The sequence below is a fragment of the Pleurodeles waltl genome, chromosome 8 (genome assembly GCF_031143425.1).
Source record: "Pleurodeles waltl isolate 20211129_DDA chromosome 8, aPleWal1.hap1.20221129, whole genome shotgun sequence".
Lineage (NCBI taxonomy): Eukaryota > Metazoa > Chordata > Amphibia > Caudata > Salamandridae > Pleurodeles > Pleurodeles waltl.
This window is the reverse complement of record NC_090447.1, coordinates 6,949,709-7,021,797: the sequence shown is the minus strand read 5'-3', so window position 1 is coordinate 7,021,797 and position 72,089 is coordinate 6,949,709. Positions and strand designations below refer to the sequence as shown.

Sequence of the window (72,089 nt, the reverse complement as noted above, 5' to 3'; positions counted from 1 at the left end):
GAGTTCCTCTGCATCTCCCTCTTCACCTTCTACCAAGGATCGACCGCTGACTGCTCCAGGACACCTGCAAAACCGCAACAAAGTAGCAAGACGACTGTCAGCAACATTGTAGCGCCTCGTCCTGCCGGCTTTCTCGACCGTTCCCTGGTGGTGCATGCTCTGGGGGTAGCCTGCTTTCACCTTGCACCAAAAGTTCTGGAGAAATCTCCTGTGGGTCGACAGAATCTTCCCTCTGCTAACGCAGGCACCAAAAGACTGCAACACTGGTCCTCTGGGTCCCCTCTCATCCCAACGAGCGTGGTCCCTGGAACACAGCAACTCTGTCCAAGTGACTCCCACAGTCCAGTGACTCTTCAGTTCAAGTTTGGTGGAGCTAAGTCCTTGCCTCCCCAGGCTAGACTGCAAAGCTGTGCACCGCGTGATTTGCAGCTGCTCTGGCTCCTGTACACTCTTCCAGGATTTCCTTCCTGCACAGCCAGGCCTGGGACCCCAGCACTCCTTCCTGCAGTGCACATCCTTCTGAGTTGTCCTCCGGCGTAGTGGGACTCCCTTTTGTGACTTAGCATGGACTCCAGTTCACTTTTCTTCTAAGTGCCTGTTGGGGTACTTCTGCGGGTGCTGCCTGCTTCTGTGAGGGCTCTCTGAGTTGCTGAGTGCCTCCTCTGTCTCTTCCTCTAAAAGGCGACATCCTGGTCTTTCCTGGTCCTCAGCAGCACCAAAAAACCTCTACGGCAACCCTTGAAGCTAGCAAGGCTTGTTTGCAGTCTTTCTGCGTGGGAACACTTCTGCAAGCTTCAGCGCGACGTGGGACATCTTTCTTCGAAAGGAGAAGTTCCTAGTCCTCTTCTTCTTTCTTGCAGAACTCCAAGCTTCTTCCAACAGGTGGCAGCTTCCTTGCACCTTCAGCTGGGGTTTCCTGGGCTCCTGCCCCCTGGACACTGTTGCGACTATTGGACTTGGTCCCCTTGTCTTACAGGTACTCAGGTCCAGTAATCTGTTGTCAGTGCACTGCTGGTGTTTGTTCTTCCTGCAGAATCCCCCATCACGACTTCTGTGCTCTCTGGGGGTAGTAGGTGTACTTTACTCCGACTTTGCAGGGTCTTGGGGTGGGGTATTTTTCTAACCCTCACTGTTTTCTTACAGTACCAGCAACCCTCTACAAGCTCACATAGGTCTGGGGTCCATTCATGATTCGTATTCCACTTTTGGAGTATATGGTTTGTGTTGCCCCTATACCTATGTGCTCCAATTGCAATCTATTGTAATTCTACACTGTTTCATTACTTTTCTTGCTCTTACTTACCTAATTTGGGTTTGTGTACATATAACTTGTGTATATTACTTACCTTCTTACTGAGGGTACTCACTGAGATACTTTTGGCATATTGTCATAAAAATAAAGTACCTTTATTTTTAGTAACTCTGTGTATTGTGTTTTCTTATGATAGTGTGCATTTGATATAAGTGGTATAGTAGGAGCTTTGCATGTCTCCTAGTTCAGCCTAAGCTGCTTTGCCATAGCTACCTTCTATCAGCCTAAGCTGCTAGAAACACTTCTTCTACACTAATAAGGGATAACTGGACCTGGCACAAGGTGTAAGTACTTCTGGTACCCACTACAAGCCAGGCCAGCCTCCGACAGCGTAGAAATGACAGTGAGTTTTGTAAAGTTTATGGAGGATGCTCTGTCACTTTTGAAGGCCAAAGAGTCTGGCTGGATTTTCCAAAACGATTACCGATAGCTTTTATGTTAATAGGAGAAATTGTTTTTATCCTACATTATCTCTAGCCGCAGATTCCTTACTTACCCAGCCCACCTCTCTGTTCTCTGAACTGGACTCTTTTCCATCTAAAAAGATCCCACTCTAAGGATCAGCATGCTGGTCACACACATTTGCTGATGGGCTGTAGTATCTGAGGGTGTGGACACCGTAGAGAGCAACTGACATCAGTGCACATGGCTTGCGCTTATATATGGCACCAATCAGCACTTCCGGAGATGTACACCAGTGCAGAGCCTCACCACACCACCTACCAGTGTTCAGAGGGCCTGCTAAAAAGCGTACTGATCAAGTCTCACACCTGGGGGGTACTCACAAGGTCAGGAATAAATAGGGTCAAATGGACTATGCACCAGAAAGATTGCTACCTTTGGAAAGTAATGTTTTCATCAAGAACAGGCAGTTACTTAAACATGTCTCAATCACACTCTTACAGCTCAGTGAGTGGGCAGGACATGTGTTCCCACTACAGAAATCATCTGGCTATTTGCTCAACATGCACCCACCTGAACAGACCACACAGACCTCTATAAGGGCAAGTATACTGCTCCATGGGGTACCCTGCGTCTCTCACAATTGAAATTATAACTATCTTTACTTACGTTATGTTATAACTCTCATACACATATTTTCTTTTTGGTATCCCATTTTTTAATTATTCATTCTAGTTATTTAGATACAGGAGTCAGATAGAAAACACACATTTATTTATATATTTATTCTTTGAAACATGATAATCAAACCTGCTGAACAGATACATGCTACTTTGTATAAATCAAATTATCTTCTCCAATGAAGGGGTTTAATTAATTAACAAAGTTTAGTAGAAATTGATACCTTAAGGTCTTGTTTATTGTTTTTAAACAATTGGCAAAATTCCACATAATGTAAGTAAGTCAAAGGGTGCCAAGGCCTTTTCTGCTATTTTTGTATTCTGGGATGTTCAACAATAATCAAATGTATTGTGTAAATTAAGAATAGAGTCTGATGATATAGAGAGGAACTTTGTGAAAGAGACTCGAGACAGAGGCCATTCAAAAACCAATCACCTTCCTTGGCTGAAGGCAAAAAGGAGGCACATTTGGACCTTCACTTGTTGGGCTTATGGGCCTGTCTGCCAATGCAGATGAGAATAGTAATTTTGTTGAAAATTTGGTTCTATTGTTCAGAAGAAGAATGCAGTTGTGAACTGTCTTTGAAACTCAAACTAGTTCCTTTTTCTTTCGGTGCTAAATTTAGTTTAGTTAGCCAAAGAGATAAGGTTTGGTTTGTAGATATTAATATAAAGAAAGCTTTATGATATTGCAAATATGTTCAATAATAATTTCTATTCACTCTTTTGATAATTATTGCTACCACTATTTTATTGATTTTTATAATAGTTACTATTGATATTGTATACTCTAGGATAGGATTTTGATTTAAAAAATACTTCTTAAGTTTGCCTTTCCTGAATGAAAGAGAGCTTGGGTTCAACTTACTAGTTCTGTGGTACACTACCTACAGCACATCTAATTTGGCTTTCAACTACTGCTCTTTATGATATCTCAGATAAAGAGACATCCCCGTTGGAACCGTATATTTTACTTCATATGGCTTTTTTTATTTGCAGTATTATTGTCCCTCATTTGCTTTTCTGACTCTCTACCCATGATCCGATTCTTAAACTACAAGACTGATATGACCACACCACATATTGTCATTTATTTGGTTCTTATTCCAGAACAGTCGTACTACAAACTAGATACACACTGTAGAACTGTATGGTCAGGAGTGTGCTGTGTTTCCCAAGTTTTATACTAAACAAGTTAGCCAAAACAATATTGACAGGGAATAAGGTATATCACTAGGTTATACACTTTAAATGTATTTTAATAAACTGAATTATTAACAGTCTTGATAAACGCCCCAGACAATACTTGTCATAGGGAGTGGAACATGAGATAGTTGTCATACTCTGAATGGTCTGTGAACAAGACCAAGATGTAGGAAAGTACCACCTTGCCTGGCATGTTACCCCCATATTTCACTGTATATATGTTGTTTTAGTTGTATGTGTCACTGGGACCCTGCCAGCCAGGTCCCCAGTGCTCATAAGTGTGCCCTGTTTGTGTTACCTGTGTTATGACTAACTGTCTCACTGAGGCTCTGCTAATCAGAACCTCAGTGGTTATGCTCTCTCATTTCTTTCCAAATTGTTACTAACAGGCTAGTGACCATTTTCACCAATTTACATTGGCATACTGGAACACCCTTATAATTCCCTAGTATATGGTACTGAGGTACCCAGGGTATTGGGGTTCCAGGAGATCCCTATGGGCTGCAGCATTTCTTTTGCCACCCATAGGGAGCTCTGACAATTCTTACACAGGCCTGCCACTGCAGCCTGAGTGAAATAACGTCCACGTTATTTCACAGCCATTTACCACTGCACTTAAGTAACTTATAAGTCACCTATATGTCTAACCTTTACCTGGCAAAGGTTAGGTGCAAAGTTACTTAGTGTGTGGGCACCCTGGCACTAGCCAAGGTGCCCCCACATTGTTCAGGGCAAATTCCCCGGACTTTGTGAGTGCGGGGACACCATTACACGCGTGCACTACACATAGGTCACTACCTATGTGTAGCTTCACAATGGTAACTCCGAATATGGCCATGTAACATGTCTATGATCATGGAATTGCCCCCTCTATGCCATCCTGGCATAGTTGGCATAATCCCATGATCCCACGGGTCTGTAGCACAGACCCTGGTACTGCCAAACCTGCCTTTTCAGGGGTTTCACTGCAGCTGCTGCCAACCCCTCAGACAGGTTTCTGCCCTCCTGGGGTCCAGCCAGGCTTGGCCCAGGATGGCAGAACAAAGGACTTCCTCAGAGAGAGGGTGTTACACCCTCTCCCTTTGGAAAAAGGAGTTAAGGCAGGGGAGGAGTAGCCTTCCCCAGCCTCTGGAAATGCTTTCATGGGCACAGATGGTGCCCATTTCTGCATAAGCCAGTCTACACCGGTTCAGGGACCCCTCAGCCCTGGTCTGGCGCAAAACTGGACAAAGGAAAGGGGAGTGACCACTCCCCTGACCTGCAGCTCCTCCAGTGTGCTCCAGACCTCTGCCATCTTGGAAACAGAGGTGCTGCTGGCACACTGGACTACTCTGAGTGGCCAGGGCCAGCAGGTGACGTCAGAGACTCCTTCTGATAGGCTCCTTCAGGTGTTGCTAGCCTATCCTCTCTCCTAAGTAGCCAAACCCTCTTTTCTGGCTATTTAGGGTCTCTGCTTTGGGGAATTCCTTAGATAACGAATGCAAGAGCTCATCAGAGTTCCTCTGCTTCTCTCTCTTCACCTTCTGCCAAGGAATCGACTGCTGACCGCGCTGGAAGCCTGAAAAACTGCAACAAAGTAGCAAAGACAACTACTGCAACTCTGTAACGCTGATCCTGCCGCCTTCTCGACTGTTTTCCTGGTGGTGCATGCTGTGGGGGTAGTCTGTCTCCTCTCTGCACTAGAAGCTCCGAAGAAATCTCCAGTGGGTCGACGGAATCTTCCCCCTGCTACTGCAGGCACCAAAGAACTGCATCACCGGTCCCCTGGGTCTCCTCTCAGCACGACGAGCGAGGTCCCTTGAATCCAGCAACTATGTCCAAGTGACTCCCACAGTCCAGTGACTCTTCAGTCCAAGTTTGGTGGAGGTAAGTCCTTGCCTCCCCACGCCAGACTGCATTGCTGGGAACCGTGACTTTTGCAGCTACTCCGGCCTCTGTGCACTTCCTGCAGAAATCCTTTGTGCACAGCCAAGCCTGGGTCCAAGGCACTCTAACATGCATTTCACGACTTTCTAAGTTGTCCTCTGGCGGCGTGGGACTCCTTTGTGCAACTTCGGGTGAGCACTATTTCACTCTTCTTCATAGTGCCTGTTCCGGCACTTCTGCGGGTGCTGCCTGCTTCTGAGAGGGCTCCTCGTCTTGCTCGACGCATCCTGTGTCCCCAGACGCAATTGGCGACATCCTGGTCCCTCCTGGGCCACAGCAGCATCCAAAAACCCTAACCACACGATTTGTAACTAGCAAGGCTTGTTGGCAGTCTTTCGGCGGAAAAACACTGCTGCACAACTCTCCACGGCGTGGGGGATCCATCCTCCAAAGGGAAAGTCTCTAGCCCTTGTCGTTCCTGCAGAATCCTCAGCTTCTACTGTCCAGTTGCAGCTTCTTTGCACCCACAGCTGGCATTTCCTGGGCATCTGCCCATCTCCGACTTGCTTGTGACTTTTGGACTTGGTCCTCTTATTCCACAGGTACCCTCGACTGGAAATCCATTGTTGTTGCATTGCTGGTTTGTGTCTTTCCTGCAGAATTCCCCTATCACGACTTCTATGTCCTTTGGGGAACTTTAGTGCACTTTGCACTCACTTATCAGGGTCTTGGGGTGGGCTATTATTCTAACCCTTACTATTTTCTAATAGTCCCAGCGACCCTCTACAAGGTCACATAGGTTTGGGGTCCATTCGTGGTTCGCATTCCACTTTTGGAGTATATGGTTTGTGTTGCCCCTATCCCTATGTGTCCCCATTGCATCCTATTGTAACTATACATTGTTTGCACTGTTTTCTAAGACTATACTGCATAGTTTTGGTATTGTGTACATATATCTTGTGTATATTTGCTATCCTCATACTGAGGGTACACTCTGAGATACTTTGGCATATTGTCATAAAAATAAAGTACCTTTATTTTTAGTATATCTGTGTATTGTGTTTTCTTATGATATTGTGCAAATGACACTAGTGGTACTGTAGGAGCTTCACTCGTCTCCTAGTTCAGCCTAAGCTGCTCTGCTAAGCTACCATTATCTATCAGCCTAAGCTGCTAATCACCCTATACACTAATAAGGGATACCTGGGCCTGGTGCAAGGTGTAAGTACCCCTTGGTACTTACTACAAGCCAGTCCAGCCTCCTACATTGGTTGTGCAGCGGTGGGATGAGTACTTTGCAACTACTTACCACTTTTGTCACTGTACTTTTCATAAGAGAAAAATATACAAAACAAGTTCAGTGTATGTACACCTAACCAAAAAGTTTTGCATTTCCTCTTTTCACTCTTTTCTAAGTGCTGAAAAGTACCTCTAAACTTTCTAAAAGTTCTTAAAAAGTTTTTTAAAAGTTTTTTTCTGTCTTTCTAAAAGTTCTGAAATACTTTTTCTCTCTTTTTCTGTCACTTAAACTTTTTCTAAAATGTCTGGCACAGGCCAAACTGTTGATCTGTCCAAACTTGCATATGATCACCTTAGCTGGAAAGGAGCAAGGAGTCTCTGCATAGAGAGAGGTTTGAGTGTAGGGAAGAATCCCCCCAGAGAATTGTTGGTTAACATGCTTATAGAACAGGATAAGGCCAAAGGGGCCCACTCTGCTGAAAAAGTAGCTAATGGTTCACAATCTGATCCAGGGACACCCCTAGAAAAAGAGTCAGGAAAGAAAATTCCTAGCCTGCCCATTACTAGACAGCCTAGCATAGTTGGGACTGATGTAGAGTCACACCATACTGATAGTGTTGTCTCACATCATAGCAAGAGTATTCCTTCTCACCACAGTAGAAGTGATGTTTCTGTTAACCAAGCTGTTAGGATGCCTTCTTTAAGGGATGGGTCTCCTTCTGTTCATTCTCACCATACCTCTGTTTCAAGGCATGTCCCTCCCACTCACCCTGATGACAGATTGTTAGAAAGGGAGCTCAATAGATTGAGAGTGGAACAAACCAGACTGAAGCTCAAGAAGCAACAGCTGGATTTGGATAGACAGTGCTTAGAAGTGGAGAGAGAAAGACAGAAATTGGGTTTAGCAACCCATGGTGGCAGCAGCAGTATCCCCCAAAGTCATCCTGCAAATGAGCATGATTCCAGGAATCTGCACAAGATAGTTCCCCCTTATAAGGAGGGAGATGACATTAACAAGTGGTTTGCTGCACTTGAGAGGGCCTGTGTTGTACAGGATGTTCCTCAAAGGCAGTGGGCTGCTATCCTATGGCTATCATTTAGAGGAAAGGGTAGGGATAGGCTCCTTACTGTGAAAGAAAGTGATGCCAATAATTTTACAGTTCTTAAGAATGCACTCCTGGATGGTTATGGCTTAACCACTGAACAGTACAGGATGAAGTTCAGAGAGACCAAAAAGGAGTCTTCACAAGACTGGTTTGATTTTGTTGACCATTCAGTGAAGGCCTTGGAGGGGTGGTTACATGGCAGTAAAGTTACTGATTATGAAAGCCTGTATAACTTGATCCTGAGAGAGCATATTCTTAATGATTGTGTGTCTGATTTGTTGCACCAGTACTTGGTGGACTCTGATCTGACCTCTCCCCAAGAATTGGGAAAGAAGGCAGACAAATGGGTCAGAACAAGGGTGAACAGAAAAGTTCATACAGGGGGTGACAAAGATGGCAATAAGAAGAAGGATGGTAAGTCTTCTGACAAGGGTGGGGACAAATCTAAAAATGAGTCTTCATCAGGCCCACAAAAACACTCTGGTGGGGGTGGTGGGCCCAAATCCTCTTCCAATCAAAACAAAGAAAAGAAAACATGGTGCTATTTCTGCAAAATAAAAGGCCATTGGACAACAGATCCCAGTTGTCCAAAGAAAAGCACCAAGCCTCCTACCACTAAAACCCCTACTGCTACACCTAGTATCCCTACTAATAGCAGTGGTGGTGGGAGCAAACCTACTAATATCCAATCTAAGGGAGTAGCTGGGCTCACCTTTGGTAACTTAGTTGGGGTTGGTCTGATTAGGGAGACCACAGAGGCTGTGTTAGTCTCTGAGGGGGCTATTGATTTAGCCACCTTGGTTGCTTGTCCCCTTAACATGGATAAGTACAAGCAACTACCCCTAATAAATGGTGTTGAGGTTCAGGCCTACAGGGACACTGGTGCCAGTGTCACAAAGGTGATAGAGGAACTGGTCCACCCTGAACAACACCTACTTGGTCACCAGTACCAAGTAACCGATGCTCACAACAACACCCTTAGCCACCCCATGGCTGTTGTGAATCTCAATTGGGGGGGGGGTTACTGGCCCAAAGAAAGTTGTGGTTGCCTCAGATTTACCTGTAGACTGTCTATTAGGAAATTATTTAGAGACATCAGCTTGGGCAGAAGTGGAGTTGGAGGCTCATGCAGCAATGCTGGGCATTCCAGGGCATATTTTTGCTTTAACCAGGGCTCAGGCCAAAAAGCAAAAAGGACAGGGTGACTTGGATCCTGGAACAATGGACCAAGTGCTCCCTAAAGCTACGGCTAGTAGAAGTAAAGCACTACCTACTATCCCTCCCTCTAGAGTGGATTCTTGTTCTAAGGAAGAAGAATTTCCACCCTGTGCAGAACATACACCAGAGGAGCTGGAAGCAGACACTGCTGAGCTTTTGGGTGAAGGGGGGCCTGCCAGGGAGGAGCTGAGTGTGGCACAGCAGACCTGTCCCACACTAGAGGGTCTAAGACAACAAGCTGTCAAACAAGCAAATGGGGATGTCAGTGACTCTCACAGAGTTTACTGGGAGGACAACCTCTTGTACACTGAAGCAAGGGATCCAAAACCTGGAGCTGCCAGGTGATTGGTGATTCCTCAGGAGTACAGAAAGTTCCTCCTAACTCTTGCTCACGACATTCCCCTTGCTGGACATTTGGGGCAAATGAAAACTTGGGACAGACTTGTTCCCTTGTTTCATTGGCCTCGAATGTCTGAGGACACAAAAGATTTTTGTAAGTCCTGTGAAACCTGTCAAGCCAGTCGCAAGACAGGTGGCACCCCAAAAGCACCCCTTATTCCACTGCCTGTGGTTGGGGTTCCCTTTGAAAGGGTAGGGGTAGACATAGTTGGCCCCCTTGACCCTCCTACTGCTTCAGGCAATAGGTTTATCTTGGTGGTAGTGGACCATGCCACCAGATATCCTGAAGCAATTCCTCTAAGGATCACTACAGCTCCTGCAGTGGCAAAGGCCCTCCTGGGAATCTTTTCCAAGGTGGGCTTCCCAAAAGAGGTGGTATCAGATAGGGGAAGCAATTTCATGTCTGCTTACTTAAAGGCCATGTGGAAGGAGTGTGGTGTAACTTACAAGTTCACCACACCCTATCATCCACAAACAAATGGACTGGTGGAGAGATTTAACAAAACTCTCAAAGGCATGATTATGGGACTCCCTGAAAAACTCCGCAGGAGATGGGATATCCTTTTACCATGCCTACTTTTTGCCTACAGGGAGGTACCCCAGAAAGGAGTGGGCTTCAGCCCCTTTGAACTCCTCTTTGGACACCCTGTGAGGGGTCCACTAACACTTGTCAAGGAGGGTTGGGAACAACCTTTAAAAGCTCCTCCAAAGCAAGATATAGTGGATTATGTACTTGGCCTCAGATCAAGGATGGCTGAATACATGAAAAAGGCAAGTAAAAACCTTCAAGCCAGCCAAGAACTCCAGAAGCAATGGCATGACCAGAAGGCTGTTTTGGTTCAGTACCAACCAGGGCAGAAAGTGTGGGTCTTGGAGCCTGTGGCCCCAAGAGCACTCCAAGATAAATGGAGTGGACCCCACACAATTGTTGAGAAAAAGGGTGAAGTCACCTACTTAGTTGACTTAGGCACTGCCAGGAGTCCCCTTAGGGTGCTCCATGTCAATCGCCTGAAACCCTACTATGACAGGGCTGATCTCACCCTGCTCATGACAACTGATGAGGGACAGGAAGAAGACAGTGATCCTCTACCTGATCTCTTCTCTTCCACAGAACAAGATGCTCTAGTGGAAGGTGTTGTAGTGGCAGATTGTCTTACTGCTGAGGAGAAAGATCACTGCATAAATCTCCTGGGTCAGTTTTCTGAACTCTTCTCTACTGTGCCAGGTACCACTTCTTGGTGCGAGCACACTATAGATACTGGAGACAGCTTGCCTGTCAAAAGTAAGATCTATAGGCAGCCTGACCATGTCAGAGACTGCATAAAGCAAGAGGTGCAGAAAATGTTAGAACTAGGAATGGTTGAGCACTCTGAAAGTCCATGGGATTCTCCTGTGGTACTTGTACCAAAACCTCATTCCAAAGATGGAAAGAAGGAAATGCGGTTTTGTGTAGACTACAGAGGTCTCAACCAGGTAACCAAAACTGATGCTCACCCTATACCCGGGGCAGATGAGCTCATAGATACACTGGCATCTGCCAAGTATCTAAGCACTTTTGATTTGACTGCAGGGTATTGGCAGATCAAATTATCAGAAGATGCTAAAGCTAAAACTGCATTTTCAACCATTGGAGGACATTACCAGTTCACAGTAATGCCTTTTGGATTGAAAAATGCACCTGCCACTTTTCAAAGGTTGGTGAACACAGTCCTGCAAGGGCTGGAAGCTTTCAGTGCAGCATATTTGGACGATATAGCTGTCTTTAGCTCCAGCTGGGATGATCACCTGGTCCACCTATGGAAAGTTTTAGAGGCCCTGCAAAAGGCAGGCCTCACTATCAAGGCTTCAAAGTGCCAGATAGGGCAGGGGAAGGTGGTTTATCTGGGACAACTGGTTGGTGGAGAACAGATTGCACCACTTCAGGGGAAAATCCAAAATATTATAGATTGGGTTCCCCCTACTACTCAGACTCAGGTGAGAGCCTTTTTAGGCCTCACTGGGTATTACAGGAGGTTCATAAAGAACTATGGCTCCATTGCAGCCCCTCTTAATGACCTCACCTCAAAGAAAATGCCTAAAAAGGTATTATGGACAGCAAACTGTCAGAAAGCTTTTGAGGAGCTGAAGCAGGCCATGTGCTCTGCACCTGTCCTGAAAAGCCCTTGTTACTGTAAAAAATTCTATGTCCAAACTGATGCATCTGAATTAGGAGTAGGGGCAGTCCTATCACAACTTAATTCTGAGGGCCCGGATCAACCTGTTGCTTTTATTAGTAGGAGGTTGACCCCTAGAGAAAAGCGTTGGTCTGCCATAGAGAGGGAGGCCTTTGCTGTGGTCTGGGCACTGAAGAAGTTGAGGCCATACCTGTTTGGCACTCACTTCATTGTTCAGACAGACCACAAACCTCTACTTTGGCTAAAACAAATGAAAGGTGAAAACCCTAAATTATTAAGGTGGTCCATATCTCTACAGGGGATGGACTATACAGTGGAACATAGACCTGGGAGTACCCACTCCATTGCAGATGGACTCTCCAGATATTTCCACTTAGACAATGAAGACTCATCAGGTCATGGCTAGTCTTATTGTCCTTCGTTTGGGGGGGGGGGTTGTGTAGGAAAGTACCATCTTGCCTGGCATGTTACCCCCATATTTCACTGCATATATGTTGTTTTAGTTGTATGTGTCACTGGGACCCTGCCAGCCAGGTCCCCAGTGCTCATAAGTGTGCCCTGTATGTGTTACCTGTGTTATGACTAACTGTCTCACTGAGGCTCTGCTAATCAGAACCTCAGTGGTTATGCTCTCTCATTTCTTTCCAAATTGTCACTAACAGGCTAGTGACCATTTTCACCAATTTACATTGGCATACTGGAACACCCTTATAATTCCCTAGTACATGGTACTGAGGTACCCAGGGTATTGGGGTTCCAGGAGATCCCTATGGGCTGCAGCATTTCTTTTGCCACCCATAGGGAGCTCTGACAATTCTTACACAGGCCTGCCACTGCAGCCTGAGTGAAATAACGTCCACGTTATTTCACAGCCATTTACCACTGCACTTAAGTAACTTATAAGTCACCTATATGTCTAACCTTTACCTGGTAAAGGTTAGGCGCAAAGTTACTTAGTGTGTGGGCACCCTGGCACTAGCCAAGGTGCCCCCACATTGTTCAGGGGAAATTCCCCGGACTTTGTGAGTGCGGGGACACCATTACACGCGTGCACTACACATAGGTCACTACCTATGTGTAGCTTCACAATGGTAACTCCGAATATGGCCATGTAACATGTCTATGATCATGGAATTGCCCCCTCTATGCCATCCTGGCATAGTTGGCACAATCCCATGATCCCACGGGTCTGTAGCACAGACCCTGGTACTGCCAAAACTGCCTTTTCAGGGGTTTCACTGCAGCTGCTGCTGCTGCCAACCCCTCAGACAGGTTTCTGCCCTCCTGGGGTCCAGCCAGGCTTGACCCAGGATGGCAGAACAAAGGACTTCCTCAGAGAGAGGGTGTTACACCCTCTCCCTTTGGAAAAAGGAGTTAAGGCAGGGGAGGAGTAGCTTCCCCCAGCCTCTGGAAATGCTTTCATGGGCACAGATGGTGCCCATTTCTGCATAAGCCAGTCTACACCGGTTCAGGGACCCCTCAGCCCTGCTCTGGCGCGAAACTGGACAAAGGAAAGGGGAGTGACTACTCCCCTGACTTGCACCTCCCCTGGGAGGTGCCCAGAGCTCCTCCAGTGTGCTCCAGACCTCTGCCATCTTGGAAACAGAGGTGCTGCTGGCACACTGGACTACTCTGAGTGGCCAGGGCCAGCAGGTGACGTCAGAGACTCCTTCTGATAGGCTCCTTCAGGTGTTGCTAGCCTATCCTCTCTCCTAAGTAGCCAAACCCTCTTTTCTGGCTATTTAGGGTCTCTGCTTTGGGGAATTCCTTAGATAACGAATGCAAGAGCTCATCAGAGTTCCTCTGCATCTCTCTCTTCACCTTCTGCCAAGGAATCGACTGCTGACCGCGCTGGAAGCCTGAAAAACTGCAACAAAGTAGCAAAGACGACTACTGCAACTCTGTAACGCTGATCCTGCCGCCTTCTCGACTGTTTTCCTGGTGGTGCATGCTGTGGGGGTAGTCTGTCTCCTCTCTGCACTAGAAGCTCCGAAGAAATCTCCCGTGGGTCGACAGAATCTTCCCCCCTGCTACTGCAGGCACCAAAGAACTGCATCACCGGTCCCCTGGGTCTCCTCTCAGCACGACGAGCGAGGTCCCTTGAATCCAGCAACTGTGTCCAAGTGACTCCTACAGTCCAGTGACTCTTCAGTCCAAGTTTGGTGGAGGTAAGTCCTTGCCTCCCCATGCCAGACTGCATTGCTGGGAACCACGACTTTTGTAGCTACTCCGGCCTCTGTGCACTTCCGGCAGAAAATCCTTTGTGCACAGCCAAGCCTGGGTCCACGGCACTCTAACCTGCATTGCACGACTTTCTAAGTTGTCCTCTGGCGGCGTGGGACTCCTTTGTGCAACTTCGGGTGAGCACCATTTCACTCTTCTTTGTAGTGCCTGTTCTGGCACTTCTGCGGGTGCTGCCTGCTTTTGAGAGGGCTCGTTTTCTTGCTCGACACCCCCTCTGTCCCCAGACGCAGTTGGCGACATCCTGGTCCCTCCTGGGCCACAGCAGCATCCAAAAACCCTAACCGCACGATTTGCAGCTAGCAAGGCTTGTTGGCGGTGTTTTGGCGGGATAACACTGCTGCACGACTCTCCATGGCGTGTTGGATTCATTCTCCAAAGGGAAAGTCTCTAGCCTTTGTCGTTCCTGCAGAATCCCCAGCTTCTACTGTCCAGTAGCAGCTTTTTTGCACCCACAGCTGGCATTTCCTGGGCATCTGCCCATCTCCGAATTGCTTGTGACTTTTGGACTTGGTCCCCTTGTTCCACAGGTACCCTTGACTGGAAATCCATTGTTGTTGCATTGCTGGTTTGTGTCTTTCCTGCAGAATTCCCCTATCACGACTTCTTTGTCCTTAGGGGAACTTTAGTGCACTTTGCACTCACTTTTCAGGGTCTTGGGGTGGGCTATTTTTCTAACCCTTACTATTTTCTAATAGTCCCAGTGACCCTCTACAAGGTCACATAGGTTTGGGGTCCATTCGTGGTTCGCATTCCACTTTTGGAGTGTATGGTTTGTGTTGCCCCTATTTCTATGTGTCCCCATTGCATCCTATTGTAACTATACATTGTTTGCACTGTTTTCTAAGACTATACTGCATATTTGTGGTATTGTGTACATATATCTTGTGTATATTTGCTATCCTCATACTGAGGGTACACTCTGAGATACTTTGGCATATTGTCATAAAAATAAAGTACCTTTATTTTTAGTATATCTGTGTATTGTGTTTCTTATGATATTGTGCAAATGACACTAGTGGTACTGTAGGAGCTTCACTCGTCTCCTAGTTCAGCTTAAGCTGCTCTGCTAAGCTACCATTATCTATCAGCCTAAGCTGCTAGACACCCTATACACTAATAAGGGATACCTGGGCCTGGTGCAAGGTGTAAGTACCCCTTGGTACTCACTACAAGCCAGTCCAGCCTCCTACACAAGACTGACATGCATGGCTGTCCTGCTAAGTGACACAAATGTGTGAATATGGAAAGAATTCTAAACCAGAAACGCAGAAGAAGAAAGTGTGAAGATACCTTCTCCTGAAGAATATTGTCTATGCTCTTTTGAGTTATCACAATATTGAGTGATATTGAAAAGCAGGACTTTCATAAAAAAATGTATACACTGCCCAAATTGAAAATGCAACAATTGTTATTTGACTACGCCCTCCCCGCCTCCATAGCCTTGCAACTCCACTGGACTAGGGCCTTCCCTGTGCTAAGGGGAGTGGACCTACAAATTGACCTGACCTATTTTATCATTGATTGCAAGAAAAGTAGACAAGGGCCATTTACCTCTCATTTTGAGCCTTAAATTATTGAGCTTGCGCTCCTCATGCACTTCAAGAACCATGTTTGAGTTCTGCAGCTGCAGCCTGGGTAGCTCTTGGCCAATGGTTTTAATCTATAGATTCATCTTTGGGCATTATTGTAAGAAAGTACCATCTTTCTTGGCATGTTCACCCCAATTTCGGCCTGTTTGTCAGTTTGTTTTTGCCCGTCTTACTGGGATTCTGCTAGCCAGTACCCCAGTGCTCATAGTTTGTGGCCTATGTGTGTGTTGTCAGCAGTGCTTAACTGTGTCACTAAAGTTCTGCTAACCAGAACTCCAGTGCTTATGTTCTCTCTGCTTCCAAATTAGTCACTATAGTTTAGTGACTTCATATTCCAATTCCAATTGGCACACTGGACCTCCTTTATAAGTCCCTAGTATATGGTACCTAGGTACCAAGGGTATTGGGGTTCCAGAAGATCCTTATAGGCTGCAGCATTTATTTTGCCACCCATAAGGAACTCAGGCAAACCTTTCTTCAGCACTGCCACTGCAGCCTGAGTGAAATAGTGCCCACACTAGTTCCCAGCCATTTTCACTGCTCTTAATTAACTTATAAGTCACTTATATGTCTAACCTTCATATACTGAAGGCTAGGTGCAAGGTTACTAAGTGTGAAGGCACCCTTGCACTAGCAAAGGTTCCCTCACGCTGTTCAGGGCCAATTCCCCAGACTTTGTGAGTGCGGGACACCATTACACGCGTGCACTACACATAAGTCAATACCTATATGTAGCTTCACAATGGTAACTCCGAATATGGCCATGTGAGGTGTCTAAGATCATGGAATTGTCCCCCCATTCCAAATCTGGTATTGGGGCGGGCAATGCCATGGATCCTGGAAGCTCCACTATGGACCCCCAGTACTGCCAAGCAAGCTCCCTGAGGCTTGCACTGCAGCTACAGCTGCTGATACCTCACAGACAGGTTTCTGCCCTCCTGGTGTCTGAGCAGCTCAGTCCCAGAAAGGCAGAACAATGCATTTCCTTTGGGAGGAGGGAGCTACACCCTCTACCTTTGGAAATGGGTGTTACAGGCTTGGGAGAGATAGCCTTCCATTGCCTCTGGAAATGCTTTGAAGGGCACAGATGGTGCCCTCCTTGCATAAGCCAGTCTACACCGGTTCAGGGACCCCCAGTCCCTGCGTTGGCGTGAAACTGGACTAAGGAAAGGGGAGTGACCACTCCCCTGTCCATCACCACCCCAGGGGTGGTGCCCAGAGCTCCTCCAGTGTGCCCCTGGCATTAGCCACCTTGTTTTCCAAGGGGACCCTCTGGAGACTTCTGAGTGGCCAGTGCAAGCAGGTGACATTAGAGACCCCTCCTGATAGGTGCATACCTGGGTAGGTAGCCAATCCCTCTCCCAGGGCTATTTAGGGTTTCTCCTGTGGGTGTCTCTTCAGATTTAGCTTGCAAGACTCCTCCAGGAATCCTCTGCATCCTCTGCTTCAGCTTCTGACTATCGGATCAACCGCAGACTGCTCCAAGAACCGCTGTCAATGCAACAAAGTATCCAAGACGACTCCTGTGACCTGCAACTTAAGCTGCAGCCATCATTTGCAGCAGTTTCCAAGGTGTGCGTGCTTTGAGGATTCCCTGTCTTCACCCTACACCAGAAGAACTGAAGGAATCTCCCGTGGAGTGCTGGAGTCACTTCCCTGCTCCTGCAGGCACCTTCTGCGACGACGACCGGTTCTCTGGGACTCCTCTCCTGACAACGAGCGTGCTCCCTGGAACACAGGTGGTGGACCAACATGACCCAGACTGTCCTACAGCCCAGCTGCCCAAATTTGGAGGAGGTAGGAGATTGCCTTCCCGGTTTGCGACAGTACCCCTGTGCACTGCATCAACTCCAGCTCCTTGGGCTTCTGTGCACTTCTTCCAAGAATCCTTCATGCACAGAGTAGCCCAGGTCCCCAGCATGTCATCCTGTGACGCTGAGTTGTTTTCCAGCGGCATGGGTCCTTCTTTTGTTGTGCTGCACCAACCGCATTTTGCATCTTCTTTGTCCTCATGTCCTGGGACTCCCGTGGGTGCTGCCTGGTCATCAGTGGGCTCTCTCCAGTGTTGGGAGCCCCCTCTGCCTCCTCAGTCCAAGTTGAGGTCCCCCAGGTCCCTCCTGGGTCCAGGCAGCGCCATTTTGATGCAAATTACGACCTTGCGTGAACCAAACGCAAACAGCCTGCATCCAACATCTTGACGTGGGACATCTCCTGCACCCTGCAGGAAACCGCAGCCATGTTCTTTAGTGCTCTTCTGCAGACTTCTTCTCACCGGAGAATCCTTTTTTGCACCATCTTCTAGGTTGGCAGGTCCTTCCTGGAATCTTCTGTGACTTCTTGGCTTGGTCTCATCTCTTCACAGGTCTTAAGGTCCAGGAATCCACCAATTGTTGATTGCAGTCTTCCTTGGTTCTTGCAATAGCTTTTAACACGCTTTGTTGTGTGCCCTGAGGAAACCTGCAGTACTTTACTCCTACTTTCCTGGGCTCTGCGGTGAGGTATTTTACTTACCTTTGGTGTTTTCTTACACTACCAGAACCCATCTACACATTACACTTGCCTACGGTGGAATTTGTGATTTGCATTCAACTTTCTTAGTATATGGTTTGTGTTGCCCCTAGGCCTATTGCATTCTATAGGATTTCCTACTGTTTGCACTATTCTATGACTATTTGCTTACCTGATTTTGGTGTCTAGTGTGTATATTGTGTATAATACTTACCTCCAGAAGGAGTATTGTCTCTAAGATATTTTTGGTACTGTGTCACCCAAATAAATACCTTTATTTTTGGTAACACTGAGGGGGTGATTCTAACTCTGGCGGGCGGCGGAGGCCGCCCGCCAAAGTTCCCCCGCCAGAACACCGCTCCGCGGTCAGGAGAACGCCGCGGTGATTCTGTGTTTCCCGCTGGGCTGGCGGGCGACCGCCAGAAGGCCGCCCGCCAGCCCAGCGGGAAACCCCTTCCCACGAGGAAGCCGGCTCCGAATGGAGCCGGCTGAGTGGGAAGGGTGCGACGGGTGCAGTTGCACCCGTCGCGAATTTCAGTGTCTGCTAAGCAGACACTGAAATTCTTTGTGGGGCCCTCTTACGGGGGCCCCTGCAGTGCCCATGCCATTGGCATGGGCACTGCAGGGGCCCCCAGGGGCCCCACGACACCCCATACCGCCATCCTGTTCCTGGCGGCCGAACCGCCAGGAACAGGATGGCGGTATGGGGTGTCGGAATCCCCATGGCGGCGCAGCAAGCTGCGCCGCCATGGAGGATTCCCCAGGGCAGCGGGAAACTGGCGGGAGACCGCCAGTTTCCCGTTTCTGACCGCGGCTGAACCGCCGCGGTCAGAATGCCCTTGGGAGCACCGCCAGCCTGTTGGCGGTGCTCCCGTGGTCCCTCAGAATGACCCCCTGAGTGTTGTCTTTACTTGTGTATAAATACTGTGTCACTATAAGTGGTATTGCATGAGCTTTGCATGTCTCCTAATTCAGCCTAAGCTGCTCTGCTATAGCTACCTCTATCAGCCTAAGATGCTAGAACACTTCTACATTCACTAACAAGGGATAACTGGACCTGGTATAAGGTGTAAGTACCCAAGGGACCCACTACAAACCAGTTCAGCCTCCTACTGTTGTCACTTGGGAACTCCTTGAGTTGATCATACTATGCTGCAGTGCATTAACAACATCTGCCACACTGCACAAAATCCCTTGTACCTTCCTGTGTAGACTTAGGCAATTCTTTACAGAAGATGATTTGAAAACTCTTTTCCAGGATGTCATTGTATTCAGCCTGGAGGGGGGCTTTTTTATTGGGGTTTCCAGAGTGCCACTTTCTCTCCTTGAGGCTGTGTTTTAAGATGGATGATTGGAGGAAGTAGTTTTCAGCATGAAATGCCCAAAGGATGGGGATGAACTTGAATTGATTGTCAAGTGACACCAATCAATTCATTTAATAATTCATTAACTATATCAGACTCCAAGTAATGAATCTTAGTGGACTCAAGGTCCTGACACCAACTCTATCTTAGGCCTTTAAGTGCACAGATTGTATCATTAGCTGACTTAAGATCTCTTCATCATTGTGTTTTATTAAAATGAGTAACTTCAGTTTTTACTTTGTATCACCAATTCATGTGAGAAATCAGGCTCCATTCTGCATGTATGCTTCTTTTTGCTGTGTTATTTGTGTATTTTCAAGTATGTGTTATACAGTGCACCAACGCCTATCTTCTTGCTAAATAAATGTTTCAATATAACTATAAAATGAGAGATATTAAAAAAATATATATCGTTGGGCCCTGCTTCCTTGTTCAGATAAGAATAATTGACATTTGAAACAAGACTTGGATATTTATTGCTGCAGAAAACCATTGACTATTAAACTACTCAAAGTTACAGAAGTACCTTTCTCTGTTGAGATGTGTGAAATGTGCATAATGTTCACGCCATTGCTCTAATTATGTAAAATATCTGGCTTTTAGCACTATATTGCAGGGTAATATTCCTCCTTGCATCCATTTTGGGCACGAAGATGCATTTTTCACTGACAATATAGAGTGAAAAGCCCAAGTGCTGTGAACTGCAGCAGTCCGCTCTCGGTTGTTAGGTTGTTCACGGTCTTGTATGCTGTCAGTTTTCAGCCTAGTAAGATTATGTTTGAGGGAACAGCAATAATTTAGTGGAACTAATTTAAATCAAGGCTGTTATCCCAAACGGTGAAAATAAGCCTAATATATTCTTATATTATTCAACGGCACTAATTAAGCAGCAATCACTAGGTAAATATAATATGCTCACAATCTCAAAAAGCGAAGGGGAAAAGGCTAGGCAATAGAACGCTTGGGCATATCATTCAGATTTCATGGAACATATAGGCCCATATTTATGGGAGATTTGTACCGTGTTAGCGTAATGTTTTTGACGATAAAATGGCACAAACTTAACTCCATATTTATAGTTGACGCTAGACCCGTCTAGCATCAAAATTACATGGTTAGCGTAATTGTTCGGATGCACCAAACCACCTTGCGTCATTTTGTGACAATGATATGCAAGGTAGGCATTCCTTCCAAACAATGACGCCTACCCCCTAGCATTATATTTACCTCCGGATACTAAAACGCACACCTAGGAAGTGGACATAAAAAAATTACTCAAACCTCGATTCACGTCAAATTTTAACGCCTGGGTCAGACCAGGTGTTAAAATGAGGCCCACACACCAATGCTTAAGGAAAACACACAGAAGGAACATTTGAAACTTCCAGGATGACTTGTAAGTTGTACTGCTCCAGCTTGGCACACACCGCAGACATCAGCAACGACAGCAGCTCCCTCCACCACCACACAGCAACCCAAAAGACCACCACAGCAGCCACAAAGGCAGCGCAGAAGGCAGGAGAGGATCTTTCGGCAGCGTGCAACCATCCTTGGGCTCAGGGAATAAGATGTAATCAGGACTTACCATCTCAACCGGGAGTCAATTGTACACCTGCTGCACCACATTGTGCCAGACAACACAGCCAGGGTGGAAACTCCCAGAACTATACCACCCATCACAAAGTTCCTCGCTGTCCTGCACATGTTGGCATCTGGATGTTCTCAGACAATAGGTGCACTAGTCACTGGTCTCTCCCAGCTATCCTTCTCAGTCTTCTACCAAAGGTCCTGGACGCCATCATCCGCCTCACACCCCACACATCTGCTCCCAAACACCCAGCAACTGCAGCAGGAGACCAAGCAAGGTTTCTATCAAATTGCTGGGTTTCTGCATGTGCTGGGTGCAATGGACTGCACCCATGTCCAACTGGTACCACCTGCAGCAACCAAACACCTCTACAGGAACTGGAAGCCCACACAGTCTGTCAATGTGCACGCCATTGTGGACCACCGTGGGCTCTTCACTAACATCTTAGCCAAATTTCCCAGCAGCGCCCAAGATGCATACATATTCTGGCACTCAACCATCAATGAGAGGTTCCAGGATGGACAATATGGCAATGGGCTACTCGTGGGTAAGTCACCAAACCTATCAATACACACACAATACACCAACCCTGTAGGACAAACAAGACATACACCACACCAAATACACATGGGCATGGGAACACAGATGTACAGGCAACAACACATATGGACCATACCACAGTACACCACAATCATTGCACATCACAAACACATGCACCCACATGTACATAACACAGCCACAACCTGACTGGCACACCGCGTGAAGGACAGGTGGAGCTATGCTCCATTTGTATACAGAAGATGCCCACAAACCACTACAAGTGTGCACTGGTTGACTACTAATTATACATCACACTCACATTACACCAAACAAAGAATAGCTCAGCTATGTCAATGGCATACGCCATAGCAATGTAGAGAATGTCACACATAGGCACAGCCCCAGTTTATTCATGGTGGGCAAGCCTCTGGCAGAACCTACATCAAATGCCACCCAAGTGGTGCCATAACTAACTACATATCATCTACATATACCCCACATACACGTAGTGTGCACATATGTCTGTCTGCTGCATTGAGTCGCACATATAGGAATACTAATTAACCTGCCATGAAAGACCATGGGTCAGAATCATGAGAAATGCTGCTGAACCTACTCTAGTGCCACCTCACATGCGACACTTAGCGCCCCCTAAAACCATCATGTCTGTTCCATAGACTATAAATTGTCCACCATGGTGTAAGAGTTAGTGCAAAACTGTAAATATCATGGAAGCCATATTAGGACTCTGTAGGCGTATAGAGGACATTATTGACCTTACATGCACTGTACTAAGGGACCCATGTGAAAAATAGCTGTGTCCCTTTCCAAAGCCTCCACTGTGCATGTGTTGAAAGTATCTGTTAAAATTAATGGAATTTAAGCTAGGAGATACAACTGCACCAAATTTGATCATCCTACAAATAAATGGTATACACTTTCGTACACTTGATGGCAGGCACAACCATCATCTGCCACAAAGGCTCACTAAGTCTAGCACTGCATGTGTAGTGCCACATGGTAACATGGAAGAGATAATCTGGCTTTGTAGGGCTAATATGGTGTCTCTATATCTGACACCATTGTGCTGCAAGGAAGTGGTAGGTTCCATCTAACAATATGACACTGCAACAAATATGGACTATACAACACATGTTATATATATTATGAGCATCATTTTGAAATCCAAATGAACATTTCCAGGTCCTTAAGCCAATACCCAAGATTGTCATGCCCATCAACATAGTACAATGAAACCATTTCACAAGACCAGGAACATACACTATACCACAAGCACGTCTGAATTGCCACTGAAACTCCAACTAACAACTGCCATAGTATATTCCAAACACCTTTTTACCAACACATATTCTTTCTTATCTTCGCAGCTGATCAAGGTTTACGGCAGACAGCCATGGGTAATGACTCCATTTGCCAATCCAACACCCGTGGAACAGCGTGCCTACGGTGAAGGACACAGGAGAACACGCAATGTTGTGGAGTGGACAATTGGCCTTCTCAAATCAAGGCTCAGGTGTCTGGCCCTGACAGGAGGAAGCCTCTTATATGCTCCACCTCTCGTATGCAAGATCATACCGGCATGTGCTATCCTCCACAACATCTGTGTAAGAACAAATCTCCCCTGGTATGACTAGGCTGATGTCCCAAACGAAGAGGAGGATGATGATGGAACAGATAATTTGGAGGGGGAACAACAAAACACTGCTGCCAGAGTTTGCAGGAGACAACATTGTTGAGAACTTCCATTCATAGTAACTCTACTCACAACATCACTTTGCAAATAGCACAAATAAAAAAACTTTTCACCTGATTCTCCTTGGTCTACTCATTCTCCACTACATACACCACTGGAATGTGACTCAAACCTCAGGTAGCTTGTAAGAAATACAAAAGTTACAAGTATGGTAGCAACATTGTTTGTGATATAAGAGGGTCTACTTCCTCCATCTCACCTATCAGTGACACGCAATTCACTGGCATGTGACTCCTGAAGGCCTACATCCATACCCCACTACATATATTGTGCCATCAAGTGGGCAACATGCTAATTCCTAACCCATTCCCCACAACAACACCATGCCTAACAGGATGAATGCAAGGGGAGGCACACATAAGGTAGGGCCTGACAAGAAATGGAGGTTAAGTAATGTTAGAACTAGACACTGTCACAACTCAGGGTGATTGCTGCTTTGCCTGCACGGTACATGTGTAACAAGGGGGGACATCATAGGTAACAATGGTCCTTCAGCAATTGTCCAGGGATTGTAACCAATGTCAGAAGCAGAGCCTGCACAGTTTATCCATGGGATTATGTTCTGGCACTGCCATTGGGTACAACCCTGACACATGGTGGACTGTACCTCACCTACGGCACAAACACATTGGCTGTGGAGTGCACAATGGGTTGCCTGGCAAACTAAGCAGCCACAGGTGCAGATTTCCTATCCAAATACATTACCTATTGCCAGGGTCTAAGAATGCAATGGGACAGTGCATCACCAAATGATAATCTGAGTGGAATGTTGGCAGAGTGTGTTACATTCCCTATGTATATAAGATGCATACTTGTCACATAAATCTGCTGTCTTCACACATGCCTACAGCAAAATCCAGATAAACAAATGTATTGGTGTATGTCCTAGGTAGCAAGGGGTATGCCATTATCAACAATGCTTGATCTGTGTCTGCATGTTTACCTATTATGCTCTGTATGCCACCATCACACATTATATAGCAATACACACCACTCATTTTCACTCACATGACTGAACAATTGCATGGTACTAACAGTAAGAAATTATCTCATCTTGTGGGCTCCAACATCACAATCAGGTGTGGGATGCTCAACTATGTCCTGCACTGTTCGTTACTGTCAGAGACCCAACATCAAACTAAGTGGGAGTAGACCTAGGAATATAGGTAGCAGTTGGCTAATGAAAATTACAGCAATGAGATGATTTGACACCTCAACATTATTCAGTCATGGTAAGAGTTACCTAGGTTGTGGCATGCTGGAAGAAATGCATACCCGTGTTCAATGGAGGATGTGGATGGACAACTTCGAGATACCCACAGACACTTGCTAATACAACACGTGATCTCACTTTGAAACAACACAAGTGCTGCAACAGATGAAATGTAATGTATGCGTGGCACTCATGACATCTCACAAATACCAGCAATGGGGCGGTAACTATCAAATTACAAGTAGTAGGAGATGTGTACATCTCCAAATTACACAAGTCACAAGTTGGATCTTGTTCATGTATGATTAGACAATGTTGCTGTAGAAAATATGTACAAACTGCAAGCAGCCGAAAGAATGGGAGCAATGTAGGCCACAATGCATATCTTACCAATAATGGGTGAAAAAATGGAGAAGGAAGACATATAGGGGGTCATTCCAACCTCGGCAGTAAAAGGCGCTTACCGGCATGCAGAAGACCGCCATAACACCGCTGCGGCCGCGGTAAACCGCCACGGTCATTCTGACCCACAACAGGCAAACCGCCAAAATACAGACATCCACAAAAGTCCACCACACCAAAGGTCAGCGAGAAACTGGCGATGACCAAACCTCCACCGTCACGCCAACAGAAATACGCCCATGCCATCACGACCCACGAATCTACGCGGCGGTCTTTCAACCGCGGTATTCCATTGGCGGTACACACCGCCGCGCTCAAAATACACACACAGCTCCAAAACACAGCCACATTGGACAATTCAAAATACACACACCTGATACACATACAAACAACACTCCCACACACCCAATACAATATAAAACACACACCCACATCACCCACAAACCCCCACTCGTAGAGATTCGTGAACACGCACAGAGAAAAGAGATCCGAGCACCCAGATGCCCAATTCACTGTCACCCAGCAATATTAGCACGCACTTCACACAACACAACAATACACATCACCACACTTAGCACCACACAATCCACCCCACACATAACCCACACCACCCCATGGCACCGCAAAGACACCCCAGGTTTTCGGAGGCTGAACTCAGGGTCATGGTGGAGGAAATTGTACGGGTAGAGCCACAGCTCTTCTGGACACAGGTGCAGCACACCACCATTGCCAGGAAGATGGAGCTATGGAGCAGAATAGTGGACAGGGTCAATGCTGTGGGACAGCACCCAAGAAATCGGGACGACATCAGGAAGCGGTGGAATGAGCTACGGGGGAAGGTGCGTTCCATGGTATCCGGGCACAACATTGCGGTGCAGCGGACTGGTGGCGGACCCCCACCTCCTCCCCCAGAATTTACAACATGGGAGGAGCAGGTCTTGGCGATCCTGCATCCTGAGGGCCTCGCAGGAGTATCTGGAGGAATGGACTCTGGTAAGTCTCATCTTCACTACTTCATCCCCCCCACCCCACCAGCATGCCAACTCATACCCCCACCCTCACCCCCACCCCCATCACACCTACTCCTTGCAAATGTCTCACCCTCACAACCCACCCATCCCAACACCAAGCCCTGCATGCGTCCACAAAGCATGGACACCCATCACCAAAGCCTGCCCACTACACATACCCATCCCCCCCCCAAACCACCATCACAACAGTCCCCACAAGGGAATGCCAGCACTGGGGTACACGGGCACCCACCCATTGCACGCTATGGCACACACAGAAGCAATAACCATACTTTTATACCCCTGCAGGACCCGAACGCCAGGTCACCGCGCAGGAGGGTCCACAAATGTCCACTCCACCCCCAGAAGAGGCCCACAGTGATGACAGCACCTCTGTCGACCTGGATCTAGATGACCAGCCCGGCCCATCGGGGACCTCGGGACAGTCGGTTCCCCTCAGACAGCCACAGGCCACAGCAGACCTTCGCCCCTCTGGGAACACCAGCACAGCACCCACCCAGCGGGCCCATACCTCTGTCCCCAGGACACGTCAATCAGCGGTGTGTCCACCACTACAGGGCACCCAGGATAACCCACCACCCCAACGACAACAGAGACCTGGGGGCAGTGGTAGTGGGCACACGGTTCAGGGGACAGAGGCCCAGGGAAACAGGGGAACTGGGAGGGCTGCTGTGCGACAGGGGGGGGACAGGCCACGGGAACCCACTCTCCATGAGGCCCTCACCTCCATCATGGAAGCCTACCACCACTCCCAGGAGACGATGGTGACGGTCCTGGCCAGGTTTCAGGAGATCCAGCTTCTGCAGGAGGAACAGTATATGGGGTTCATGGAGGAACTAAGAAACATCAGTTCCGCCATGGGCACCATCGTAGTGGCTCTGAATCAGGTAGTCACCACATTGCGGGACACTGTGGCACCACAAAGGGCCCCTGTCACTAGCATGGACCAAGAACTGCCTACCACCTCCGCCGGCGCTAGTGGACAGGAGGCCCCGACACAAGACCAACAGGCCACCAGAACCCCACCCCCTGCAGAAGGAGAACCACCCCGCAAGCGGGCCCTGAGATCCAGGAAGAAGACAGAGTAAGATGCCAAGACCCCCGCCAGGAAAGGATACCTCCCTGATTGTCATCCCACTGTCCCACATTGACACCCTGTCCAACCCTAAACTGTCCCTGCTCCACTTTCCACAGGCATTTGGACAATGCACCTGTGATACTGATAGTCTGGACTCTGCCATGGACAATCCTCCACCATCACCCCTCACCGATTTGCAACCACCCACCAATTTAGAGCACTGTAATGAACACACTTATTGCACAAAACAATCTGGAGTCTGGCTGTGATTTTGAACAAATGTATTAGACATGACCGTGCCAAAATGTTTATTTACATTGTGATGCCAACATACCACTGTCACACAGCTGGAGTCCATGGGGAAACAAAGCAGATGTCACGCAGTGGGGCCCACATCTCTGAAATCGGAAGGGAAAGTCACAACACAGTTACCATACACTGGGGGAAAAGGTCAGACCGTAGAGAGGTAGCAGTCTTTAAGTAAATTTAATATGCCCGTGTGGATTCTTACCTGTGTGTCATTGGAAATACTGCTGTATTACTGTGTTCCTGTTCTCTATGTCGTCCTCTTCGCCTTCCTCCTCTTCACTCTCCACAGGCTCCACAACTGCTACAACACCACCATGTGGACCATCCTCCTGCAGAAAAGGCACCTGTCGTCGCCAAGCCAGGTTGTGAAGCATACAGCAGACCACGATGATCTGGCACACCTTCTTTGGTGAGTACATTAGGGATCCACCTGTCATATGGAGGCACCTGAACCTGGCCTTCAGGAGGCCGAAGGTCCGCTCGATCACCCTCCTAGTACACCCATGTGCCTCATTGTATCGTTCCTCTGCCCTTGTCCTGGGATTCCTCACTGGGGTCAGTAGCCAGGACAGGTTGGGGTAACCAGAGTCACCAATTAGCCACACACGGTGCCTCTGGAGTTGACCCATCACGTAAGGGATGCTGCTATTCTGCATGATGTACGCGTCATGCACTGACCCAGGGAACTTGGCATTAACATGGGAGATGTACTGGTCAGCCAAACAGACCATCTGGACATTCATGGAATGATAACTCTTCCTGTTCCTGTACACCTATTCACTCCTGCTGGGGGGGACCAAAGCAACATGTGTCCCATCAATGGCACCAATGATGTTGGGAATATGTCCAAGGGCATAGAAATCACCCTTCACTGTAAGCAAATCCCCCACCTCAGGGAACACGATGTAGCTCCGCATGTGTTTGAGCAGGGCAGACAACACTCTGGACAACACCTTGGAAAACATGGGCTGGGACATCCCTGATGATATGGCCACTGTTGTTTGAAAAGACCCACTTGCAAAGAAATGGAGTACTGACAGAACCTGCTCTAGAGGGGGGATCCCTGTGGGTTGGCGGATGGGTGACATCAGGTCTGCCTCCAGCTGGGCACACAGTTCCTGTATAGTGGCTCGGTCAAGCCTGTATGTCAGTATGGCATGTCTTTCCTCCATTGTCGACAGGTCCACCAGCAGTCTGTACACGGGAAGATTCCTCCATCTCCTCGCATGTCCCAGTGGACGGTGCCTATGAAGGACAACAACGAGCACAGAGTCAATCAACCCACAGGTACGTTCTCACAGCTTGCACATAACACGATTCCCAATGCATTGTATGGCTTGTATGAGTGTCGATGCAAGGCCTAGGTATGTGTGATGCAGTAGAAATTAAGCCATGTGGGCCCTTGAAATGGCGGCTGCCTGACCTGTGAAGTGCGACAATGGGATGTGAGGTCAATGCGCTGGCGTGGCACACCGTGGCGGTAGGCGGTCGAAGACCGCGGCGAAAAGCAGCATTGGTTAACATTGAACCCTATAGGTTTCAGGAGCCAATGACGATGTGCGCCGGCGGTCGCGGTACGCACCGCCGCGGTACGCACCGCCGTGGGCGTGACCGCCATTTTCTATCTGCTTAATCACTCGATACCTGATCTTCCACAGGAGAGGACCTACACTGCAAGTGCTACTGTGACCTCGGTCTGGAAGAGACAATGGCTCATGCGACTGGGGAAAGGGCCCCTGCCTTCACTGCGGAGGAGTTGGAGAAACTTGTGGATGGGGTCCTCCCCCAGTATGCGCTACTCTACGGTCCTCCAGACCAACAGGTAAGTACACTGGGACCATGCTTTGTGGGCAATGCCTGTGTTGAGTGGGGTGGATGAAAGATGGTGGGGAGGGGAGCGATTGAGGCATGCATCAAACGACAGATGAGAGCATGTGCCACATGGCAAGGGTGGGGATGGGGGGCCACTCACATGGAGCATGCAGAAGGTGATGATTATACCTCTCTCCCTGTACATGTCACATAGGTCAGTGCCCACCAGAAAATCGATATTTGGCGTGCCATCGCCAAGGACGTCCGGACCCTGGGGATCCACAACAGACGGGGCACCCACTGCCGGAAGAGATGGGAGGACATCCGATGCTGGAGCAGGAAGACGGCGGAGGCTCAGCTGGGGATGGCCTCCCAACGTGGGAGGGGTGCCAGTCGTACTTTGACCCCCCTGATGTCCCGGATCCTGGCGGTGGCCTACCCCGATTTGGATGGGCGAGGGAGGACATCACAGCAGACACAAGGGGGTGAGTACACTCCAATCCTGGTGACTTTGCGTGCAGTGGAGGTGTCTGGGTGGGGGAGGAGGGGTGTGGGTATCCCTAGGCCAGGGCGATTTCTGTAGGCTAGGCCCCTCCGTAAGGCATGGCCCTGTGCCCCCACCCCCCACCTCTGTAGGGTGCCAAGTACAGGTATCCATGGCCCTGTGTCATCTATGTGTGCATTTGTCGTCCATAGGCTTGTAGGCCATGTCCCACGGATTGCGTAGTCGACCCCAAGTGCACAGCGTGGTGGAGGGGGCTTCTGTGTCTGTCCTCTCCGCCAACGGTGTCGCCAATGCATGCACTCAACATGTCTTTATTTCTCCCCCCCCCCTTTTTTGTGGTCTTCCTGTTCATGTGTGCATAAGCATCATCAGGCGGAGGAGAAGTGGCATCGGAGCACGTGGGAGCTGCATCCCACATGGCCCTGGAGGGCCATGCAACGGAGTCCGAATACACCAGTGGGACGGAGGGCGAGGGGAGCTCCACAGCGGGGACTCGTGCAGACTTTAGTGACAGCGACTCGTCCCCTGAAGGGAGCTCCCTTGTGGTGGCGGCAACATCCGTGCCCCCTGCAACAACAGGTACAGCCGCCACCCAGCACACCAGCACCGCCCTCCCAGCAGCCCCTCAGCGTTTGCCCAGTGCCCGCTCACCCAGGAAGGTGGGCATCTCCTTCGCCCCAGGCACCTCAGGCCCTGCCCCAGTCACCCCTGCTGCCCTCAGTGAGGAGGTCATTGACCTCCTGAGGACGCTCATTGTTGGGCAGTCTACCCTTTTGAATGCCATCCAGGGTGTAGAAAGGGAGGTGCACCAGAGTAATGCATACCTGGAGGGCATTCATTCTGGTCAGGCTGCCCTTCAGCGATCGTTCAACACTCTGGCCTCAGCACTGATGGCAGCAATTGTCCCTGTCTCTAGCCTCCCCCCTCCAACTTCCTCCACCCATACCCAATCCCCTGTACCTCTGCCTATCCCAGACACACCATCAGACCAGCCTGCACACACCTCAACATCCAAGGGAAGCTCATCCAGACATAAGCACCACACATCTCACAAGCATTCACACAAGCAACATCCACATGCAGACATACTAACACCCACTGCCTCCACTGTATCCCCCTCCTCCTCGTCTCCCTCCTCCCTCCCTGTGAAGTCTCCACTCACACCTGCATGCACAACATCTTCAGCCACTGCGTCCATCACCAGCACACCCACCAGAACACCCCGCACACGTGCAGTCACCACCCCCACTACCATTTACACGTCCCCTGTGTCCTCTCCCACTGTGTCTGTGACCCCCTCTTCCAAGCTACACAAACGCAGGCAGCCACCCACCCAACAGCCATCCACCTCACGACAGCATCCAGCCAAGCACCTGCACCCAAAGACACCAGACTGAAAACTCCTACAACCACAACCTCTTCCTCCACTCCCATACCCACTACACCTACCCGTCCCTCTCTTCCTAAATTGCTTTTCCTTTCCAAACTTGACCTCTTTCCAACAACTCCCCCACCCCGTCCATCTCATAGGACTCCAGTCAGCACCTCAGCCACCACAAAAGCGGGACCTGTAAAGACAGTTTGCCATGGACTGTGGAGTCCCTCACCCTCAAGGGCAGCCAGTTCAGTAAGGAGCCAAGGCACGGCCAGCCCACCCCCGGTAAAGCATCCAAAGATTGCCAGTGCCCGGCGCGAGAGGCCGAAGACACCAGGGACCAAAATTCCTACCATGGCTCCGGCAGGAAGTGTGGTGCCATCTGGCACACCACCAAAGGTGGGGAAGGGCCACAGGCGAACAGGGAAGGGTGGGAAGGGCAGCACGCCCGACAAGTCCGCCAGCAGGCCAGCTGGCCAGGAGGGCCCCGCCAGCCCCATCCCAGGTGGGCAGGAGGACACCCACAGGCCCGGTACTGCAGCCCAGGACAGCCCCGCAAGCCCTATCCCAGGTGGGCAGGAGGACACCCACAGGCCCGGTACTACAGCCCAGGAGGGCCCCGCAAGCCACACAACAGATGGGCAGGAAGGCACCGCCAGCCACAGGTCAGGTGGCGAATGACCTCCATGCCATGGCCGGATCCGCTGACCTGGACACTCATCCGATGCACCGCTGAACAGGGCCCTTCATCTCAAGCACCGCTGAACAGGGCCCTTCCTCTCAAGCACCGCTGCACTGGGCCCTTCCTCTCAAGCACCGCTGAACAGTGCACCGCCGTCTCAAGCACCGCTGAACTGGGCCCTTTATCTCAAGCACCGCTGCACTGGGCCCTTCATCTCAAGCACCGCTGCACTGGGCCCTTCCTCTCAAGCACCGCTGCACTGGGCCCTTTCTCTCAAGCATCGCTGAACTGGGCCCTTCATCTCAAGCACCGCTGAACAGGGCACCGCCGTCTCAAGCACCGCTGAACTGGGCAACGCCGTCTCAAGCACCGCTGAACTGGGCCCTTCATCTCAAGCACTGCTGCACTGGGCCCTTCATCTCAAGCACCGCTGAACTGGGCCCTTCATCTCAAGCACCGCTGCACTGGGCACCGCCGTCTCAAGCACCGCTGAACTGGGCCCTTCATCTCAAGCACCGCTGAACAGGGCACCGCCGTCTCAAGCACCGCTGAACTGGGCACCGCCTTCTCAAGCACCGCTGAACTGGGCACCGCCATCTCAAGCACCGCTGAACTGGGCCCTTCATCTCAAGCACAGCTGCACTGGGCCCTTCATATCAAGCACCGCTGAACTGGGCCCTTCATCTCAAGCACCGCTGAACTGGGCACCGCCGTCTCAAGCACCGCTGAACTGGGCCCTTCATCTCAAGCACCGCTGAACAGGGCATCGCCGTCTCAAGCACCGCTGAACTGGGCACCGCCGTCTCAAGCACCACTGAACTGGGCCCTTCATCTCAAGCACCGCTGCACTGGGCACCGCCGTCTCAAACACCGCTGAACTGGGCCCTTCATCTCAAGCACCGCTGAACTGGGCACCGCCGTCTCAAGCACCGCTGCACTGGGCACCGCCGTCTCAAGCACCGCTAAACTGGGCCCTTCATCTCAAGCACCGCTGAACAGGGCACCGCCGTCTCAAGCACCGCTGGCCCATTGGCAGAAGGGGCAGGCCCGCATCTGTGTCGGGCAGGGCTGCACAAAGCACTCTGGGCACCAGTCCCACTCCAGAACCTGTGGAAACTGTTATCCACTTGAGAGACTGTGGCTTTGCACTCCCCAGGATGGTACAGTGGGCAAGCCACCCACTGTAGAGACTTGAGAGACTGTGGCTTTGCACTCCCCAGAATGGTACAGTGGGCAAGCCACCCACTGTCGAGACTTGAGAGATTGTGGCTTTGCACTCCCCAGGATGGCACAGTGGGCAACCCACCCACTGTAGAGACCTGAGAGACTGTGGCTTTGCACTCCCCAGGATGGAACAGTGGCCATGGAGGCCCCTCGTGGATCTGGCGTCGTGGACTCATCTGGCTGAGGTGCCCCCCCTTCCCTTCCCCCGGAGGTGCCTGTAGTTTTCTTATCTGATGCCCCTGCAGTGTTCTCTCCGTTGGAGTCAGCTATCCTGTGTGGGCTTTGCCCATGTGATTTGGGCCCAGTGGTCCACGGACAATGCCTGCTACAATTATCGGACTTTAAAATGAATGTATATAAAGGTTTTAGATGTGTGATATATTTTTAAGCCAGTGATACAATATATTCCAATGTTTCGAATCATTTCCTTTTGTATTTGCATTCTTCCGGGGGTTTGGGGGGTGTCACTATGAGGTGTTGCTATGCATTGATGTGTGTGTTGTAGTGGGTGAGGGTGGGGGTAGGTGTGTTGCGTATGTGTGTCCCCATAATTTTTTGCCTCCCCTGTGTCGTAGGTGCAGTACTCACCGTTGTCTTCTGCGCCGGCGTTCGTGCTCCTGGTAGAGGAGCAGGAAGACAATCGCTGGGAGGATGTGGAGTTCGGGTTCCATGCTGTCCAGATTCCTCGTGGGGTGTATGGAGGTGAGCGTTTTCCGTTCGAAATGGCTGTTTCTGCCGTGTTTTTATCGGCGGGGCTACCGCCCCGGAAAAGGTGGCGGATTGGTGGGTTGTGATATGGTGGGTGGTACATTGACTCCCGCCTGTCTGTTGGCGGTGACCGCCGCGCTGTTTGTTTGTCCCGCCGTGGCGGGCGGTGTGTTGGAGTGGCGGTCTCTGTTGGCGGTTTCCGCCAGGGTCGGAATTCCATTTTTTTTACCGCCAGCCTGTTGGCGGGTTAGCCGCCGCTTTAACACCGACCGCCAGGGTTGGATTGACCCCCATAGACCAATACTGACTGTGCAACACATAAATATCCACATGTCAACATTTCACATATGTACAGAGAGGGTGGCCAGGCACATACATAACCCAGTCATGTTTGCCACCAGCATACCATGGTATTTTCCCACCGCATGGCACCATGACAGGAGGCAGTGACAGACAACTCCATCTATACCCAGCCACATTTCCAATATTGAAATCACAACAGATATACAACCCTTAAACAAGCTGCCCATGAAAACAACTAAGGACATCAAATAATGATTCATGTCCTCAATGTGCAAGCACCCGAGCTCTGTACATGGGAGGGAAAAGCTGACATCAAGTACCACAGAGGAATGTGTGATATCCTGGACTGTATGACAACATTTCTGCATGTCTCTATCTGCTTGGGAGTGTCCATAGCTCTGCTGAGTGGTAATCATGAAGAGTGGACATCCCTGCTCAATAAACCCACACACCACTGCTCTGGCTACATCAACCTATGACATTGTCCAGGGCGTGATGCATGTGCACAGGGTGGACTGGAGCACCATTAACCCACCCTACACATGCAACCATGGGTTTGTGTTGCCATACAAACTCACACAGTGGTGATGGTGAATAGGCTGGCATCTGTGCCAGATAGCAACACTGCTACACAGTGGTATGTCATTGTATGTGACAGTCATAACAAACATGATGTTGACAAATGTGAGTGTCCGGTTGGGGGTATGCACACAGATACCACATATTTTTGCACACATGTACCACTATAATGGCTCATGCATGGTAATGTGTATGGATTCAGAATAAAAGGCAAACTAGCACAAAAATAAGGGCATAGGTATCACAAAAGCATTGCCTGAAAAAAATGACCGTCACATATGTTATGACATACAAAAACATAGGTGTCAGTGATGTGACTACACATGCATTTGTAAAATGCCAACTTGTGTCTATGCAGGAAGATAGTAATGTGAGGTTTCATATCCCATGAACACACCACAGACGTCATATGTAACAGAAATGACACAACACATGTCTTTACACACACATGGCATATACCATCCTTCACTAACATATGTGTACATAAAATCTCCAGCAACTATGATGCTTGGTAAACCAAATGGCACACGTGTGGCAGATCAACATGAAGTAAAATCAAACAACACACCACAGAGTGGACATAGATGCACAAGCAAAATACCAGGGGTTACGTGATGCCAATGCAGTGCAAGTCCACTGAATACTCTGAGTACAAATTGTCATGGGTGTCACATGCCTCAACCTGTGTTGGACATAGTAGGTATGTGTATGTTTGTAGTTCAGACAAAACAATGTAGTCCACCCACAAATTTGTATTCATATACATGTGTACACACATAGCACACATGTGCCAACATTTATGTGGACACAGGGTAGGTACACATGCACATATGCACAAGGTATGAGTAATCACATGCAGCTGACTCATAAACAAACTTATTGATTCAACATACCAATGTCACCGTAATGACGTTACTGGATAGACCTGCACATGTAGCCATATCACATATACTACATTGTAGCACAGCCATGTGACATGTTAAGTGAATCAGGGTGCACTCAAGGCCTAACATGCAAAAATCCACGCAATTCTGTCATGCGTCAAAAAAAAAGAGGCAAATGCATCAACTCCACGCTGCAGCATAAAGAAAATGATGCCTGGGCCCAGAGCGGCAATTTCACTTTCAGCCGCCTTTTAGCGCACCATGGTGAAAAATCAACGCATGACTGCCATGCGTCAAATCCCCTAAGCTAAAAGACGTCTAGCCCCTGAATATCTATCGCTCATCCACAGGCATTTTCACAATAAAAGTGAGAAAAACTACGCATGACGGCCACGAGGGGGAAAACAATGCCGCATGACTGTCATGCGTAAAAAAAATGACGCATGATTGAAAATGTGGCGCAAAAGCCCAGGAAGTGATGTAACAGTACATCCTGGCTGCAAACATGGTACAGTGAGTTCACTTTCACTTTCACTTCACAGTCTGTATCTCTGTGACTGTGTGAGGGTGTGTGGAGCTGGTATTGTTGAACTTTTCAAGTGTTTGGCATGTTTATTGTGCTGTGTTGTGTAGGTTTGTCTTTATACTTGTATTTTGGATTGTACAGGTTTTGCTTCTGTATTGGGGGTGTATTCGTCTGGGGTAGTATAGTTGTCGGGGAAGTTAGGGTAGGTGTTAGGGATGTTTTTTCTTTTGATTGGGGGAACTGCTTTTGCAGTCTAGTATGTCTGGCAAAGGGATGATGGGTGGATGTCGGCTGATGAGCTCAGGGGGTTTATCTGGCTTGTTCAGCACTACCTCCCCATGATGCTACAACTGGGTGGTCGTGTCATACTTGGCTACCCCACAGAGGCAAGGTGGCTGTGGTGGGGCAAGGTGTTCTACCAATTCACAAGGATCTTTGGTTCAGGAAGGAATGACACCAACTAAAGCATCGCTGGGCAGATCTCGTTTCAAGGGAGCAGGATCTGCTGGATCATCTGGGAATAGAGATTGGTAGAACAGTTGGTAAGTCTCCAATTTTCATACAAAGCCATGTCTTTTGCATGTTCATGACAATTGCAGATACAGTTAAGTGCTGCATGTAATGGTTGTGGATCTGGACATGTCGTATGTTACCTGTATGAAGATACCCAGCGCCACCTTAGGTCTGCAATTCAAATTTAAAATAATGAAGTTGATGCAGGGCAGATGTATCATTTACCCTACACAACCATCACAAAGTGTTGTGATGCAGGCATAGGGCAACTCGGTAATGAGCAGCAACAAATGAGGCCTGCATCATGCAACATGTATGGAAGGGGGTCCCAAAACCTTTTTGGGAGGCAAATGTACCTTATTTGACATTTTTATGTACTCTGAACAGCTGCTGAGAGCAGGTGTGATATGGTGTCATATCAATGTATGAGAAGGGCCCCCATGTACTTAGCAGAAGTCATGATGATCTGTTACAACTCCTGCTGAGTACATCATTAACCTACACAGTAATATATGCAGTTAGTTCCCACCAGCATCATGCTGTGCCTTAATTCTCATTAGACACACAAATGGCGGTGAGTAAGAGGTCCACTGAGGGCCACAAGGACAGTATGGTTGCAATTGGTGCTGCACCGCTGTTGTTCTATTGGCCCCTTTGTATCATTGGCCAAGGCCATGTAAGGGAGCTTGAGCATGCACTGGCTCCAGACTGCTAGCAGTTCTCTGTTCCAGTTCATTGTGTATCACATACACCCTATGTGATGCCTATTACCATGCACATGTGTAGAGTCAGTTCTGCAGGCCTGCCACTTCCCACTGACAGTACAGGGTTGCGATGTATCTGCTCCATCACTGGCACATCACTCAGTAACCTGCACCAACAAATGCATCCTTGAACCACTGAGCAAATGTGTCTGTGTTGGGGCGTATTTCTATGTCCATGTTCTTATCCCTCCCTGGACAAACAATGGTATACCAGGGCAACAATCGCAGGCCACACACTATTGGCAATACATCCATGATTTCAATCAGTCAATGTGCAGGTAGGTACACCTATCTTCACATGAGTAAACTCCCATAGCATTTTTGATCATGTGTGTGCCTTGTGACGGCACACATATTACTTACTTCACTGTAGGATGTATCACAGCTTCCCTCAACACCTTGGAATACCCACACAACCCCTAGGCAGTAGTTTGTCAGTTTGCTGCGACAATGAGGTAGATGACTACAACATCTGAGGCAGGCCTCAAATGCTATGGGTATTACAATGGGACACCCACTGCAACACCCGTCGCATGCCCCTCCGATGGAATATACAGTGTCAAGCAGTCCCATATGGTCATGGAGGCGTATGGCTAACAGACACCTGCATGACAATGCCATCTATAAATAGTGCAGTGAGAAGCACCACAGGAGTGTTAGGGCCAGGGATAGTTTGTAGGTGCATTGGTCACCATTACCTGAGAGTATGTGTGATTAACTGATCATAGATGTTTGTCAGTTGCTCTGATCTACTACTAGGATGACTTGCTCACTCAGTCTAACAAGTTTACAGTGAACAATGTCGGCCATTAACTGATATGTACAAATTACACTAAGCAATGTTTTCCATTTATGTCTTGCAGGTGGACCTGCGCTCTACACCACAGGAGAGGTTGCCCGATTCGAAGACCCCGATGCATCCAGTAAGTGTCATCTTGTGCATCATGTGTGCTAATCCAGGGTTTGATGTGAGCCACTCTGAAGTATGAAATGCAGTGAAAGATGGTTTTCCCTGACCAATGATCTGATATCATTGGAGAATGGATGATGACATCATGTATGTTGGAATGTTGGGCAATGAGAATGGCTTGCTTGTAGTTCAAGGGGCAATGTGTGCTGGTATGGAATTGTGTTTAGTAAGAATAGTAATGGCTGGCCACATATTCATTGATGTTTATTATGATAGGTATCAGGGCAGCTGTTTGTCACTTTGTCACAGCACCATTGTCAGCACTGTATGCCACACATAGCTTACACTTACTGACAAGACGGTAGAGATGTGGGTTATATCTGCAGAGGTCTCTAGAGGAATTATGTAGGAGACATACACCACAGGTGCCTCAGTACTCTTCATATATAATGAGTCTGTAGTACTGCAAGGAGCCATATTGTGCTGCACATCAGTCAGTAGTGTACACAATTAGTGGAGAAGTCAGTTGGTTGTGGCAAAAGTCTATGACTCTTCCCACACCAAATGTCTGCAGTTTTTACAACATGGTCCTTCCAACATGATATTTGTGAGTGATGTAGGTCACATCACATATGCATATGATCGGAATGCAGTGTGCATACTGGTATTTTGATGATATCTGACATGCATGTGCAAATGATGTAGAAAGTTTCAGGATACTGTTGCAGCACATATTGGAGTGCCAAACTAATTGTGTGCTTAAGGACACTCATACAACCACCATGTGTGTGCCGTTTGACACATGTAGTACTACATAGAACAGGGTATGGGGCTTCAGTTCTGTTATGTGCTGACAACTTTGATGTGCAGCTAAGGCTTTGGCCAAACTTTCTGGGAACATTGCATCAGTTGTATATGTGGGAACATCATGGGCAATGGTATGCCGCCTTGTAACATATGCGCAGGCCAGGTCTTACACGAGGACACATGAATGTTGATTTACCAAACCTTAGAATAGCAGATGGGAAGTTACCAGACCCCCTATCATATGGCCCACACCTTGCTCCATGATGACTGGGCAAGCCTTGATGTTTCACCAGGGGTGTTGAGGTGATGGATTGCATGCACAGTCCCCCTTATGCACAGGGACACAGGAAATCCAAACTTGTTTGGGCACGTGATCCTCACAAGTGGATTACCATCATCCCAGTGACATGCACATGATACTGTTGATGGCTGTTAGGAAAGGGTCATGGATAAGGAGTAAGTCATTGTTGAGGAATGTGTGTTGGGCTGTATATGTTATTTGCAGTTGCAGTGTACCTTAAATGTCTGTACAACCTCCACCCAATGCTCATAATGATGCTTGCTTCTCCTCATAGTTCAGCTGCCAACATGACACCAGAACAGAGGCAAGTGTTCCACAAGAGGGCCAAACGCTACCACCACATACTGGAATTAGAACACGGATAGCGTCAAATTGGCAGGAGGTTCCGAAAGGAAAAGGCATCTGGGGAAGTGCGTGCCTTTGCACATGTTGGACCTCCAAAGCAGCCACAGAAGGACAATGGAGCTAAGTGTTCAGGGGTACAAGGGGCCACAACTGGACCAAGGCCCTCCATGTCAGCTGCACCAGTATTGACCCAGGCACAAGTACAGCCACCTGCAGCAGTAGTCCCCAATGAATTTGAACAGGACAAGAGAAGTGACATTGGCAACATTTTAGAGAGACTAGACAAATTGGAGGAGGAGTCAGCAGAGAACATGAGGATGTTAAGATGCATAAAGAAGAAGCTGAAGAAGAGCAAAAAAAAAAAACCTTTTTGTGTACCACAACCTCCCAGTTCATTCCCCTCCCTTTTAATATTTGACATCATTTTATATTGGGTTTTAGATGTGTAGTTTTAGGATAGTGTAGGGTAGGCATAGGTTAGGTTAGGTTTGGTTAGGTATAGTGGGGGTTCTACTTTTTTTATTGTTGGAGGATGGGTGGAGGGTCATGTTGGGGTATTTGTGTATAAAAAATAAAAAACAAAATAGAAAAAATATATATTTATTTAGGTCACAGGTTAGATAAGTACATGTGTAGTCATAGTTTATGTTGTCCTACATATATCTTGTCTCTTAAGGAGGTGGGGGGGCAATGTTAAGAGTGTGGTGTTACATGTGTAAGATACGTTTAGAATAGGTTAGATAGGTACAGTTGTTAGTTAAGTTAAGTTATTATAGTTTTTTTTTAGCATAGGCTAGGTTTTAGGTAATATTTTGGTATATGGTGTTAATAAATCCTGTTTTTTGATTGAGTGTCTGGGTTTCTCATGAGTGTACTGGCCAAGTTAGGGGAATGGCCTAGGGCATGCTTACTGTCTTGATTTCCCAGAATTACCATGTACATCCCTTATGATGAAGGAGCTGTCAGATAGGCTGCAACATAATGCCTACTAGTCCATACATTTGCCATCCAGTGTTTCAGCCATTCACAATGTGTATGTATACTGTGTCTTGGACAGGTAAGTATGGTACTTCATCTGTCATTGGTGGGATCCTGTAGTTACATTGTTGGGAAGTAGGATACATCAGACAACAGGCTAAACTGGAACTGTATCCTGCAACAGTGACAGGTGCCCATCACTGATAAGGTTAACTACTTCTGTACCAAAGGAATGAGTTGTTCTAGTACTCCCATCTGGGTACATTACCATTGAATTGGTTCTGAGCCATACATGCCATATATCAACTGCATAGGATATCTGCTGAATATTCGTAGTGAATGCTAATTGAGTTGGTTGTATCCAGCAACACCATCATTCACCTTTCTCATGTTAGAATCCTAGTATGTGACTTTATATCTCACAGTCATGTACTCATGTTGTGATAATCTGTACTCATTGACATGGATTCACACATTACAATCATTGAGCTGAGTAGATGGATCACAGAGGACGTAGACATGCTACATGTGTATGAGGTGCTTTATTTCACAGGTGGAAGTGTAATTGTGAATTATGTACAAAGTCCAGGTCAGAGACCCCATGAGTGAACGTTACCGATATATGGCACAATCAGAGTCTAGGGTTGAGGGACATGTCATGAGACATGCTTAGGAGAAGTGTCGATTAGTGAGGAGGTAACAACTTGCCAATAGGTATGAAAGAGATAATGACATAACATAGCAGACAAGTCAACAGTGGTTGGGTGAAGACTGCACATTTCCTACTGCGACAACACTGGCATGATCTTAAGGCAAGAACGAAGGAGAAGTTATACATGTGGCACAAACTGGTGCTACCGGGTAGTTTTACTAGTGAACGTTGTTCCTTCCACACCTTCCTTCTCTGATGTGTGTGGTTCTGCCTGCGCCACTGGTGGTGCTGTTGTAGAGGTAGAGGGGGTAACACAAACTTCAGGGGATAAAGGTGTGGAGTCAAAGGTCCCAGCAGCTTCCATTTGTGGGAGCACATAAGACATCACTGCAGCAAGGAGGAACTGCTGATTAGGGTCCAGCCTGCTTTGCATGCGCTCGCGCATGCGTATAGCAGGGAGACCCTTTTGTATTTAGAAAAGGGCTCCGAGCCCTGTCAACTTCACGTCAGTGCTTTTTATTGGTTCGTGGGCTTCCCTAATTAAATTGGCTTGCTTTCATTAGTCGAAGGCACCCATACCTCATGCCTTTTCCGGTGGTTAGCCCTCCTCGAGCGCAGCGACCAAGTACAGAAAACATGCGAGGCTCGCTGTTTTCCATCGGGCTCGTGGACTTTTTTTTAACTAATTTACGAGCCCGATCTCGCTAGGCAGAAGTTGAGCGCTTTACCTACTTGATATCACTTTTTCAGGTTACGTGCATAAATGCACTTTTGCCCGATAGGTGAAAAGTCGGGTTAGGAGTTTACAACACGATCGGCTCTAACACGAGCAAACGCGAGACCCGATGCATTGTAAATGCTTGTTTTTCAATACCGCTGCAAAATCACGGTGGTAAGCAGCCATATCTTCACCGAGGGAGGCTACTTCCCCCAGAATGGACTCCAGGGTATTCTGCATAGCCCCGAGCCTGTTGTCTGTTATTCTCCTGCCAGTTTCGGAGGGCAATTGTTGTGGGCTCTCCCTCATGGCAGCAGCAATGTCCCCCATGGCCTGCTGGAGCCCACGCAGCGGGGAGTGGGTGCACCTGATGGCAGCTGTGTTGTCCTTATTTGTACTGAGGCAGGTCCACGCTCCCTCTAGGCTGCCTGCCATGGTCTCCATCCTCACCCGCACCTGCTTGGCCAGCTCCCTCTGGACTCCTACCACTATCCTCTGAAAGGTGATCTATGGGTCCTCGGAGTCCAGGGCTGTGTCAGTAGTGGCTGCTGGTGTGTGTTTGTAGCTGGGTGGTTCATGTGGAGACTGCAACACTGTGTGTCCTCCTTGTGACTGGAGGTGGTGTCTGGAGGGATCCTAGAACATCTTGGGGAGTCTGTTCATTGATGGTCGTCAGATGGTCATCCAGGTCATCTGTGAAATCCAGGACAGGCAGGTCAGCAGGAGGTAAGCCATCATCCTCTGCAATGAGATAGTGTCAAATCAATCTTAGATTGTTGTGGCTGTTGACATGGTAGTTCATGGTTTTTTTAGTGGAGGCTCAGTGACAAGTTACAAACCCAATGTTGTTGTTGCACATGATGTTTTGTCTGCTGCTTCACAGATGGCTCATGCTCACAAGGTATTTTGGGGCACATTTTGGTGGGCTGAGTGCCACCAGAGTCTCATATTTGTTGAGCCTCCAGTGGCGCAATGGCCTGACCTATATTTACAAGGTGGCGATAAGCCACTTTTTGTGGCTTAACCCCACCTTGTATGTATGGACCCTTCACATGCAGCACTTTTCATGGATGGTGCGTGCAATGGGTGTTGCTGTGGGGTGTACAGCTGCACACATGATGTTCACAGACATGCTCATGTGTTGTATTTGTCTTATATATTGCTCATTACCACGTGGGGCATATGTTTGTGTCTGAGTTGTTGTGGGTTCACCCTGTATGTGTTGTGTTCCATAGGTTTCAAGCTTCAGGACAGATTTTTCTCATGTGGCATGGCTCAGGGCAGCACCAATTTGTGTAGCTCAACACTGCACCAGTTTAGATACACAGGGTAGTGCCAAGATTACTGGCATACATGATAGCTCTGCAATTCCCCCTGTGCCTGCACTGATTTGTTCTCCCTGCACAGACACAGGCATTGTTGCAGCATGAGGAAGGAGTGTCTGCCTTGAGGGGATGAATTGTTTACGTGCGGGGAGGTGTCCCTTCCTGCACATGTGCAAGTCATGTTAGCAAAGGTGGCATTTCAATGTGTGCTGCAATATGCATCACACATGTGTAAGGGCAATGCGACAAGGAGGTAGGGTAGCATTTTGGCCAGATACACCACCCTGACATCACCCCAGGGATGGTATTGAATTCCGTCCTAGTCTCAGATTTCTAAGTTGTGTACAGGGGCTTTGACACTATGCAATGGGTGTTGTCATGGCACAGACACAGCCACACTATGCACATCCATTCCAGCCTATGTGCTGTATATTTACATGATGGAGTATAGCCCTAGTGATTGGCCTATGTCCACATTGTGTATATGTTGGAGTGCATAGCACAACTGAGGCGTCTGTACATGTGTGGCTTGGGTGGGGATGGGGAGTCTTGATTCAGGGCCAATGTGTCCCAATGCAATCAATTAGCATGCATTGGTTATGTCCTATGTACCTCCTCCTTCTGCCATTTGTGAGATTGCAGATATACCCTACGTGCAACTTACCCTGCGTTTGTGGTGGTTGTTGGTTGTCTACGCTGTCCAGTCGTGCGAGTCCAGTGACCAGCTCTTCCGGGATGATTGCTGCAACCATCTCCCCCAGCTCATCCAGGTCCTCCTGTGGTGCGAGACTTCCACCTCCAGTCTCCAGTGCTGCCTTTCTGTTCCTGGCCATTTTCTCCTTAGTCCTGCACTTGCAATCATGACAGCGCTTCCTGCAATCAATGACAATTCTCTTCACCTCGCTGTTTACTTTGTCCACTATTTCCTGCCGTATGGCCTCTTTCCTACCTATTGGCAATTTGGAGGTGATGAAGGGCTGGTGTTGGTGCTCCGTCACCTCTCTGACAAGGATGTCATGCTCCTCCTCACTATAGTGACACTTGTGCTTTCTCTTCTCCTTCTCCGGGGACTTTTCAGGATCCTCCTGGCTGGTGCTTGGGTGACTGGGGTCTCCCTGGGGTCCCTCCTGGCCTGTAGACTATTTAATTTTTACGCTAATGTGGTGTAAATAAGGCCTTAACCCATTTTATGTCAAAATACTGCCGCAACACGGTCTAGCACCACTTTTGCAGCATTAGAGTAATTTTTCCTTACAACATAGTGCAATCATTCCTTAGTGCTATCATTCGTCATTTTATAACTATGGCACATGTATGGTGTTAGGGAAAGGTGTTAGCTTGCGTAAAAAAAATGACGCAAAACTGCATTAGCGCAGTTGTGCATAATTTTTCATAAATATGTGCCATAATGTGTGAAGAGACATAAATCAATGGTGTGGACAACTAGGGTGCTCACAGAAATATCCAAACAAATGCATACACAAAAACACATAAAGACCAAACAATGTCATAGCACCAGTCCCAATGGTAAACTCATGTCCATGGGGTAGTCCGAATGTCGAGACTGCACCTTTCCTGTTGTAGTTGTCTTTAACCACATGGGAAGTATTATCAGCTTTTCAATCCCTGAGTGATTAAAGGGCTCTCCTCAGGGCGCTGCCATCCACCTCTCACACAAAGAGATTATTAATCAATGGGACCCCATGTGAAAATACTCTTGGATCAGAGGACTTCCCAAAAAATGTACAGGACGTGGGTCAAGTAATTCCTCAGTGGCTCTCTTCACCATGTGTCTGGTGGCTGAAAGGACAGAAATGCACTGTATCATGTACATTGTCATTGAGCCGTGCAGCAAAAAGACTAGAGGTGCTGCCCTAAGCCAATATTTTGTAAATGTACCCCTAGTGTGCATTAGCTGCATCTCTGAGTGACAGGTGTCCTTCTAGTGGTATCTTAATCAACAAACTAGTTAACCTTATCATTTATGCTCCATTAAGTGTGATGTCTTGGAATGGTGATGTTGACATTGTGAAGAAACTAAAGGAGATCGATCATCAGTTTACTCCTTTTGAAATAATTCATTGGAAAAAACTTTCCATTCTGGGATTATAGTTAGTGAGGGAGTCACTTGAAATGATTTGGATTCCTGTAGGAATTTGGGTGCAAACAATTATAAAAAACTTAAAAAATCTCAATAATAAACTGCAGAGTGCTCTGTTTCTAAATAAGAATAGCATACCTTAAGTTTAAAGCGAACTACAGTGATTAATATTCAAAGACACCGGTGAGGGAAGTCCCCTGCTCACTACAAGGGTCCGCTTTTAAAGATTTAGGGGCATATTTATGAGAGATTGGTATCACTCTTGCACCACATAATGTGGCTTTGAATGGCTTTTTTTAATGGCTTCAAAATTCTGGGGTAGTGCTAAGGAGGGCGAATCGCTGCATTGCAATACTCTGTGCAAGTGTTCCCTGGGCACTGCCCGGGTGCATGCAATTCCCATGGTTTTTGATGCATTTCCCGATTTACATGGTAAACCTGAGAATGCGCCAACAAGATATGCCTCCCCAGGAGAGGCATAATAAGAAGAAACATATTTATTTCTCATTATTACTTCCTCTTTCAATGTGCCTTTAAGGATTGTCTTTGTGCAGCAATCAATCAATCAAACATTTATTGAGTGTGTCAAATCACCCGTGAGGTTCTCGAGGCAATGGAGCTGCAAGCTGCTGCATGGAGTAATGATCTTTTGAACATCCAGGGGGCATATTTATACTTTTTGATTCAAAACTGCACCAATGCAGTTTTGCATCAAAAGGTTTTGCGCCGGCTTGCACCATTCTTTGGCACCAGCCGGGCACCTTATTTATGCAATGGTGCAAGCCGGCACAAAGAGTAGGCTAGTGTAAAAAAAATATGACATTAGCCGGGTGGGGGTGGCAGTATGGGAGGGGATTGTGCACAAAAAATGACATTAGGCAGGTTAGAGTAAAAAACAAAAATTATTAGCCTAGCGTCATTTTCTGACGCAAAACTATCCATACAACATGACTCCTGTCCTTGAAAAGACAGGTTTCATGCCCACCACCCCAATGGCCAACACAGGGGACCAGGGCCACCTGGGCATGGCCATTGCACCCAGTGCCATAGAGGGGGCCCATTTCAGGGCCCCCAATGGCACTTTAAAAAAATACTTACCTGTACTTACCTATACTAACCTGGGATGGGGTCCCCAATCCTTCGCTGTCCCTCTGGTGTGAGTGGGGGTGTCCTTGGAGTCTGGGGAGGGCACCTGTGGGCTTATTCCATGGTGTTCCACCATGGAAATAGTCCCACAGGTCTCCAAACGCCTGACCTGCCTGACCTGACCCAGGCATTAAATAATGGTACAAAGCAAGCTTTGCACCATTATTTGCCCCCCCACCTCCCTCCTTGCGTAATTTTAGCACGTGGGATATATATGACGCTAAGGTCATAGAGTCATTTTTTGCACAGCAGTGCCTATCTTGCATCTCATTTACACAAGGTAGGTTTCCACGTCCAAAGAATGACTTTAACCCTATAACTTTGGCGCTAGACGGGTCTAGCAACAAAGTATAAATATGGACTTCGTTTTGCACCGAATTTGCGTAAAACAATTACGCAAATTCAGCGCAAAACAAATATAAATATGCCTCCAGGTCTTTAGGTTTCTTCTTAATAGCTGGAGTGACAGTACAGTCCTGAGGTGCAAGAAGTTACATCCTCCGCTGTTGGCTCAACAGATCCGTAGGGTGTCTGTAAGGGAGGGGAAGATGATCGGAGGTGTCAGGTTGGTTGGTGGGAGATCAGGCATTTGTTGATGTATGCTGATCCTGCATGGTGCAGGGCCTTGTAGGCGTGGGTCAGCATCTGGAACTGCCATCTCTTCTGAATCATGAGCCAGAGTAGTATTTTGAGATGGGTGTTATGTGGGTCCTTCTGAGGAGATCCACTGTGAGTCTTGCTGCTGAGTTCCATATTATCTGGAGTCTCTTCAGGAGGTGTGCTGTGATTCTTATGTAGAGCTTGTTTCCATTGTCCAGTGTACTGGTGGTCTGCATGATGGTCCTTCTGGTGTCTGCTGGGAGACACCTGAAGATTTTGCGGAGCATGCAAATGGTGTGGAAGCCGGCAGACGAGACTGTGTCAATTTGTTTCTTCATGGATAGCTTGCTATCCAGGATGATGCTGAGGTTGTGGATGTGGTCTATTGGGGCAGGGGGTGTGCCGAGCTCTGCGGGCCACATGTGTCAGTCCATGGAAAGGTGTTGTTCCCAAAGATGAGGACTTCAGTTTTTTCATTGTTGAATTTGAGACAGTTGCCTTTCGTTCAGTCCACTACATTCATTATGCAACTGTGGAAGTAAGCTTTTGAGGAGGAGCGATCTTCAGACTGTGAGAAGATGAGCTGTGTGTCACTGGCGTAGGAGATGATGTTGAGTACATGTGATCTGATGGTGACGGCCAGGGGTAGTCATGTAGGTGTAGAAGAAGGGCAGGTTGAGGAATGATCCTGGGGGACTCTGCAGATGAGCTTCTTGGGCTCTGATGTAAACGGTGGGAGACTGATCCTTTGGGTTCTGCCTGTGATGTACAATGTGATCATTTGAGGGCTTTCCCTTGAATCCCAATGTGGTGGATTCTGTTGATCAAGATGTGGTTGGAGACGGTGTCAAACATGGCAGACAGATCCATGAGGGTGAGGGATGATGTTTCATACTGTCCAGGAGGGATCTGATGTCATCTGTGGCTGTGACGTGGGCTGTCTTGGTGGTGTGGTTAGCTCAAAATCCAGATTGGGAGGGGTCCTGGAGGTTGGGTGAGTTGCTGGGTGATTGCTTTATCAAGGACTTTTGCTGAATAGGCGAGCAGAGAGATGGGTCAGTAGTTCTTCAATTCAGCTGGATCGGCGGGTGTTTTTTTTAGGAGGGGCCTCACTTCAGCATTTTTCCAGTCCTTCAGGAAGGAGGCTGCAGTAATGGAGGTATTCAGGACCGTTCTGAGCTTGTCACCAAATGTCTTGCTTCTCAGATTGAAGACGTGGTGGGGTAAGGCTCTGTGGGCGATCCCGAGTGCATGGAGTTCATGATGGAGATAATATCTTGCATGATGAGAAGTTCTCAGTGAATGAGAAGGTGTTCGGGTTTTGTGTTTGTGTATGGAAGGTGGCTGATGCTGTCTGCAGTGGAGGGTTGGTGTTTGAAGTTTTCATAGTTAGCCGAGATCTTTTCATTGAAGAAGTTCACAAAGTTGTCTCACAGTTCCTGGGAGGAAGAGATGTCATTCTCGGTGGCTGCGGGATTAGTGAACTCCTTCATGATGGCGAAGAGTTCTTTGTGTTTGTTTGTGTTGGCTTCGATGTGGTCTGCTAGAACCTTCTTCTTGGTTTCTTTCAGGAGGCAATGGTACTGGTTGAGGGCGGTCTTGAAGGCGGAGCAGTCTTCTATTTTGTTGTTGATCCACAACTACCTTTCAAGTTGTCAGCAGCTGCAGTTGGAGGAGTACAATTCCTCATTGAACCAGTTTGCCCCTTTGCTTTGTTCTCTGAACTTTAGCTATCTTGGCAGGCGCAATGGCGTCAGCACACTTTGTGATCCACTGGGAGAAACTCTTTGCTCCTTGTTAAGGGTTGTGTGTAGAGTCTGAGAGGTGGGAGTGGAGATAGCTGTTCCACTGGTCTTCTGACACCATTTTCCAGTTTCTTTGAGTAGATCTAGGGGGCAGGAGAGAGGGTATGTGGGCCCAGAGATGGTGAAGTTTATGCTGTGGTTGGCGGACCAGGTAATTGGTTTGGATGTACCTGATGCTGTTGCTGGAGTTGAAGATGGGGTCGAGGATGAGTCCTGCGATGTGGATAGGGTCGGTGACAAGCTGCTTGAGTCCGATGTTGCTCAAGGTTTCCAGGATATCAGTGGAGTTGGCTTCTCTGGGGTCATTGCGGTGGAAGTTGCAGTCCCCTACGAATTTGTAGTGTTTGTCGTCAATTGTGGGGTGGTGAGTTCTGGGATGGCGTTGCAAAAGCTGGGTCGTGGTCCTGGTGGTCTGTAGGCAAGGGTGCCTCTGATGGTGGTTTCTGTCTATGTGGAGTTGGAAGTTGATGTGTTCCATAACTGGTATCAGGTCATCAGGGGATGTCATGTAGCGGATGGTATCCCTGTAGACGATGGCGATTCCACCTCCATGCTTGTTGGTTGAGTCCTAGTGAATTATTTTGTAATCTTTGGGGATGGTGGTGGTGATGTCTGGTGCGAAGGCAGAGTTCTGCCAGGTTTCTGGGAGGATGATGACATCTGGGGTGAGGTAGGAGATTGTGTCCCAGACCTCGGTGGTGTGTTTAACTAGTAAACGTGCATTGAGTAGGATGCACTGGAGTCATGTCATAGTGGTCTCTACCTCTTTATCTCACTAAAGATCCATGTGAAAATTGGACAAATGCTGAAACACGTCAATGTCCTTCTAGCTTATGACTGGGTAAGTTAGTATCTTGATGGAGATGATCATAGTCAGTGGTTAGAAGATGAAATGGGAAGTCTGAGACCGTATGACAATGGAACTGAAAATAGAATCATGTGATACATTTTCACCATAGTTTAATAATTCACAATATTTTAATAAAATTAAATCTAAGAGTTATATTGTGCTGTCATGCAGCTGTGTACATGGGAGTGCCTCATGTTACCTCTATGCATCTGTTCACATCTTCTGGTGACAAATGGCAGTCTGTCCTTTCCTCTCTCTCACTGACCTATCTAGATCCTACATGTGTCCAACATTCACAGAAGAAACTCTCAGAAAATGCAATGTGGTATGTGATGGGGGCTGGAAAGGAGGTAGACCAAAACAAAATAAAAAGCTGGAAAACCATTCATATTAGAAGTAGCCATTTATTGATTAAATTACTCATCCTTAATGCAGCAAGAAAGGTCATTCCCCCATACATAATAAATATACATATCAATGGGCACAAAAATCTAAATAATACAGTTAATACAATAACTTTACAGATGTTTACAGATGTTAGTTAATTGAAAAGACAAAAAGTGCAGGTTATGTGAATCAGTTTAGACATCACATTATATGACTTTACATGAGAAAGATGAACCATCAAGAGCTTGTGCAAAGGGCGGCGCTGAGCAGTGCCTTGTAAGGCTCAGTAAACCAGAATCATTTATGAGAAAAGCTGAGAGTGCATTGGCAATTTGTTCTTGCACATTGTAAAAGAGAACCCTCTGACAATGAGCTTGAAAGGTGGTGATGCTAGATCAGTGAAACATATACTTTAATGTACTGCAGTTCCTGCTGAAGATGGACGACTCTATGGCAACATCTGGAGAACCTCTGTGCCAAGGAGTCCTTGCTTCATCCTCAGTGCCATCTTGCATTCTAAAAAGGTCCTCTCCGGAGAGTGGGGAGGTGATGGAAGGGATGCTCAGTTACCAACTGGTGAAAGACAAATGTCCATGAAATAGAATGGGTGGATTGCTGAAGGAATGATTAGCAATCTGGAACTCATGTCTTTCTTAGGTAGAAGCGGGATCTGACGTAAGAGCAAATAGTGAGGTAGGTCTTTTTATCACAGTCCCTAGCAGAGAATCAGCAGAAAAAAGATCCATCAAGTGCATATCAAAAGAGAGCAGGAGTTCATGATATGTGGACATGTGAGTAATTGGCATGAGAGGGGTCTCCTGTTCTGCTTTCAGTAGGACTGTTGGCGGAAGGAACTACCAGTCCGCTGGTAGGAAACAATACATGGATTGGACAACAGTGGAGAAGACACTGCCAATCTTCAAACTGTGGGTATTATCCTCAACTTCTAACTCTCTAGATTAAATGTCCTGCTGTAGTCAAACCAACGCACAGCTTATTGTTAGATTTGTCCTGTGTTCCTATCACAAGTTCTTAAACAACCAGTACCTCCTCCGAGGATGCACGCCTGGATCTTCTTGTTTCAAACTGCCCTATGCTTGTTGTTTTGTGTTTGAAGAGTTACTGGATGGAGGATGGTAATCAGAATATTTGTATCCAAAAATTGCTGCTTGCCTCACATAGTCCTTGATCCTTACTGGTGGTATGGAGGGCACTATGTAATCATTTGGGCCATGTCCAAATATTTCGTTCTTGGGGTATTTTTCACTGGTGACATTGTATTTCACCAACCAGCGTTCGAATATTCTGCAGAAAGAAAAGATTGAGTTGTAAAAATGGCAAGTCACTCATTTGGATACATAATATTGAAATGGAGAAGAGGGATTTTTTGTTAAAGACTCAGACTGGGGGCCAATTATCTCTTACAACATTCGGCATGCAAGTCGGGGAACAAAGGAGTTGGTAGAGTTGGAATGGATAACAGTCTAGATTCTGATGCTAGGATATCTGAGATGAGTGCACAGAGAGCTCTGTTGTGGCAATGATTTGGAAATGAGGCTAGCTCTGGCTGTTAGAATGTACCAAACATCAGGGTAAGAGAATGTGGTGGCTTGACAGCGGGCATCTAGCTAGCCCCAGTTGTACACACTGAGTGGGGAATGGGAGGTATAAGAGACTGCATGGCTAATCCCCAGCTGTTCACATTGAGTTGTTAATGGGGGGTAAGAGACTGCATGGCTAATCCCCAGCTGTTCACATTGAGTTGTTAATGGGGGGGTAAGAGACTGCATGGCATTGTTAATGGGGGTGGGGGGGGGGTTAGATACTGCATGGCTAATCCCCAGCTGTACACATTGAGTTGTTAATGGGGGGGGGGTTAGAGACTGCATGGCTAATCCCCAGCTGTTCACATTGAGTTGTTAATGGGGGGGGGTTAGATACTGCATGGCTAATCCCCAGCTGTACACATTGAGTTGTTAATGGGGGTGGGGGTAGAGACTGCATGGCTAATCCCCAGCTGTTCACATTGAGTTGGAAATGTGGTGGTGAGACACTGGGCATCAGGCCAGCCCCATCTGTGCACCTTGAGTTCATAATGTGGTGAGAGACTGGGCATCTGGGTAGCCCCTGTTGTACACTAGCTCAGTTTGGGTTATGGTGGTTTTAATCCAGCTGGACTCATTACTATTAGTTTTTTTGATAAAAAAGTATTATACGTTTTTGAAAATATTAAATACTTTTTTTGTTAAATCCAACAAAAATATCTCATTCTAAGTATATGAGATACTAAAGCCTAAAAAGTCTCTCTCTTTCTCTCTCACTTTCGTTCTCTCTTTCTGTCTCTCTTTCAATTTCTCCCACTCACCTAGACATTTGCGCACTAACTCACAGACCCACTCAGACATTCATGCACCCACTCACAGACCCACTCAGACATTCATGCACCCACTCACAGACCCACTCAGACATTCATGCACCCACTCACAGACCCACTCACTCACACACCCACTCACAGACCTACTGACTTCCTCATGCACCCACTCACAGATCCAGCACACATTGAGGCACCCACTAAAACATTGATGAACCCACTCTCACGCTCAGACCGACAATCTGACAGCCACTCTCACCCCCAGATACACCCTCTCACACCTATTCTCATGCCCAGAGAAGCTTTGGCTAACTCCTGCTGTGCACGGCGAAAGGGCTGTGCACACCATGGGTTTGGGTGGTTAGTGGGTGTTGGCCGCAGGGTCTGGCTGCAGGCCAGGTCTTGCAGGCAGCCTTCCCTGCCCATGGGTGAAGGACGTGCACTGTTGGGTGCTTATAGGGGGTTGACCTGAGGACCTGGCCGGAGGCCACGCCCCGTGGCCAACCGCCACCGCGCATGACCTAAGGCCATGCGTTGCGGTGGTTGGATTAACGTATAGTGATTGAAATCACTATACTTTAAACATAGAAATTTACAGAAAAAAGCAAAGGTTACATGAATGTTATAGTTAGGAAATATAATTTAAAAAACCATAGAAATTACCTTAAAACAAACAGAGGTTCCATGGACATTATAGTAAGGCTCACATTTTAAACGTACCAAACCATAGAAATTCACCAGTTATAGTTAGAGTTACCTCAAGTAACTAAAACTCGTGCCCTAAGGTAACCATATCTCACATCCCTCACCATGCACAGTTTTTTTCGTCAAAACCTTTACTGCAAATATTACATTGATATTATCAATGATGCTATGAAAGATGGCATTAGTGCCGTAATTTGTTGGGTAAATTGCAGTGCATGGCGAGGACGCGAGTTATAGTTACCTTAGGGCACGAATTATAGTTACTTGAGGTAACCCTAACTACAACAGTTACATTTCTATGGTTTGTACATTTAAAATGGGAGACTAACTATAACTTCCCTGTAACCTTTAGTTTTTTAAGTGAGTTTCTATGTTTTTTTAAATTCTATTTTGTAACTATAACATCCCTGTTACCTTTGTTTTTTTAGTGAAGTTCTAATGTTTTTTTTAACAAATAGTAATTTTAATTGCTATACGTTAATCCAACCACTGCGCAGTGTGAGGCCAACCCCCTATAAGCATACAACTGTGCACATCCTTCAGCCTTGTACTGGGGAGGTTGCCCGCAAGACCTGGCCGGCAGCTTTACCCTGCAGCCAACGCTCCCCAACCACCTAAACCTATGCTGTGCACAGCCCATTCGCCGTGCTCAGCGGACGTTAGTCACAGCTTCTCTGGGTGTGAGAATAGGTGTGAGAGGGTGTATCTGGGGGTTTCAGTGGCTATCAGGTTGTCTGTCTGAGTGTGAGAGTGTGTTTTACTGGGTGCGTCAGTCTGTGTAAGGGTCTGTGAGTGGCTGGATAAGGTTGTCACTGGGTCTATAAGTGGGTGCGTGAGTGTCTGACTGGGTCTGTGAGTGGGTGCATGAGTGAGTGGGTCAGTGAATGGGTGCATAAGTGCCTAAGTGGATGTGTGAATGGGAGGAATTGATTGAAAGAGAGACAGAAAGAGAGAAAACATGTGAGAGAGAAAAAGAGAGTTTTTTCAGGCTTGATTATCTCATATACTTAGAATGAGATATTTTTGTTGGATTAACAAAAAATTTATTTAATACATTCAAAACAGTTTGTTTTTTTTATTTAAAAAAAATGAGCCCAACTGGACTCAAACCCCCATAGTTCTGCAACCTTTACACTGAGATATAAGGGCTTTCTTTTTTTTAGTTCTTTGTGTGTTTTGTTAAAAAAAAAAAATGTAGGCACCACAGGGGGAGCCCGCGGTCCCTACTTTTTTAAAAAACTTAAATCTTTATAATAAAGCTCTTTACAGGCTATGTGGGACCATGGAGGAGCCCTCAAGGGCACCCCACACGGTCCATAGATTATTTTTGTTCTTACAATGCCCTTACGGGCTACCTGGCACTGCGGTGGAAGCCATTAGGTTTCGCCCACTGTACCAATGCTTCAACAAGCTCGGCGCTGCTATGTTAGCAGCTGCACGCTTGCTGAAGCATTACATCTCTGTCCTCTGCAAGTGTGCAGGGGACAGAGATGAAACTTTGGATTTTGACAGCGGGACCTGCTTTAAAGCCAAGCCACAGAAAACAGCTATGTCCCGAGGATGAGCACCCCGGGACATAGCTAGAGCCAGCCTTAGGGGGTGGCAGTCCCCAGGGCCATCAGAGGCCCCTTGGGGGCCCCCTTCAATGTTTATATAGCCACAGGGAGGTGGTGGCCCCTAGGGCACGGGGTCCCATAGGGACCCCCTTTCTTTTTATAAACATTTGCACCGGGGGCTGTGGTCCCTGGGGAAGCAGGGGGTTGGGCCTCATGGCCCCCCCAACAAAAATATAGTGTTGTCCCAGGGGGGTGGTGGTCCCCGGGTCAGCAGGGGGTTCAAGCTCCCCGCTCCAAATAACGTGTTGCCCAGGGGAGGTGGTTGTCACCGGGGCATCTGGGGTCCACAGGGCCCCAGTGCATTAATTAAGAGATCACCCCAGGAAAGTAGTGGTCCCCGGGGCAGTGAGAGGGGGACAGGAGGCTCCCCGACTTTTGTTTTAAAGAAGCCCCCGGGACCTGGCCCACCTGGGGGCATTAGGCTAACAAAGCGTGGGAGCCCGCTCTTCCATTTTCTTTTTTTTTACAAGGTGATTCACGGATCCACTGCGTCTCCTCTTGTAAACTAAAAAAAAATGCTGAGTCCCAGGATGGGTGACAAAACTTCTGTTGTTGAATTATCAGCCAATCGGATCTCAGCACAAGATTGTTAGTGGTCGCAAATCCTTTGCATCCCTAGATATATAAATTTGTTTTCCCCTTAATTTCCCCAAAACTACTGAACGGAATTACACCAAACAAAAAAAGCACTGTTTCTGGACCAGAACCTACCTTTCTGCCAAATTTGGTGGAATTTCTTTCAGTAGTTTGTGTGCTATCGCTGTTTTAAAAATCCCTATGGAGAAATGAATAGGGAAAATGTGTTTTTGGACCCCCCTTTCTCCTCCTCCCCTCTGGACGGATCACACCAAATCCTTTCAGGCAGCAGCTGACGGAACTGGTAAATCTTTTTGGAAAGCTTTGTGAAGATTCGTCAAGCGGCGCCAAACATATAGGTAAGTCCCTGCAGACCCCTATAAGAACCCAGCCCTGCACAGCCCTCCCTTCCCAGGCTGATCTTGGCCTCAGTGACCTCTTCCCCCGGGGCCCAGCATAAATAGTTTGGGGTTTTTTGGGAGATGGCTGCATGCTCCCCTGCCCATTCTCAGCCCCGGGAACCCCATCCACTGGGGACCAGCATAAAGATTTAGGCCCTCATTATGAACTTGGCGGTCGAAAAATTTCCGCCACCAGCATGGCAGTCTCGACCACCACATAATTACCACAATGACCACAGTGGGGACCGCCACAGGCAGCCTGGCATAATTCTTCATCTGACAGGGCAGTGCTGCCCTCTGGATAAAGAACCCTTGTTCAGCCAGCCATTCACTGGCAGTTTCACCTGCCAGGAAAAGGCTGGCGGAAGGGGTGCTCCGAGGCCCCCCTGTGGGCCCCTGCACTTGGCATGGGCAGTGCAGGGGCCCCCATGCACAGCCCCGTTGCGCAGGTCACTTCCCGATTTACAGGCAGTGATCTACGCGATGGGTGCTGCTGCACCCGCTGCACTGTGTCATTGACTGAGCCGTCGGTAATCTCCTGGCCCAGCAATCCGCTGGGCCGGCTGGCGGAAACACTGTTTCTGCCCGCCGGCCCAGTGATATGCTGTTTATAGGGCGGCAGGGTGAAAAGGGGGCAGCAGGAATCCCGTCATGTTCATAATGACCCCCTTAATCTTTTGGAGGGGGAGGGCCATGCAGCCTACATCCCCAGGCCGATCAAAGCCCCGTGGACCCCATTCACCGGGGCCCAGACTATATATTTATTTTTTGAGGGGGGCAGGAGGGGGCTGCATGGCCACCCTTCTCAGGCCAGTCTTGGCCCCGGGGACCTCATCTCCACATCAATGTTTGATGTGAAGCTAAATACTTTACTGTGTTCTGTGTGCAATGCAAGCACCTTCCCAATTGAGTGGAGAGGAATTGTGGATTTCATTACAGAGGTTGGGTAGTTGTCTCAGCTGGCGCACCCTTCGTTTTGGGCACAAAGGCAGTGGGAAGTTTCAGCAATATATATATATACACACATCAACATATTTAAAAGCTGTTTACTTACCTGCAATGCACTTACATTTCCCACAATTTTTGTTTCTAAAAGGCCTCATTTGAAAATGCATAATCATAAAAAGTGTTGTTCTAAAAGACTTTCAATGTAAAGGCATTTTCGTTGTAAAGCCTTTCATGGAAAGGCTTCTTGTTTTCTAACCTTTGTGATAAAGGCTGTTTCCTGGTGGAGAGAGAGTGGGCATCTGGCTAGCCACATTTGTGCATATTGAGCTTGTAATGTGTGGGTAAGAGAAAAGATGGCTCACCCTAGCTGTACAAATTGAGTGGGGGATATGGTGGTGAGAGACTGGGCAGCTGTCTAGCCCCTGCAGTACTCATTGAGTTGGGGATGTGGTGGCGAGAGACTGGGCAGCTGTCTAGCCCCTGCAGTACTCACTGAGTGGGGGATGTAGTGGTAAGAGACTGGGCAGCTGTCTAGCCCCTGCAGTACTCATTGAGTGGGGGATGTGGTGGCGAGAGACTGGGCAGCTGTCTAGCCCCTGCAGTACTCAATGAGTGGGGGATGTGGTGGCAAGAAACTGGGCAGCTGTCTAGCCCTCGCAGTACTCATTGAGTGGGGGATGTGACGGCGAGAGACTGGGCATCTGTCTAGCCCCCGCAGTACTCATTGAGTGGGGGATGTGGCGGCGAGAGACTGGGCAACTGTCTAGCCCCGCAGTACTCACTGAGTGGGGGATGTGGCGGCGAGAGACTGGGCAGCTGTCTAGCCCCCGCAGTACTCACTGAGTGGGGGATGTGGCGGCGAGAGACTGGGCAGCTGTCTAGCCCCCGCAGTACTCACTGAGTGGGGGATGAGGCAGCGAGAGACTGGGCAGCTGTCTAGCCCCCGAAGTACTCACTGAGTGGGGGATGTGGTGGCGAGAGACAGGGCAGCTGTCTAGCTCCTGCAGTACTCATTGAGTGGGGAATGTAGTGGCGATGGAATGGACTCATGGGTAGCACTAGCTAGAGAATATGGGCCCTCATTATTACCTTGGCAGACGGCTACAGCCGCCCGCCAACATCTGACCGCCGGGCGGCCGCCAATGCAGACCCACCCCGCCGCTGTCATTATGAGATCCCCGCTGGGCCGGCGGGCGGAAAACTGGTTTCCGCCCGCCGGCCCAGCAGGGATCTCGGCCGCAACATAGGAGCTGGCTCCAAATGGAGCCGGCGGTGTTGCGGCCGTGCTACGGGTGCAGTTGCACCCGTCGCGCTTTTCACTGTCTGCATAGCAGACAGTGAAAAGCTGCATGGGGCCCTGTCAGGGGGCCCCTGCACTGCCAATGCCAGTGGCATGGGCAGTGCAGGGGCCCCCATGGGCCCTGCGACTCCCCGTACCAACAGCCTTTTCCTGACAGTTCAAACCGCCAGGAAAAGGCTGGCGGTCGGGGACTTGTAATTCCCTGGGCAGCGCTGCAAGCAGAGCTGCCCTGGCGGATTATAACCGCCGGGGCAAATTTGGTGGGAAACCGCCGGCCCCGGCGGTGCGACCGCGGCGCTACCACCGCGGTCGCAATCCCCTCTGAAGCACCGCCAGCCTGTTGGCGGTGCTTCAGCCAAAACAGCCCTGGCAGTCTTGGACCGCCAGGGTTGTAATGAGGGCCATAGTCTTATAGCCCTTCGTAGCGGACTATGGGGGTCATTCTGACCCTGGCGGTCCGAGACCGCCAGGGCCATTATGACTGAAAGCAACGCCAACAGGCTGGCGGTCGGTTTTCTGCCATTTCAGCCCCGGCTGGGATAATCCGGATTATGACCCCCTTACCGCCAGCCTGTTTCTGGCGGTTTTCACCGCCAGGAAGAGGCTGGCGGTAAGGGGTGTCCTGGGGCCCCTGGGGGTGTCCTGGGGCCCCTGGGGGCCCCTGCACTGCCCATGCCACTGGCATGGGCAGTGCAGGGGCCCCCTGACAGGGCCCCCGCCAGCTTTTCACTGTCTGCCTAGCATGACTGCACCCGTCGCACGGCCGCAACACCGCCGGCTCCATTCGGAGCCGGCTCCTGTGTTGCGGCCTCATTCCCGCTGGGCTGGCGGGCGCAAACTTGGTTTGCACCCGCCGGCCCAGCGGGAATGTTGGAATGGGGGCCGCGTGAGTGCGGCTGCATTGGCGGCCGCATGCCGGTTTCCGCCTGGCGGGCGGCGGTAGCCGGCCGCCAAGGTCGGAATGACCCCCTATATCGGCTATTAGAGGCCAGCTCGAGTGCTAACAAAGAAGCAGGACTTTAATATAGCCTTATAGCCTGCTGCTGGGGGCTATATTAGTTGATAAAAGCCATCAACATGAGCTATAGACCCAAACCACAGACGAGGGTCTATGGCAAGGGAGAGGGTCTTTAACAATGGTGTATGCCGAGGCAGAAGGGCTATAAAGCTATTAGAAGATGCAGCTCACTAAGGGTAGAATGTTCAAAATTAAAAAGGGAGAAACATGAAGACAAACATTGGAATGTGGAAGCTCCAGGATTATTCCAGGAATAATAAGCCTGAAACTACTCCATTGTCTTTAATGGAGCTCTCAACTTACCAATCTTTTAAATTCCAGTGTAGCTGCTATGGAGCCAGAAGGCTATTAAAACAATCCACTTTGTGAAGACAGAATGTCTGAATTAATAAACAATGTCAACTCAGAACCCGGGAGGGGGGCTGAAATGCCCCTGAGGCTCCGGAGCCTCTGTTTACATCTGTTGCTGTGATTGTTCAACAGATAACAGCCTTTCGGCTGGTCACAGCTGTTAGCTGTTGAACACTCACAGCAATAGTTATGAAAGAAGTCTGAAGTCAGCACTTGGTTCTCGCTGTTCTTGGCTAAACTGACTTCCTCCTTCAGCCTAGCCAGGGAGACCCAGGAGGTGAGCAGCATTTCCCCCTCAACTTCTTGTGAGGCTTCAATAACATTGTGAGCTATGGGGGGAGGGTACGGCTCCTGTGTTTGCCAGATGCAGAAGCTCTGCCCAGTCCGCATAGTTTGAGGAGGCAGGCAAAACAGAGAGGCAGAGGTTGTGTATTAGGACATTGTACTTTTGAAAACAGCTGGCCTATACCATTTCAAATGGGCTGCAGCTACTCCATTGTCTTCAAGGGAGCTCTCAACATGCCAATGTTCTAATACAGAACATATACGTTAAGATAAATCTGGCCGCAATCAATGGGACCTTTTACTATGTCTAGCTGATGGTACGTGCGCCACAGTCCAGCAGCTGCAATGTGGTGCCAATGCATTAGACATCACACAGGCCAGCTGTAGAATGCAGACCATGCATCATGAGGGTGCAGGTGGCAGATTGAACTTGTCACAATCTATATTAATTAGAATGCATTACATAAACCTGGAGGGTTACATTTGGACAGGGTATGAGCTGGCACATGATTAGCCATGACAGCTGTTTAGGTGTGGATGTGATTACTGACTTGACACTGAACTCTGGCAACTCACTTTATCTGGAGCTCCCAGAATGCCCAATAAGAAGATTTAATGGACCTTGCCTGCTGTATATTACATTTTTTATGCATTTCCTTGTGTTGGCTTTTGGACACCATGATGCTCTCATTATGAGACATTTGCATGGTCCACAGTGCCCCCCAAAATTTCAAGTATCATTTTCTGAAATCTAAGGATGTCCCCTAAAGGTCAGAGTGTACACAATATCTCTGTAACGGTTCTTGCTTTAGAAGCAAGAGGCAAGGTGGTTGAGCTGTGTCCTTGTGGTCCCCAACATTTAGGCCCAAATTCATGAAAAATGACGCACAACTAGGCAGTTGTGCGTCATTCCTTTTAGCGCGAGCTAACTCCATTCCATAGTACCATCCATGTGCCATATTTATAAAATAACAGAGGGAGGTGCTTAGGACTGGCTAGTGTCAAAGAAAATGCCACTAGCCGGGCCAAAATGGCGTTAGGGGAAAAGAGCTAGTGGGTCAAAAATTACTCTAGACTGGTATGCGGCAAAAATATTGCTGCAAGTCAGCCTAGCATCATTTTTCAACACACAAGAAACAAAAAAAATATTCCTGTCTAAGTGTAGACAAGAGTCATTACCACATACCCAATGGCCACCACTGGGGACCATTGGCCCCAGGGGATGCCCAACATACCCTGTGCAAGGCAGGGGGCCCCATGTAAGGGGCCCCCAGTGGCACACCACACACTTATAAAAAAACGTACCTGCAACTTACCTGTGATGGGCTGCCTCCTCCAGTAGTGCCCCTGTGGTGTGGGTGGTGGTGTTGCTGGGGGATGGTGTGGGCATCTTCGTGCCCATTCCATGGTGTTTCCCCATGGAAAAGTGCCTCACAGCCCCTAAACTCCTGGGCTGACCCAGTCATTAAATAATGGCGCTAAGCGGGTTTAGCACCATTATTTAGGTATGCCTCCCACCAATGCGTCGTTTCTGTGCTGGGAGTTAAATATGGCGCTAGATAGATATATAGGAGCCTTGGTGACTGTTTATCTCTCATAATTGTATCAAGGTTTTAATGCAGTAGCTGTAACATCTGTTTTTTTTTACACATAGATTATTCAGGCAGTTATTTTCTAAACTATAGATTGTGCCTTACTTGTCAATGAACCCGTGGTGCAAAAGGAAGATGGGGTCGTTGCTGGAGAGGGGGACCAGGCTCATCGTTCCGCCCATGTACATGTGGAACATGTTGTGCAGGCTCCGCCTCCTTACCTCACCGTTGGATGGATCAACAAAGCCTGTGAACAGAAAATGTGATGGACTATTTGATATGAGATGTTGAGGAACATATTAGAACACACTGACTCAAGAGGAGAAAGAAGGAGCAATAAATAAGACACTAGTATTTTTAACTAATTTGCTGTCCCGTACAGGCTCAGGGATGCTGTTCCCCTTATTTGATCCTAATTTATGCTACAAACACACTGCTTGATTTAAGTGGGCATTCTTGGATTTTAAGAATGTTCACCAATGGCCGCCAATGAAGGATCCTTCTTCTACTGAACACGGCTATTCAATGCAAATACTGGTGAGTATAAGGTATTGCCCTTGGGAGTAGCTGGAAGAGTGGGGATGATCGTGTGGACCATCAGTTAATATCTTTGTCAGTCCTTGCAATTGATTGTTTACTTCTGCTTCCATTATTGCACAATTTGAAGTATAAGATTGTGTATTTTGTAGCAGGGAGTGTAACATAATCTGTGTTTCTCACATGGGTGGTTATTGAGTTGGCGGCCCAAAAACTAGATCCTGTTTATCTTTTCTGCATCCTTCATCCCAACTCAGTACCAAATCAGTGCCGGGCCCCCTCACCTTCCCTTTGATAGCTCCACCAGTAGGCTTTAAGGAGAGCATTGAAGCATAGATTCAACCTCTGCAGCCAGTCAAGCTCCAGAGTGTCCTATGGTGCAGTTGAGAGTTCTTCTGCACTGGTTGTAGAACTAGGGGTGGGCAAACCTCACTGAATTTGACTCCACTGAATTATGAAGTTACATAGGTACACTATGAATTAGCACCTGGAGCATGTTATGCTCTGAAAAATCAGCACAAACAGCACCACGCAGCTTGCAAGAGGGTGCAGCTATTCAAGTAGATTTTGTTGCCGATCAAGTACATTTTCTGGTCAAGCTCCAGCATTCGGATTGTCAGTGGTCACATTTGCCTGTGACTACCCTGTTAGAAAAGTCTGTCCGGATGTCCTCCTAGTGACCAGAAATCATGCTAGGTGGCATCAAATCTCAAACATGCTCACAAACTTACCATTCTGGAGCTGCACTATGGAAAAAATTCCACCTTGTGGGTTTTGGTGGAATTTGACCAGAATTCCATGTTAGATGAGCCACCAAAATTCCACCAGTTCTGCCAGTGGAACAGAATATTTCCCCCATACTGGGAAATGTCTCCTCAGACATAGGTTCTAGGGTCAGCAGCTGGATGACATCCTGATATCTGAGGCACTTTCCATCCGTTCACCACATTCACTCTGTAGAAATCAGTAAATACTCAAACATCTGGATTCCAGCCACCTTCTCTATCTGTTCATCCTTTAATCAGCTATGTGAAAAAAGAAGAGATATTTCACACAAAAACAAGATATTTGTGAAACACCAAATTTCACCTACCTTCCAGACAGTTGCGGAAGCTGTGCTTGGAACTGATATTATACGGAGGAGTGTCGTAGTCCTTCCACTGTAGCACGTCTTCCACTTGCTGAGCAGAGGACAACTGGTTGTTGTTGGGGTCAGCACCAGGGTTCCTATGTATAGGCTCCATCCTGCACTTATCTTCTGCACCTATGCAATACTTATCAAGGTAGTTGAACCCGCTGCAGATACTCTGGAAATGGAATGGAAGAAGTGAGGTTAGAAACTCTATGGTGAGACTAGAGGATGGTATGTCTGAGGCAGCCCATGTCAGAATGGTGTTTACTCTACTGCATACCTCCTATACAATGCCGCCACCCAAAGATTGGTCACTGCAGACCTTTTGGTGATCTTAAAAGAAACAGGACCACAAAGTCCATAATTGTCTGATCAAGGGTCCTTGTGGACTTATTAAAATCATAGAGCAGAGGCATGTGCTTGCATGACCTTTGGCTTTGGTTTTAGTAGTGCCTTGAAGGCAGCCTCAGGACTCACAGACAGGAGAGCCATCATGTTCAGTTACACAGCAGAGATCTGTGTGAGTGTGAAATGAGATTCCTATGGATTTTTTGAGGTCAGGGATGTCTTCTTCCACACATTCAGTGACCTCCTTGAAAACCAGAGCCTAGTCACGTGATCTCACCCTGGCTGCCATTGCCTCCACTCACTGTGGGTGCTGCAGTCTGGTGCAGATGGAAAGACTGAAAGCCAATCATTTGGAATGGGGATGTAGATTGTAAAGGCCCCTGAGGACAATAAGATTATTGGATTGTGAGGGCACTGCTTAGGCATTAGCTTCTCTCAAGGCTGAGACTACACCCAAGAGTTAGAAAGGTTAGAATTATTCTGCTGCCTTTTGAGAAGCAGCAGAGCGGATGGATGGATGGATGGATGGATGGCTGGATAGATGGATAGAGGGATGGACGAACGTATGGACGAATGGATGGATGGATGGAGGGAGGGAGGGACAGACGGACGGATTGATGGATGGATGGACGGACGTATGGATGAACGGATGGATGAATGGATAGATGGAGGGAGGGAAGGAGGGACAGACGGACGGATGGATGTGGTTGGATGGAGAGCTGGTAATGATTAGACAAGAATGCAGCAGCAATGTGCAAAGAGGGACTGGAATCGGTTGAAAGACATGAACAGAGATTAAAAATAAGAGAGTAAAAGCTGAGAATCATCAGCACAGCGCTTAGCAAAGAGGTTAAAATAGGTAATGATCCCAGAGGGCAGAGACATGGATGGAGTACAAGAGGGTAAGTGACCCTAGGAATGTGGGGCTTTAAAGCAGCAGGGAAAGGAATCAGACAAACAATAGGGTGGAACAGGACAGTTACAAGAAGAAGGACTGGAAGAGAATAAAAAAAGAGCTGTGCAGTAAAGGCAAACAACAGGCAGAAAGAAGACCAGAGAGGTGAACTGCAGTAGGAATGGTAGGAATGTACATGAGAACACAAAGAAAAGAGGGTCTGGGGTGACGCGCAGACGGACTGTGGTTTGTGATGGCAAGACACAGGGTTTGTACACATCATCTGTGGCAGAGAAGGAATTGTATGGGAGCCAAGAAGGAATGAGAGCAGGTGATGCACAGTACATTCCAGAGAGAAATGGAAGAAATAAAGGTCACATACTCATACATTATGTTGCTTATGTGCTGAGAAAGAAACTCAATAGCCTTAGACCAATGTGCAGCAATGTGCAGCAAAGTGCAGCAATGTGCACCAATGTGCAACAATATGCAGCAATGTGCACCAATGTGCACCAATGATTACCAATGTGGAACAATGTGCAGCAATATGCAGCAACATGCAGCAATGTGCAGCAATGTGCAGCAATATGCAGCAATGTGCAGCACTATGCAGGGATGTGCACCAATGTGCACCAATGTGCAGCAATGTTTACCAATGTGCAGCAATGCGCACAAATGTGCACCAATGTGCGGCAATGTGCACGGAGCTGCACGTTCCTATTCATACTTCCCATCTTCAATCATCTTCAATCACAAGAATCATAAGATTCATTTTCTCATCATAATGCAGAGAAATAGTATTTAAAGTCAGAACAAGAGCCTTTCAGAGAAAGTGAAGCTTCAACCATTCAATCATTTGACGCTAGTGCAGCAAAGCGCCTCGATTTACGCTATTGGCCTAATGACCGCCATGGGCTCCATGTTGTAAATACAGCGCACCCATGGTGTCGTTAAGTGGGGCGACGCAAGAGAAGTGGCGCATCAGTTTCTCGTAAATATGGCCCTCTGTGTCAAAGGCGCACACGGGTGGCACTTGCTGACGTCATCAGAATGCTACTCGAAAGTACAGCGACATAAAGTGACCAGCGGCTGGCCTTGCTTCCCAGCAGGCTGTGGACTGAAAAAACTGAGCTTTGAGCAGGGACGTGAGCAAGATACACAGGAATCTCTGATTTTTAGCAAGACATTGATACTAATGTAGACATCAGAAAAGAAGGGGTTCAATCACAGCTCTCGTCCAAAGTTTGCCACCTAGTATCTTAAAATGGTGCCAACTTCATTGTAATTACATATAATGTTTTTATTTTACTTACTATAATGTTAGTATCTGATTTTTCAAATACTCTTCACTAAAATTGGTCTTTAACATATTCATAAACCTTTTCAAGATTATAGTGGGATTTCTTGTGTGTGCATCCTTCAGGGAAAGATGTCCCAGTAACTCCCAAACACAATGTATCCCTGAGAGTCTCTGCCAGGGTTTCATCTTTAGTGGATGGTCATTATCTCCTGGTATGTTGTGGGACAGGCAAAAGTGACAGTTGATTTGAACCTCTGCTTGCTGAAGGGCCAGTGAATATACTGGACCATGCTTACAGGGAGACCTGGAAATATGTCTCAGCAAATGGGGAGAGTAAGGAGATACCATCAGTTGTGGCTGACAGGGCTCTTGGGTGTGCCTACCAGTGACCCTCTTCCATCTTCTAACTCCTGGTGATGTGGGTCATGAAGGATATGGATACTTGGTTTGTGGTTTTAAATATGTTGGAGTCAGTGTTCCCCATGTAATGCCACAATCCACTGCCCCAGAGTAAAGGGCTTCGCATTAAAGGCAAAACACAGCAACTGTACGTGGTGAAGCTAGAGAGAGGCATGTGTATTTTCCTTTATGATACAGGTTAAGTTTCAAGAGATTCCTACTAATTAGCTCTTGGTCAAGAGGCACTTGTGTATTGCAGTGCAGGAGCACTGGGTTGAGTTCCCCACATGAACACCAGTGCAGAAAACCATCCCATTGTATGCACACATTGTTTTTCCCCACTTTGCACCCCCCTCTATTATACACCACTTCATCGCTTGCAGACCAGTACACACATTCCTGGGCACATACATTCATCATTGAAAGTTTATAAGCAAACAGGCAAAGTTGTGTATTTACCTTCCAGTTGCCAAAGTACGAAGAAGAAGTCAGCAAACCCTGGTTATCGCTCTTGCCCATCATGTCATCCGTGCAGATGCTGCAGGTCCTGCCCTCCATGCTCCAGTCGTAGTACGGAAGCGCAAAATCATAGTCGTGGGTCAGAATCTGTATTTCCCTCTCAAAGAAGAGGAGGTACCACCGATGCCAAGGAAGGAAGTTGGGGCCTTCATGAGCAAGGTTTATTACTCCATCAAAGAGATTATCCAGTAGGAATGAAGAAGAGGAATGAAAGTGCATCCAGGCAAAGACATCATAGACAGAGGCTTCTACGAAGCGGAAGGTGTTTCTGTCATATCTGTTGCCAGTAATGAGAATTTTATATCTTGCACTTGTTTTCAACTTTGCAAGGCTCAGGTAACTGAAAAATGTTAATCTCTCCTGACGTGAGAGCTCACGGATCTCTCTCCGGATGATGGTCTTCTTCTCAGTGCACTTGGCTCCACAGAGGCCAAACTTACATTCCCCACAGTCAAAGCCAGCGTAGTTCCCATTGCAGACACAAACACTGTCGTAGTACTCATGGGGCCAGTCTAAGCGGTCATCGTTCGGCTGAGTGTAGCTCCTCTTCTCTGAATACGTCTGATGCATGAACCTGCAGCGTCCTCTTCCTGAGGCTGCCCCACACATGCTGCCGTCCTTCCACTGGGGACAGCAGCGCCTGTCCTTCAGGGCCTGGGCAGTAGTGCAGGCCGTGGGGAACTGGCCCACGACCCCACAAAGGAACACAGAGAGCAGCACAAAAGAGGTCAGCATGGTTACCAGATATCTTTGGGTCTACCTGAGGAGGGAAAAAGAATTAATGAATTCAGTGTTACCCTGACAGGAAGGGCATGATTTAGAACAGCTTATGTGGGCACGGCAGAGGTCATTAGTGAAACAACAACATTGGTTTAAAAAATACAACTGTTGATGGGAGCCAGCCTCAGAGGAGCCTGGGTCTCCCACTTCTACCTGCTTTGACCAGAATCATTCCTCTGATTGGCTTGATGCCTATGTCTTTTGATCAAACACCATCTAATCTTTGTAAGTGTACATGGATCTGTGTGCCGAGAAATTGACATGAGGGGTCAAAATACAAAAGTGAAGGTTTTGGAGGATAAAATGAGTCAAGAGTCTGTATAAAGAGCCAGGAAGCCATCTAAGATGTGAAGACCCTGGTGAAAACCAGAAGGAGGAGCAAAGCTTCTCTACATGGAGCCCAGAAGTGGAAAGGAATAGTAAGGAAAATTGAGCACATTTAAATCTGCTCATTTCTGACTATACCTTTTTCTATGCTGTCCAGCATTGGTCATCTTCCATATGCTAGCATCTATTCCCTTGTTTAGGTTCCTACATTCAGATCCAATCCTCAGATCTGGAGTATCCACTTACTTGGAGCTCGAATCGGATCCTGTGATCTGCTTCTTTATCAGTATTCTCAAGCTCTTGTTTGCTGAAGTTAAAATGATCCCAAACCCCTTTTGAGCTGCATCTGTGGCACTCTGGGTACTCTGGGTCCCACCCTCAGACTAATCTCTTTGTTCATAGTAGAGATCACCACATGCTTGAGGCTGTGAGTATCTCAGACCCTCTCCAGTCTGTGTTCTCCAATCACTCCTCTGGAATCCCACTCTAAAGCTCCTCTGTTGGCCGAGACCGAAGATCCCCAGTTCTCTGATACCCTGAGACCCTTTGTAGTATGTACTCTCCTTTTCCCCCACACGCTGATGAGTGAAGTCCAACCTCTAGACTTGACTCCTCAACTCCATTGGACAGCTCCAACTTCTCCAGAGCTCTGATCACCTTTTCTCAGTCTAACCACTGCCTGTCTCAGTAAGTGTCTCTAACGTACTGTATATTTGTGAGCAAACCATTCCCTGGGATACTAAGAGTGTATTTACTGAGTATTTGGTCAGCACAACAAATACCGCAGACTCAGCCCTGCTCAAGGCCTTCCTAGTCTGCGCATATAAAATCAATGTGGCACATATTGGTTGGGTTGTGTTTCTTTGGATGAGAGAATGTTGCTTACGGAAGCTGGGACTGCATCTCACAACTCCTAGTTTCACACTCAGAACTCAGACAAGATCATCCCTCAATGCAGGTCAGGCTCCTGCCACTGGCAAAATGTTGAAAACTAAATATATTTTTCATGTCAACTATTCTTATTGTGTTCAAATTTCCACACTACTACATGTTCCCAGCTTGGAGTGCATGCGCTTGCTACAACCTAAATGGGGCTCCTTCCTCTCCAGGGTTCATCCTGATGGGATGCAGGAGATTCCTATTTGTGGGGGCAGAGATGAGTGGCATGCTCAAGTACATGACGTGCTGCGATGTGGAGGGATGAAGAGACGTGGATGATCTCTACCGTCCACTGTCACCATTGAGAGGGTCTTCACTACGCTCTTCTGGAAGGGGTGTAAGATGGTAGGGGGTACAATAAATAATGCACCCAGCATTCCATCAAATCACCGGAGGCACAAGAGTGACAGATTCATTATAGGTTTATTATAATTACAGGTTTTTGTGTCAGGCATGAAAGCTTTTGCTAGAACACTGGCTGCTAGATTACTAATGCACACAGTTGGCTTCTTGCTGTCTTCAGCTTCCCAGCTCTCATTGTATAACCTTGCCCTCATGCCCCTATGCAGCTTCTAAGCTAACACTAAACAGTGTATATGCCCAAGACCCTGGTGAAAGTAGGCCCTGGAAGGAGGTGGTGAAAAACAAGTGTGCAGGGGACCACGTGGCTGCTGAGAAGGTTCCCTTCCGCACTGGGGCATCCCATAGCAGTCACCAGCAGGTACATGGATGCAGAGATGAGTCTACGGCCTATCAGGCACAGGATAAGGCATGCCCTGACATACAGGAGGACCGCCAAGACAGTGCTTTAGGCAGACTACAAAGCACCTCATTAGAAGGATGCCATTAGGACCCTGCCAGAGACATGTTTCAACCATAGTGTATCCAACTTTGTATGATTTCCACGGGGCGGTGTATTGATAACACGAAAACAAAGGGCCGAACACCTTCTTAATATACATCTACAATGGCTCTGTCACATCCATCATGTTTGTGACTGATTATCTCATCCACCAAACTCTAAGTAAGGCTTTGTGTCCCAGATCCTTAGAAAGCACACATGAAAACACTCCTTTTGTAGAAAGAGAAACCCACTCATAGACAGTATGTACTCTCACTGCTATGGACACCTCTAAAGGCTTGAGTCTGCATTAACTTTTCTTGGACCAACACAAACAAATATACACAAGTTCATGGAATGCCACAGATGCCTTTTTGTGGTGGCTCTAAGCAGCACACAGAGCCCATGGGCATACGTCTGTTATGGGAGAAGGAAGGCCCTGGGTAGATGTAGGCCCCAGACTCTGACTGGGATTTCTAGAGATGTAAGGGTGAGAGAGGAGCAGCTCTGAGATTGTGGACCTAAGGCTCTCGTGCCACTGCCTGGCTACAACCCATGACTCAAACAAGGGACATTCTTCCCTGTGTGATGCAAAGTGCCTGACATGGTCCCTTCATACCATGGGCCTGGAGGAACTGGTAACAGAAGCAAGAATAGTGGGTTGATGAATTGTAATACTGTGGCCACAGGAAACGGGTGAAGGAAATGTTCAAGAGAAATACAATTTTCATTACATGGGTTGATCAAGCAGGAAAAAGGGATAAGGAAGAAGGGAAAGGAGAGCCTGGCAGCCCTCATCCATGGTCAAGCACGCTCACCAATTTAAGATCTGGGCAGGAAATGTGGGTCTGTAAAGGAGGTTTTGCAATAATGAGAGAAGTTAAAACCAAAAGGATTTGAGTAACTTGTTTAGAAGTTGTAGGAAGGTTTGATTCAATGTAGTTTGCATGAGAGGGAACCCATAGTGTGCCCATTGCTGATGGGAGGATGAGGTGCTTTAATAATGAACCAAAGCCACATCTGTGAGCTTTCTACTCTCATGGGAAGGCGGGAAGCATGGATACCATCCAAACTATGCCAGGCATGCAGGACATGTGCCATGCTCTGAAAGCTATAATTGAAAGTGATTTTTTCCCATGTACCTTGGCACTGATGGCACTCTAAGCAGTGTGTGCACAGAAGGCATGCAAGTCACATGCTGCCCTTCCTCGGGGGCAGAAGCAGCTGAGGAGGATAGCATCAGGTTCTCTTTTGCCCCCACCAATGCCTGGCACATACCTCTTGCTTGGCACAGTGAGGTGTGTGCAGATTATCTGATAAACAAGCAGCAGCATGCCCAGCACAGCAGGTGCACAAAGGATGGCATAGTGTGCCAGTGCCCCAGGACAGAGTCAGCAGGAGCACTACAGGTGACCAAAGCTGCTAAGCATATTCTATGAAGCAGTCTAGGGTGTTGCCAGCAGAGCAGGACAATTCTCAGGGTAAATGAGGAATTAACAGAAACACAAGTTACAGCAACAGCTCCACTGAGCAGGCAGCACTGTCTCCAATGTGTGAAGACAATACACAAACTCTGGAGCACACAATCTACCACCAAACCAGAGACCTGTGGGAAACACAGAAAACTAAGGGAAGATGTCACCCCATCAGGATTACACAGCGAGCTCTGGAGTGGATCATGGAACCTCTGAACTATACTTGCCACTTCTATGTACAATGTGGCTGATCAAGGAGGGCTCACAGGGTCACAGAAGTAATTCTAACATTTCAACTACGAAGTTCCCTTCCAGACACTGTGTTTTACTCTCTTGTGCAGGTGTCTCGGCTTCTAGAAAAGAGAGGGGGGGGGTATGGTAGCGAGAGAGGGATGCGGGAGAGAGAGAGAGATTGTGTGTGTGTGCATGTGTGCGTTTGTGCGTGCGTGTGTATGTGTGTGTGTGTGTATGCATGCACACACATGTATGTAGGTACACAAGTGTGCATTTATGTTTAACAGTGTGTTCATGCATAAGTGGTTATGTGTTCTGGGTGACATGAAATTGTTTTTTCTAAATTTTCTTAAAGTGAGCAGGTTAAAACATTTAGAAAAATATGAGCAGTAGGAATTCAAAGGTGGTGGTTGGTCACTCTCAAAGGAAGGTGTGAGGCTGACATAGGCAGACAGTTAAATATGAATACTGCAAAGCCTGGACTCTGTCTGGCGGAAACAACTAGCAAGCAGATGAGGCCGTCCCTAGGTTCATATACAAGAGGGGTGGTCTAGCTTAGATGAGTACAGTATGACAAAGTACCCCCTTCAGGTATGGACCTCCAAAACTACCTGTAGATGTTGACACGTCTTCATAGTGATCTCTACTTTAGCAGATCAGAGGCTAAAACAATGCCTCTGTGACCTTGAGCTCAATCTCAGAAATGGATTGCACAATGGACCTTCCAGTATACACACCAGACACCACTGCACTCCAGGATCTAGCATCCCGGTCACTGGAAAAACAGAATCCTCTCCTGTACTGTACCTCTGTGCTCAGGCGGAGCTTTCCGAAGCTGATGAAGGTCCACCTCCTCACTCTCCAACCTTCTTCAGCAGGTGCTGGGAGTCTGCAAATGGACACATATTTATAGGGCCTGCACATCATGAGAAACTGGTCCCCAAGAATGGGGTGGGACCAGCTTTCCTCCAGGAAGTTGTGTCAGAGCAACAGGGGAGGAAGCAGCCTGCAGGCAGGCTGTGTGAGTGTAGCAAACACCAGATTTCACAAGAGTGGGAAAGGCAGTATGAGCAGCACTGATTCACCATCAGGTTAATTTAGGAACACCATGATCTATATTTAGCTTAGGTGAGCTATGTATGGAAAGCAAACGTATAC

At 47.8% G+C, this 72,089-nt stretch overlaps 1 protein-coding gene across 1 annotated transcript; it reads right to left on the bottom strand.

Moving 5' to 3' along the window:
- Positions 1 to 50,039: 50,039 nt before the first annotated feature.
- LOC138249660 (tyrosinase-like) lies at positions 50,040 to 71,806 on the bottom strand. The gene is made up of 5 exons (XM_069203620.1): positions 71,739 to 71,806; positions 66,276 to 67,095; positions 62,836 to 63,049; positions 61,311 to 61,452; positions 50,040 to 51,347 (listed from the first exon to the last, which is right to left on the bottom strand). The coding sequence occupies exons 2-5, from the start codon at positions 67,068 to 67,070 to the stop codon at positions 51,134 to 51,136; spliced, it is 1,365 nt and encodes a 454-aa protein (XP_069059721.1). The 5' UTR covers positions 67,071 to 67,095; positions 71,739 to 71,806; the 3' UTR covers positions 50,040 to 51,133.
- Between the last annotated feature and the right edge of the window lie 283 nt (positions 71,807 to 72,089).

Bases quoted from the DNA above. Each gene is read 5' to 3' on its own strand.
- LOC138249660 (XM_069203620.1), bottom strand. From the start codon at position 67,070: ATGCTGACCTCTTTTGTGCTGCTCTCTGTGTTCCTTTGTGGGGTCGTG. The intron at 63,050-66,275 runs GTAAATACACAA...TTCCATTTCCAG, and splicing joins CGTACTTTGGCAACTGGAAG to AGTATCTGCAGCGGGTTCAA. The intron at 51,348-61,310 runs GTAAGGCACAAT...TTCTTTCTGCAG, and splicing joins CACCACGGGTTCATTGACAA to AATATTCGAACGCTGGTTGG.